Source organism: Squalius cephalus (genome assembly GCF_949319135.1).
Source record: "Squalius cephalus genome assembly, chromosome: 3".
Lineage (NCBI taxonomy): Eukaryota > Metazoa > Chordata > Actinopteri > Cypriniformes > Leuciscidae > Squalius > Squalius cephalus.
In genome coordinates, this window is record NC_137124.1 from 6,364,559 (window position 1) to 6,436,647 (window position 72,089).

Genomic DNA, 72,089 nt, shown 5'->3' on the forward strand with positions numbered 1-72,089 from the left:
CATTGATGCTCCTAAAACCATTGTTTCATGCAGGAAATTCAAAGCCATGGCCATTGAGGCAGAGGTTAGCAGTGCCTCTTTGGTCCATTGAACGTAGTTTACGTAGATTTGCGCATGCGCAGTCAGTTCTCATGCTGTCTTGAATGATCAACATTGAGGCAGAGACCGAGCTTGCTTCATGTCACGTGACCCACTCGCTCTCGGGCTTGGCAACCGATGTCACTGCGCAGTGCATTCTGGGACGTAAACAAGAGTGCGCCGCCATTTTGTGAGGCCACATCGGGCGAGATTTAAAACAATCACTTACTACACGAAACAATGTTGAAAAGTCGATTAAAAGAACGAAATATACTATACAGAGACAAACTTCTGCCTGACGCAAGAAAAACGGTACATGGAAAAGATGTCATTGATCGGAAATATGGATCCGTATGAGGTGCCTGCAAGAGAATATACTCGAGACCCCGACGATTTACCTCCTCTGACATTTCCAGATATTTTAGTTTATTTAGTCTGTGGTGTGAGTGCTTATTCCGAGGCTCAGTTTCGTAATTATAAATCTATGGAAGCCCACGTTCAGTTCACAAATGGCTGGGTTCATGACTTGGAAGCCTACAAACCGCCGAGTTGTGAAAACACTGTTGTTCGTACAAAGGTGCGTATCATCTTGCTTACCTAGCTGTGATTAGTAAAACCAGAGACAATTTATATGTAAAACTCCTGACTACCTACTATAGTGTTTTGTCCTCTGTAGAGGACATTATGTTTTAGCGATTTCTCTGAGACATTACATGTCCTGTACAGAGCACATTCAGGGCTTTTCAGAGATAAGTTACCAAATGATTGTATGTTTCACCATGACAACTGCGTGTCGGTGTGTGCGCGTAGCGCAGTTTGTAGGAGCGAATAAGCTGTTTTTGTACTTTAAAGCTGTACTGCTGACACAATGTTTTCTGACTGTAGCCTATTCAAATCCTGGTGCGCCGTCACCAGACCAATAGTGTGTGTGTGTGTGTGTGGCTGTCTGTGAGCGTTTGCGCATTTTGAAGGAGTGACTAGGCTGCTTATCGGTTCGCTGACACCACGCCGCCTCCCTCTCTTACTGTGTCCCGCACAAAATATTTGTTTGTTGTATAAGTCATAAGATAGATGTGTCCATTAATTTGATTATTAGATTTGATTGTGCATTAGCCTCACATATGACTGACTTTGCTATATGCAGGCAGCGATGTGATGATGCCTAATATGAACTTGGGTTGCTGAATGAATATATGAACATAGATGCCACATTGATAGGTCACAGCCTACCCATGACAAGATTTCACCGCACGTTACTGGTGCCCAGACACAGTGGAAGAGTGGCAGCAAGTTGCCATTGGATTCCAGGCTCAGGGAAACTTCCCAAACTGCCTGGGTGCTCTGGATGGGAAGCACATCAACATTCGTCTCCTACCAGGAACTGGATCGACATTTTACAACTGTAAGCGTACATTTTCATTACAGGATGATTTGGAGAAAAGAACATCGAACATACTTGTACCTGCACCACTTCCTGAATCTGACCAGCTGGCCCATTACTGCATTGTGGCAGATTAGGCATTTCCCTTGAAGGAGTACCTCACGAAGCCACATCCGAACCGCAGGCTATCTGTAGAGCAACGCATATTCAATTACAGGCTTTCGTGAGCTCGGAGGGTGGCTGAAAATGCATTTGGCATCCTGGCAGTACAGTACAACTGTGCCAGTACTTTCATTAAGACATTGGTGCAGTCCCCTTTCAATGGTGCAAAATATAAGCATGTGACAAACTTGTTTGTTTCCAGTCATTTCCACTTTCCACATCTCTCATTCGGTCCAAAGTTTCCATATTTGCAATGTAACATTTTGGTAACTATTAATGTAAAGAAGGCTTCAAACTTCAGTCAAGTCCTAATATAGACTATAGGCTGCACGAAGGCATCAGACATCAGGCAAATCAGCATCTTCAAGGGAAATGAGTTTGGAATAACAGCAAGTTATGACTGACCGGCACAGCCTTTATATTGTACAAAAGATTAATTAAATTAAGCAGAATAAATTTGTATATGTTTGTTGGACTGTTCCTGCGACGTCAACAGGCTGCGATGTCAAGTTAGCAATGCCAGAAGTGAACTGATACTACTACTACTACTAAAATCAACCTAGGGTCTTTTGCACCATGACCTCGAGCCAAACAGCCTGTACCTTATTGTTTCCCGAAACGTTCTTAGTTAAGTATACCTTCTGTAAGTCATATGTTCGGAAGGTTGGTCTGGACCACTCTTAGCTTTACCTTATTGTGGCGATCGGGCTCAGAAACAGGGACACCAAATGAATAAACCAACTACGCCACCCTGGGGGCTTATTACCAGGGAATCGCCCTAAACAAATTAGGAGCACACAAGGCTCACAGGCTCGTATTGGTTGGAGTCAGGCATGAGACATGGGTGAAGGATACAAACAATAAAAAAAAAGAAAAGAAAAAAAAGAAAGTCATCAGAAAAAGGATATTCAAAATTGGACACTCCTGGCGACGGAAATTGGAAGCGGCAGCCAAATTACTCCACCCAAGGGGCCTCCCTATTCTCCTAAAATAAAAGAAACAAAGAAAACCACAAACACACGTGCACTCACACTGCACTCAGTCAAACACCTCCGGGTGGCACAGCAATCACTCCAAAATACCACCACCAAGATGAGGAGGGCTGCCGCCCTAGTTTCCTTGCCGCCCAGGCCTACAATAAAGAACACACAGACTCATACACCACAAAATAAAGAAAACAAGAAATACACAAAAACTATTGTTTGACCCAAATGCACAATGTTCATCTCAAACCAGTATGATAACAAGCATTCTCATCACAGAAAGATACATTCCAGATGATCATCCCCTCACAACATTGTTGAATAGTACACATTCACCACTTAAATCCAAGGTATTCTTATGAGAACAGTTGGATAACCGGATATCCTAGACAGCATCAGGAAAATATGTAGCGCCTCCTTCAGGTCACCAGGACACCACGGCCTAATGGGCACCAAGGTAAGTCATACAAGAGGATACGTGGACCAGTACTCTAGATTCGTAGGGAGCAGCAGTGAGAGATTAAATGAACAGACAGACAACAAAGGTAAGTTAGAATAATGTTGCAAGATTTATATTAAAGGGAAAAAAATAATGAATGAAATTAATTAAATTGTCTCTCTTTCAGGAAAGACAGAAATGGCAGAAAAGAAAAATGGGCAGTTGACTAACAATGAAACCACGGATTATTAATAAATGCAAGAAAAATAAAACAATTAAATAAAATGGTTTCTGGGTTTTCTCTTTTTCCTTGTTAGAATTATTAGTTATTTATCCCTTTTTAATATCTTTCTTTTTCTTTTAGGCGTTAGCCTATTTATTTCCTTTTTAATCTCTTTTTGAAAGCTAATTTATTGCAAATTTCCTCGGACTCTTATTTCAATGTTTTCTTTTTACATATTTATCTTTTAGTTTTATAGTTCCTTATTTGAACTAATTTTAGGTTTTAAGTTTCTTAATCAAAATCCACAATGGATTCGTTTTTTTTTTTTCCCAGTTCAACTCAGAAATAAAAATAAAATAAAAATAACAATTATATCTCAATTATTTCACACAATAAACCCTTCTCTTTCAAATAAAAATAAAAACAGGCAATGAACAATGAACAAACGATCAAATATCTGTAGATTCAGTAGTGTTTTTTCCAAATACCAGTCTCTGAATTCAAAAGAGAAAAAATATCGTCCATACCCCAGTAAACGTTAGATGCAACAGTTCAGGCCTACCGTTGTGGTGAAAGGGGAAAATAGAATACTGTCGATTGAGAAGAGCAGAGAAAAGAGTTCGACGTCAGTTCACTCTGTCATCCTGGGCTGCGTTTCCCAAAAGAATCGTAAGCTTAAGTTGATCGTAAAAACGATCGTACGACTGATCTTAATATTACGGTCTGTTTCCCAAAAGCATCGTAGCTTAAGTAGCACTTGAAAATCTTCGTAGATCTACGAGTGCTCTGGAGTAATCGTACATCCCCAAGTGCATCGTAAGAAGACAGATTTATGAGGACACCTGCAGGACAACCGGCAGATTACACCTTTAGCTTTATTCAAATGTATGTGATTATAATATAAGGTTTTGATTGTACTTTATTGTAAACTTTATTACTCTTTTTTGTTGTTGGTTAAAGTAATGTATAAATTAAATAATTAAAAAGGTCAGAAAACAAAACAAAAAAAAATGAAATAATTTAATTTAATAATTTTAATCAAAATGAAATGAATGAACAAAAAATAAATAAAACAAATCCTTTAAATCTGTTAAAAATTACATTTTTTTTTTTACGTTTTTTTTTTTTTTTTTGCCATTTTGTCAGTGCCTCCACCTGTGGGTGCTTTATATAGACTTGTCTTGATTGCTAATCCATAACAGATGACAATTATTAGGTTAAACGTTCAGAATACGATTCCATATAAGGTTATGTAGAACTTCACGAATGGACAGCGACTCTTAAGTAGCACGTAGAGCGCGTTCTCGCGCGTTCATGTTAAGTTCATTTTTGGGAAACGCTCGTGGAATTGCTGCGAGCGTTCGTAATCTTGCACGTAGACAGCGCTCTTAAGAGCTAAGATACATCGTTATCGGGAAACCCGACCCTGCACAGTTCTTTTCCTCTGTCCGGGGAAAACTAAGCAGAGGGTCCGATGAAATCGTTCGATGGTTTCGTTTTAATCAGGATTCGCTGGGAGGCTCGCCATCTTGTTCCACACAGTGATGAGCTCAGTCCGTATCATCGCCGTGTCCACAATAAAAACACTCAAAACTAACTCAAAATCACTCATATAGTTCAATTCAAATAAAATAAATATACCTCTAGACGTTTTGTTTAGTTTTACATCAAAATCACTGTTAATTTCACCCAGAATTATCTCTGCCGATTTCTCCGTGCTTACATCTCCTCTCTCCGCGTGCTCTGACGTCATCCCCTCATTTGCGTTACTCTCTCCTGATAGGTCGTCAGTGAACTACACATCACATTCTCTTAAAGGCAACATAACATTCAAAATACAGCATACATTTTTCATATTCACAACATGAGAAAAATAATAACAAAAAGAAAACACTTTTGGATCATTAAAGGAAAAAGGTTTTAACTTTACAATTCTGAATTCAGTTATTAATTTACTTTTCTTTTAATTCAATTTACTTTTGGTTATATCTTTTAGTAACCACTCTGGCTTACTATTTATTTTTTTCCTTTCTTAATTTTTATTTGTAATCACTCTGGGTTACACCCTCCCCCGTTAACTCTATGCACGTCCCTGTGCATGCAACTAACAGGTTGTGTTAATACAGGTTTAGGTGAATCTGTAAAACTGCTTTCCGTGATAGAGTCAGTCACAGCTGTACTAAGACTCTGGAAAAGAGACTGTACTATGGAAATTAAAGGATTACCCAATTCAGGGTAAGTGAACATTTTTGGTTTCTGTCTAACTCTATTAGACTTTCTGATGAAACTTTCATCATTTTGCTCTTTTGTGGTTTCATGCTCACAGACTCTTTCTGTCTCCTCTACAGGTATGCTTTGATTAGTGAACGTGTCAGAAGCGACTGCAGGTACATTTTCATTAGCCTCAGGCTCCAAAATCTCTGGATCATCAACAGTTAAGTAATTCAAGGTAGGTATACTGTCAATTCTAGAATGCTCTGACTCAGGTAAGCATTCGGCAGCAGAGTCTGCCAAAACAGGCAAGTCATCAGTTGAAATGTTATCAACAGAGTCCTGAACAACAGGATTCGAGGGAACGTCATTCTGTAACCTTTTTTCAGTTTCATAGACCTCAATAAACCTGGTGTTCGTGCAGACTAGAGGATCTCGGTACGGCAGTTCTAAAGGAATATCGTCATCAGAGTCAGAATTTGTCTGCTCTTGTACCTCAGTACTAGGATTTCTACGAGTTGGCGGACGTTTTCGAGTCCTGGGCAATTCAACTACCTCCTCAGGTAACTGCAACAATTCACAAGGTAGTAAAAGGTCTCTGTGAAGCGTTCTCAACGGACTATCTTTACCTTCTGGCTTAACAGTATACACAGGAAGATCACCTGCCCTGCTTACAACAACATAAACAAGTGATTCCCACTTGTATGCTAGTTTATGTTTCCCTCTTAGGCGTACATTTCTGACTAGAACCTTATCTCCAATGTCCAGAGTGGATTCAAGAACATGTTTATCAAAACGAGCTTTGTTTCTCTCTCCAACTTTAGCAGAATTTCTCATTGCTAAGTCATATGTTCCCTGCAACCTAGACTTCAAATCACTGACATACTGTGAATGCGTCTTAAACTGCTCTCTGTTCTGAGGAACATCAAAAACCACATCGACAGGCAAACGCGGCTGCCTTCCAAACATTAATTCATATGGGGTAAACCCAGTAGAATCGTGTTTGGTACAGTTATATGCGTGTACGAGGGGTTTTACAAAACTACTCCAATGCACCTTTTCACACTCTTTCAGCGTACCAAGCATACTTAAGAGAGTACGGTTGAATCTTTCAACTGGATTTCCCCTGGGGTGGTAAGGGGTTGTCCTGATCTTTTGAATTCCCATCAGTTCACAAAGCTCTTTGATAGTCTTTGATTCAAAATCAGCTCCTTGGTCGCTATGCAACTTCTCGGGGATCCCATAATGGACTATGAAATTCTCCCAAAGAGCTTTAGCCACAGTACGCGACTTCTGGTTGGTAGTAGGAACAGCAAACGCATACTTGGTGAAAAAATCCGTGATAACCAGCACATCCTTGGTGTTTTTGGAATCTGGTTCAATAGACAAAAAGTCCATGCATACCAGCTCAAGAGGTCGAGTCACATGAATGTTAACTAAAGGAGCAGCTTTCTCAGGTAAGGACTTACGACACACACATCTAGGGCATGTTTTGATCCTTTTCTCCACATCTGCAAACATTCTAGGCCAATAGAACCTCGATCTTGCAAGATCCAGTGTGCGTTCTATGCCCAAATGTCCCATTTCATCATGTAGACATTGCAATCTAGGAGCAGTGATTCGCCAAACCTCCCTTATTGTAGTCGCACACATTTCTTCTGATTTTATTTTGCAGTAACGAGTAACGAAGATGCTTAGTGGAAATATAGCGGAGTAAAAGTATACATTTTATCTAGGAAATGTAGTGGAGTAAAAGTGAAAGTTGACATAAATTTAAATAACGAAGTAAAGTACAGATACGTGAAATTTCTACTTAAGTACAGTAACGAAGTATTTGTACTCCGTTACATTACAACACTGATTATCAGGATGAATTTCCTTATAAACATCAATCCAACATACATTGTTTACGTCTGAACAAAATGATTTTTGACAATCTTGGTGGCGCCCCTGGTGTTTGGTTTTTTTTATAAATGTAAAATAATTCTTCTAAGTCAGTTCAGTTGAGCTGGTGCTCCTTTGAATTAGTTTCAACATCAAATACAGTTCACAAGATATTTTATACTCAACTTCCACTTTTTCCTTTAAGAATAAACTATTTAATTTCATTGAGACAAACATCTCACAAGTATATTTACAACTACTTGCCAACATCTGGCCCTCGTGAACTGATGGCAAATATCGTAATGTGTTTGGAATGAGACTTCAGTGTGATTTCCTACTGATAAAATACGTGTCTGTTGTTGACGCCACAGGTTTCCCATTGAAAGCAATAGAGTTCCCAATTCGTCCATAGAGTGACGCCGGGGGCGCATGACCATGCTTCAGTGTTTGACACCTTGGGAGTGAGTGAGAATGGGTTGAAAACCATGATATTTATGGTTTTTTTTTTGTTTGTTTGTTTTTTTACCACCACGAGTGGAGCATCAACTTGGATGATGCGACGAAAGCCCCAGAAAAACGGCGCCAGTGTCTCACCACACACCAGTCTTTTTTTATTTTTCATTGTCATCATTGTTGAGGTTTGTACAATGAGTGTTGATGTCTAAGTGTGACTCAATTTTTATGCAAAAGATGTTGTAGAATTTTTTTGAAGATTTCACACAGATCTCTTTATGTTAATGCATTACAGTGATCTTTCGCACCAGCAGAAGTTTTTTTATAAAAAAAAATAATTAATATTCATTAATGCTTAATTTTCATAATTGTTATAATAATAATTTCATAATTGTCAGTCATGAAACTACAGAAAAAGCAGTTGTTTAAAACTTTGGTTTCATGTCTTGCTGTTAATATTTCCTTTTTACAAAATCTGCTGACTTTACTTCACGAGTTCACACTTACATACAATTAGAGGGAGTAAAGTTTAATGTGTATTTGGCGTGCTGTCCGGGGGGAGTTCGGCCCGAACCCAGAGTACTCTCCCCGTATGTAAATGGTTAGGACTAGAAGTGTGGAGAAGGGCTGGTGGAGGGATGCTGCTAATCTGTCAAGGAAGTGAGGTGAGACTGCTGAATATATATATATATATATACACCTCTTATTGATGACTGCTGAGTGCTCTCCACTCATGTTTATTATCTGAACGTGCTCCTCCTGAACTTTGTTAATAAAACATCATATGTTAGAGTAGATGTGGCATACCACAAATTCATGTTGTGATGTACTGTATATATGTATTTTATTAGTAAACATTTTGTGTGTGTGTGTTTAGGTTTTTTATAAATGTAAAATAATTCTTCTAAGTCAGTTCAGTTGAGCTGGTGCTCCTTTGAATTAGTTTCAACATCAAATACAGTTTCACAAGATATTTTATACTCAACTTCCACTTTTTCCTTTAAGAATAAACTATTTCATTGAGACAAACACAATGCTCACAATCACTTTTTAAACAAGTCATTTTTAATTGCATGACTAGTACAAAACACAGGACTGATTAGAAGAAAGTTGCCAAACCACCAAACCACCAAGATCCCATGAAATCAACTAATGTGACTTGAGCTTTACTTTTTTATTTTATTTTAAAGCGATCTTCTACTTTTTGACTGCAAGTACATTGGATTGAACAGACTGTGTCAAAAATATTGAGTTGTTTCTGGAAGTGACTACATTTTAGCCACATATTAAAATGTATTTTGATTTCATGGGGTCTTTAAAACATGTATATATACATATATATATATATATATGTATATATACTGTATATATACATATATATATATATATATATATATATATATATATATATATATATATATATATATATATGTATATATACTGTATATATATATATATATATATATATATATATATATATATATATATATATATATATATTGTTTTATGGTGTGTAATTTAACCCCTTGTTTGGGTCTTAAATATAGACACCTTCTACCTTATTTTGTTTATTCTCAGGTTAGGTAAAGTCAGTCGAATTTGTTCTAAACAATAAGTATATCAATTTCCATACTTACAATTCAGTCGAAAGACTGCTCCGTGGTTTAGTTCAGCTCAATCTTTTGTAAAACAGAAGTGTCACCGGCCCACCGGTGGGCCCAAAATCATTACGTATTTAAAACAGTAATATCCTATAATAAACATAAACTAATCTTGACAAACTATATATCATTTGAAAGCTTACAAACTCTAGTTTTCATATTTGGTGAATGATTTTCAAAATAAATTAGAGAGGAGCTGTAATTTATCAATTTGCAACAAGAATATTGTCATATTCCTAAGGCGTGTTCAGACCTTTATTTTGAAATAGCAATGAACATGAAAAATCATGAAAGAATGGTTGAAACCTCAGTTTGTTTTCATGCCAAGAGTTCAAAAGATATCATCCATTCAATTATTTTAGAAAAAAAGATATTAAAATGTTTTTAATAACACATATGGAAATTGAGGCGCCCTTATATGGGCAGTAATGGAGTCTGGTTGTCACCTAGTGAAAATGTTTGGTACTGCGCCCAAACAAAATCTCACTGAAAGCTCATTTTTTGAGATATCAACCTAACATTTGAAACACAACTTGTTCAGATTTTTGGCTTTGATTTTCTAGCAGTTTTAGAGTCGGCCAGGTTTTAAAAATATATATTTTATATAAACTATGAATAATTAAATTTTTTACATTGTACATTTTCATAAACTCAAACTTCTATAACTTTTTTTTTGTTTCACTTTCACTTGTTTCACTTCAACAAAAATCTGCCAAATGTCTTCTTTAAAACAAGACCAATTTTACGTCATTCTTTAATTACAACCATTTAAAGTCGAAATGTGCATTTTCATGTATATTAAAAAAAAAGGGGGGTGACACTTAAAGGGTTAAGGCAGGCGAGCTTCTTAATTTCAATTATATATATATTTTATTAAATACAGGTTAACTAGTTTACATATACTAATATATAAAATAAAAATAAAAGTAAATCAAAACCAAATAATTTGCAAGATTTCATCTAACACCGGAGAGGCCGTCCTTGGTGAAACAGCGTCTGACTTTGACATTCATGACAGTACTTTTTATAGTCCACACGCCCTCCGCACAGATTCAGTCCTTTACAGACAATCTGTCCAATCCGAAGTCTTGAACTGTCCTCCGTTCTGGAAACCCCCTTGTAACTCCATATATAAAGCTCTTTCCTTTGTTCTCCTTTGCTTGCTGCTCTGGACCCTCTGCCTCTCTCCTGCGTCTCATGCTCCTCATCAAAAGGGGTAATACTTGCCATTTCTACTTTGCTAAGATACATGTTTTCTACTACTTAGTGTGATTACTACCTACTGTAGTTTATTCTTTCATTTGATTAAATGCTTAAACATCGAATATAGTATAGTCATTTCTTTCATGCATTATCATAATAAAAAAACTTTTACAAAACAAGTTGCAGTGTTTTTCTTAATAAACCAGATTCATAATAAAAAACTTTTACAAATACAAGTTGTGTCTTTCTTAGTAAACCAGATTCATAAAAACTTTTACAAATACAAGTTGTGTCTTTCTTAATAAACCAGATTCATAATAAAAACTTTTATAACAGAAGTTGCAGTGTTTTTCTTATACAACACTCTCTCTTACAAAGTTACAATTGTGGTTATATCATATATAAGCCTATACATATGAGGCATTAGTTATCACCAAATAAATTGCATATATTCCACTTACAAGGTTACAATTGTGGTTTACTGACCCATTAAGTACTTCATGTACCAAAAGACATAATTAGAATAGAATAATTGCATATTACACAACAATATATATATATATATTGTTAAGTAAACATGCAATTTATTCTATTAGAACGCCTCATATATATGTGCTGATATGATATTAATCACCATTGTAGTTTTAGAAGTGAAATATATATATGCAATTTATTCTGTATTAATCGGTGACCTTCATATATAAAGTATGTATGTTATTAACCACATTTATAACCTAGTAAAATAGTGTGTTATATAAGAAAAGACACTGTAACTTGTTTTGTAAAAGTCTTTTATTTGTGAATCTGGATTATTAAGAAGAGACAATGCAACTTGTTTGGTAAAAGCCTTTATTGTGAAATTGTTTTATTAAGAAAGACAATGGAGATGGTTTTGTAAAGGTCTTTATTATTGAACTGTTGTGTTCAGAGAGACACTGCAACTTGTTTTTGTAATAAACTTTTTATTGTAATAATGCGTGCAAGAAACGACAATAATGTGCTCATGTTTAAGCATTTAATCAATAGATAGAAGTAACATTAAGTAGTGAAAAGCATGTAACTTAGCAAAGTAGAAATGGCAAGCATTACCCGTTTGATGAGGAGCATGAGACGCAGGAGAGAGGCAGAGGGTCCAGAGCAGCAAGCAAAAGAGAACAAAGGAAAGAGCTTTATATATGGAGTTTACAAGGGGGTTTCCAGAACGGAGGACAGTTCAACACTTCGGATTGGACAGATTGTCTGTAAAGGACTGAATCTGTGTGGAGGGCGTGTGGACTATAAAAAGTATTGTAAGGAATGTCAAAGTCAGACACTGTTTCACCAAGGACGGCCTCTCCGGTGTTAGATGCCTTGCCATTGCGCCTCATGAAGATGAAAGCTTGTAAATTATTTGGTTTTGATTTACTTTTATTTTTATTTTATATATTAGTACCTTTTATGTAAACTAGTTAACCTGTATTTAATAAAAATTACATTTAATTGAAATTAAGAAGCTTGCCTGCCTTAAGTCTCTGTTTTACCAAAGATTGAGCTGAACTAAACCACGGAGCAGTCTTTCGACTGAATTGTAAGTATGGAAATTTATATACTTATTGTTTAGAACGAATTCGACTGACTTTACCTAACCTGAGAATAAACAAAATAAGGTAGAAGGTGTCTATATTTAAGACCCAAACAAGGGGTTAAATTAAGCACCATAAAACAATATATATATATATATAGAGAGAGAGAGAGAGAGAGAGAGAGAGAGAGAGAGAGAGAGAGAGAGAGAAATATCGGTGCACAAAAGTATTTTAAAATCTGATATTAAAAAGACTCATACGATAATCTTCAGTAATAGAAATTATCATTGTAAATTGTAAATTGATATAAGCACTGATAAAAACAGTACAAGAAGTGTTTGCCAGTTATGAAAGAACACAAACATATCCTTCACTCCTCAGATCTGCTGCAGATGAAGTTGAGTTTGTGGTGTTCAGGACGGCTGATCCAGCGCTGATCTCCTCCAGACTGAACTGCTCCAGATCTCACTCCAGACTCACAGTCCTCGTCTCCTGTGCCGTTCCCTGGAGCCCAGTTCTGATAGCACACGGTCTCTCCGCTCACCCAGTACCAGATGCCCAATATACGGGAGTGACGTAAACCCAACCACACCGCCTCAGTAGACGCACGTTTAACCACATTCATCACACGACGCTGCATCTCCTCTGAATGAACCGAGACCAGATCCGTATAATTCTGTCTGCAGTATCTCAGAGCTTCAGGCCACGTCAGAGTCTCGTTGATCAGAATCAGTTTATCTGGACACAAAACAAACCACAAGCAAAAACTAGAGAGAGACTGATCAAAAACAACATGCAGAACAAAAACTGTGGAGGAATCTGTCATGTCAGACATGTAGCGTGAACTTTAAGATATCTGGAGGTGATGGATGGATTGTGTGTGTTTGTGAGGATCTGCTCACCTTCATGACACACAAAAGGAAGTGGGCCGTCGCAAGAGCCGTCATACCATTTACCCAGAGTGAACCGGTTATTCGGATTGAGCACTATACAGTTTTCATTTCCTCCAGCATTATTAGGTTCACCAGAAGCCCAGTCTCTGAATGAGGAGTTACTCTGATCTGACCACTGCCATGGGTCTCTGAACAGACCAATCCAGACATCATTAGATCTGTGACTATCATTGATGAACTTCTGAATCTGTTGATTCTCATTCTGGTTCCTCACACTGACCAGATCAATGTGATTCTGTCTGCAGTAACTCTGAGCATCTCTCCAGTTCTTCATCTGATTGACAAAGACGAGTCCTGGGTTCACTTTAAGAAAAACAAAAATTTGGAAAAAGATTCATAAATCAGTTTGTTCATTATTCTTACTTCGGTTTATAGTTTGCATGTGAATAAGCGCAGCGGTGGAAGCATCAGAAACACGTTCAAAGACTGTTTCTACAGCTTATGATATATTAAATATTCACAAAATATTTATAATGATTTTGCTGATTTAATATGAAGTAACATTTGTGAATTTTCCTGATAATTTTAATGCAACTATTTATTTCTCCATCATGTTTTTTGACACGGTTTTCTGGGATTCTGGATTCAGACACACAGAGCTGAATGAGAGAAACATCAAACAGATGAAGATGTTAAACTGCAGGTTAAAATGTTTGTTAACTAGTCCTTAGAAATAAGTCAGTAAATATTGAATCCAAAAATGTTATATTGTAAAGTACCAAAATATATAAATTAATATTGTTGCAATATAATTTTTAGTGTTTGTCTTGTAGTCTGTTTGGTTTTTCACGTTGTAATGGACAATGTGTCTATGTGAGTTCAGTTAAAGGGATACTTCAGGATTTAGCATTAAGCTTTGTATCAGTAGAAAACCTGTAGTATTTTCAAATTACCGTGCTTTTGTGCTGCAAAGTCACGAGGCTCCACCTGAGAGCGACATTTCATTCACTTCACCCACACCTCAAACTCGACGTCAATGCAGAAAGGGTCACAATAAGAAGCCTGTAACTAATAATGCTGCAGATGCGCTTTCTGGTTTACTAAAGCATATGACTGTCTAAAAATATTGTTTTGAATAAAGAGTTTTCTGTCCATTGCTGCTTCTCTCAAGTCACATGAGAGAGCAGTGACAAGGGTCTGTGTCCACACATACAAAGGAGCTATTGTATCTTCGGAGGGACAGCCACTGACTGGACAGTCAGGCGGGTACAGAAATAGACTACACTAGCTGGGATCAGCAGTTGTACATGTGATGTTGAAATCATGTGTGCCTTACAGTAAATATGATGAAGATACCTCAATTCGGACTATAAAAGAAGAGACCTGGACAGGACTCAGAGCTCTTCCTTGCAATCTCCAATCCGGAACGCCAGCAGTTTGCGGATGCAAGAAGCTTTAAGCCTAGCTAATATTTCTCTGTTAGTTTAGTACTCTATTATAATCTGTAATTATTATATTATTATTATTTATTATTATTATTATTTTAATAAATATTGTTAAACATTTTTTACAATCATCTGACTGGAACTTGGATTTTTGAGTACGCGTCACCTTCTTCCCCCTGGATCAGGAAGGTCCTAGCTGGAGGAAAACTACAAGAGGGTGAGCATTCTTTTCTGATAAGAAAATGTATGCACTGTAAGATTTGATTGTTTACAATGCCTAGCCAAAGAGGCAGCTTACGACAGGGTTATTGTTGTATAGCGAACACGGTTGAAGAGTACCTAAACAGGTAAACTTATACTACGAAGGGGACATTTATTATATTTATAATCCTTATTATCTTTATTAATAAAATACGAATTTGTAGAGACTGATCGCCTAACTCTTAAAAGCACGACTAAAAGATAGGCTCTTTAGTTACCGCGGGATTATTTATATGTCCTGTAAAGGATGTATGGTAATTTGGAATGGTATTAATCGTGATTAACTTTTACACTTTCCTCCCTCATGTCCCCCTGAGATGAGAGATTTATGTATTTTTTGTCTGGAAAAAATCCTCCAATGACGCAAAAATCGTCGTTTTGCGTCATCAGAGGATTTTTAGGCCAGAGGCTAAAGACTAGAGCCAGTAGTAGGGGCTGTCCCGCATGTTTTCAACCTGCCCATAGAGGGTGGGATCTCACTCACAGAATGTACACAGTGTCAGCCACATTTTTTTGGACGCTAAGCTATCAGGCTCTTGTTCTGTGGAGAAAGCTGAGTAGTAGGACAAAGCTGAGTAGTAGGGGTTACCATCCTCTTTTTCCCGGACATGTCCGGCCGTTGAGATCGTCCAAAAAGTCCGGGATTCAGCTTTTGCTTTCTGCAGACGCTATTCATTGTTTACATGCACACCTTTTGTTTCAATCTAACTGAATTCATTCCGATTGGTGAATCATCTGAGTGTTTACATGAACACTAAACAAGTGATCGGTTGATGACCACTGCTAAGAAAATTCCCACTCCTCCGTGAGAGATACGAGACCGGTGCGTCTCACAGGTGTCGCTCATCAGTAATCACGCCATCGGCCTCACGTCGTTCTCCCGCGGCCCTCAGCCTCGTCCTGCTCGCCACAGTAAACATGATGAATGGCGACTGTAGAACGCAAAAGCCGAATCCCGGACATTTTGGGCGATCTCGAAATCCCGGGTAGACTCGTCACGGAGACTCACTAGTAGCCTAGCCTTGTTGTTTTCAACTGCGCTCTCTTACCGGTAGGCGTGGCTTGGGAGTGGCCTCCTAGGGCAGCAAAGCAAGTGCATTCTGGGAGTTGTTGTATTTCATCCACATAAGCCAAAAATACATTTTTTGCCCAACTAGGCTCTTTCTTACAAGAAAATGACATCTATGAAAAGTTTCAGTCTGGATTCAGGCCGCACCATAGCACTGAAACTGCGCTCGTTAAAATCACAAATGATTTACTTTTAGCTTCTGACCAAGGCTGTATCTCAATACTAGTTTTACTTGATCTTAGTGCTGCGTTCGATACTATAGATCACACAATACTCTTAGATCGACTACAAAATTATACTGGTGTTCAAGGACAAGCATTAAGCTGGTTCAGATCATACTTATCTGACCGATACCATTTTGTCTATTTAAATGGAGAAAAATCGATCATAACTCCAGTAAACTATGGAGTGCCGCAGGGATCTGTGTTAGGCCCTCTATTATTCTCAATATATATGCTGCCACTTGGAAATATTATAAGGAAACATGGAATTAGTTTCCATTGTTATGCTGATGACACTCAAATATATATTTCATCACGGCCGGATGAAAACGCGAAATTATCCAAATTGACAGAGTGTGTTAAAGATATAAATGATTGGATGACGCGCAATTTTCTTTTATTAAATCCAGACAAGACAGAGGTAATACTTATCGGTTCAAAAAACCACCCACAAAACCTCTCACAATACAACTTTAACATAGTAGGATGTCCTGTTACTTTATCCTCTACAGTAAAAGACCTGGGTGTTATACTTGACTGCAACCTGTCTTTTGAAAATCATATTTCATATGTTACAAAAACAGCCTTTTTCCACCTTAGAAACATTGCTAAGCTACGTAACATGCTATCTGTTTCTGATGCAGAAAAGTTAGTTCATGCGTTCATGACCTCGAGACTAGATTACTGTAATGCTTTATTAGCTGGTTGTCCTGCATCCTCAATAAACAAGCTACAGTTAGTCCAAAATGCCGCCGCTAGAATTCTTACTAGATCAAGAAAATTTGACACCAATTTTATCATCACTACATTGGTTACCTATAAAGTTCCGTATTAATTATAAGGTATTGCTACTGACTTATAAAGCCCTAAACGGCTTAGCTCCAGTTTATTTAACGGATCTTCTATCGCCCTATAATCCATCGCGCTCTTTAAGATCACTAAATTCGAGGCTTTTGGTCATACCTAGGATATCCAGATCATCCAAAGGAGGGAGAGCATTTTCACATTTAGCTCCAAAACTCTGGAATAGCCTTCCTGATACTGTTCGTTGCTCAGACTCGCTCTCCCAGTTTAAAACTAGATTAAAGACGCATCTCTTCAGCCAGGAATTTATATAATATTTTTAATCTTACAGTTAAATCCGGTCTCTAGTTCATAAACGCCAGAGGAGAACTGGCCCCCGACTGAGCCTGGGTTCTCCCAAGGTTTTTTTTTCTCCATTAGGTCACCTGATGGAGTTTTTCGGTTCCTTGCCACTGTTGCCTTTGGCTTGCTCAGTTGGGGATACTTAATTTAATCAATCAATCAACAATACTATTGATCAGCATTACCAAACGTGGACGTTTTACACTAGAAACAAACACTGATGTACTATTTTATTTAATACTGTGAAGCTGCTTTGATACAATCTGCATTGTGAAAAGCGCTATATAAATAAAGTTGACTTGACTTGACTTGACATTTTCTGGCTTTTCTCAGTCTAGAAAGCTCAAAATTCAAAAATAATTTCACATTTCTTCTACATAAATGACCCATTTTAAATACACATTTATCTTTCCATAGGTGAAGTATCCCTTTAAAGTTCCTCTAAGAATGACGTTTCTACGGGTTTCTGTTGAGATCCTGAAAGCTGAACGAATCAAGCGATATCACGCAGATCAAGGCGCTAAGATGATTTATCAAAAATACTAAGGGTAAGTGTAACTATTAAGCCCACCAAAATTGTATTTTTTTTATAGATATTGGCATGGTTTATAATAAAAAAAAAACATTTGTTAAAATGCAAGATTTATCTCTCATTTGAAAATGTATTAATCAGTTGATGTACATTTTAGAATATAAAATTAAGATATTTTAGGAATAAAGTCAGAAGTCTGGCATGTTAATTGGTACTTTGGCACCATTTAAGCCCGCAAGTGTTCCAGATAACATCAATATATTTATCCAGTGACAGGGAAGGGTTAAAAAAATAATTTTGCTAATGTTTGACTAGAGCCCTGGGTGGGATGGAGTCAAGCTGGAAGTTTGACCGGTGTATCTCGGAGGCCAAGCCTCCTTGGGGCTCCATACTCTGGGCTTAGGGGGGACTCCTTGTGGGCCCCCACACCGGGAGTCTGTGTTATTGTTATTTCTAAGAGCTACGAACTGTGAGGGTGTGTCGAGCTAGAGAGCATGCTATCTTATGGCGGAAATTCTTTTTAGCGCCCTTGGAGCGGAATGAGGTATGAAGGAAAATGTGTGGAGTGTGTATTATTATCAGAAGAAATTTTGTTTAAGGAAAAGAGAATGTCATGACTTCATTTGTTAATGGATTAATTGCACATGTCATCAATATAAAACAATACAGTATATTCTTTCTGTGAACAATTATAATGTATTGTAGGTTATTTAATTTAAAGGAAGCATGTGATATTTTATTTGTCATAAAGGCTTAAAAAACATATTTCATATTGGTTATTAGTTAAAATGATTTGTATTGGGTGTAAACATGATTAATATGTGAACACGATTTATGTGCAAATTATTTGTGAAGCTACATAGAAGCATTTTGTATTTCTTTTGTAGTTTTCACAGTGTTCATGGTGCTCGTTGAGAGGAAGAAATAAATCGACACCCGTTTGAAACTCTCTGCGTCTTGATCAGTAAATCCAAGGGGCCGCTACACTCGGGAAGGAAGCCGAGTTGGGGCTCCAAACTCTGGGGTTAGGGGGGTCTCCTATAGTTGGCTCCCCATGCCTGGAGTATGTACACTGTTAAAAAAAAAACGTGAAATTTACGGTAAAAAACCGGCAGCTGTGGTTGCCAGTATTTTACCGTAAAAAATAAGGTAGCAACCTTTTATGTTTTACGTGATTTAAATTTACGGGCAAAAAAACACAATGTAATAAAAACCCTGTGAAATTTACGGTAAAAAACGTTAGCTTGGTTGCCAGTATTTTACCGTAAAAAATACAGTAGGAACCTTTTAGTTTTCACGGGACAACCGTTAGATTACATAAACCGATAAATGTTATCATTAAATTTCACTGAAGTATTAAAGTCTGCTTTATATCTTTGCAATATACTGAAAACCATCATAATAACACAAGTGGCAAACAAGAAAAAAAAAAAACCACGATGATTTAAGTATACCATTAGTTTTTCACAAACTGAGGTACATGGTAATATTGAGAAGGTGCACAGTGTCATACACACAAACACAAAACACCATCATGGTGACATACACACATGACTCCAAATAATGGCATAAACATTCATTAAACAATATATGATGTAATATAAACCAAAAACATATAATATAAACTGATAACAAAAACCAAGAAGAAACATAATTATTTAAATTAAATAGCATCAAATGTGAAGTGTCACACAGGGAATTCTGGGAATGTCCATTTAGAGAAACAACAGGAACAGAAAAAAGAGACGAGCAGAAACACAAGAACTACAACTGACTTCAGCCACAGCCTTAGATGAAATCAACTGAAGATAAAAGAAGACATTAAATCTGTGAAGATCTCAGCAGAGGAGGATTAAACAACTCCACAAACAGCATTACCAGCTTCACTTATTACTAACCAGACTGACTTTATTTCTGTCAGACGTCTACAGTTCTGTTTGAGAATTAACAGAGGTTTAGATGTTGATGATTTATTGTTTCATTTGAAGTCACCATGATGGAGATCAGTGACTGCTTTAGTTGGGCTCTTGACTTTCTAACATTAGTTTTTCTCTGACTGCTGTAACTCTGTGTTTATAAGACATGTTGATTATGGCTAGGAAATCAGAGAGAAAATGAATCGTGTGATGGCAGTTGTGAATCAATGATGGCACACACAGATGTCACTGAACTCATTAAAATTCTTCTTTCTGACTTCGGTTTATGTTGTTGGTTAGTGAATCTGCATAAATGCCCAGACTTTTTGATATAATATAAAGGATTTTTTAAAAGTTGTTTTAAAAAAAAAATCATTCCTAACATTCCTTTTTCAGATCACAGCATGATTATGTCAAAACATAACCAACACTAGAAGATAACATTTTACTTTGTTCATTTAACTGTTATAATTTAATAACAGCAGACAAACAACAGTAAATATTAAAGTAAACATATAATGGTCTAGAGCCCAACTAAAGCAAACACCCATCACCTTAATGGTAACTTACAATTTGTGATTTTCTTCTTCAGTGATTCTGCTTGTTAACATCAGGTGTCTTCAATAATGCTCAATCATCACTAAATTAATCACTTAATTATCTCCTCAGCCCTAAATGCTGCTTCATCTGAAAGCAGGTGATGGTGATTTACTACTAATCAAGGAACCGGCTTTACTGACGAGATGCGCATAACCATATCGCGATTTAAATCGCCCAGCCCTAATTGAGCCTCCAATCAAAACTCATCAGTATCTCCCAGCATGCATTGCAGCAGGAATACATTATGCTGAATTGCCTTAGTATTTTCTTTTATTATTATATCTGCTTTTATTTTTGATGTTGTTTTTGTTGCAGCTTTTTAGTAGCTTGTTTTGTGATGTTCAGAGTTTTATCTGATTATTGTGTTGATTGTCACCGTTGTTGAGATTCATACGCTGAATCTTGATGTCTGTGTTGGTCTAAATCAAGCAGTAGTTTTAATCCTTTTTTCTACACCATGTATTTTTAAAGTTCTTCAGATTATCTGTTGCTCATTTACAGAAATATTATACTCAATAATATGAAAGATTTATTTGTAATATTATAATCAATATTATCACTTCGCTCAAAGTGAGAGATAAGACTCTTTATGAGGTCAGTGAATCAGTGAATATGACGATTTTCTCATCATTAACCTGCCATAACCTGGTCACATTTTTTCTCTGATTTTCATGCCATAACATTTGTGTTATATAACCACACAGTTAAGGCAGTCAGAGTAAATCTAAAGTTAAAAAGTCAGAGAGCCCAACTAAAGCAAACACTCATCTCCATAATGGTAACTTCAAACTTTATCATTTTCAATAAAACATCAACGTCTAAACCTCTGGTAATTCTAAATAATTAGATTACAGGAAACCACAGCTGGCAGGTTTTTATTTTTTATTTTTTATATAAAAGTTCAGTTCAATGTTCAATGCCATAAAACCTAAAATATTACTACCGTATTTTACCGTATAAACTTTAGTTCAGTGCCGTAAAAGCAAAAACAATTCTACCGTATTTTTTACGGTAAAGTACTGGCAACCACAGCTGCCAGTTTTTTTCCGTAATATTTAGATCACTGCCGTAAAACCTAAAATATTACTACCGTATTTTTTACGGTAAATCGCTTTCAACCAGCTGCCAGTTTTTTACCGTAAACTTTAGTTCAATGCCGTAAAACATAAATATTTATACCGTTTTTTTTACGGTAAAGTACTGGCAACCAGCTGGCAGTTTTTCACCGTAATTTTTAGTTCGATGATGTAAAACTTTGTAAAATTAGTAAACATTTGCTACCGTATTTTTTACGGTAAGGTACGGTAAATGCAACGGTAATTTTTTTTTTTACAGTGTACTTCCAAAATCCGTACATTTAACAGTATATTAATGTACAATTACATGAAATGTCCCGTGAGAGCTATTACAGTTTTTCACTGTATATAGTAAGGGTGCATACCGTTAAGGAATTAACATTTTTTTTCCGTTGCTTTTTTACAGTTTTTTACTGTTAAAATTACGAACATTTTTAACAGTGTAGCCTTAAGTCGGCTTGGTTCCAGAGTTATGCCCGATCAAATTTCCACAGGAAGTGACCATATCTCGGGAAGAAAGCCCACTGGGTGACCCCTCCATGGCCGGAGTCCGGAGCCCCAAATCAGCTTGGGTCCCGAGTTTTGCCCGGTCAAAGCTGGACAGGAAGTGGCGGTATCTCGGAGCCGGACGGTCCCAGGGGCTCAGGACTGTGGGGAATGTACCTCTCCATGCCCAGAATCTCAAGCATTAACTCGGCTTGGCTCCCGAATTATGCCCGGTTATACATAAGGGGCTTTAGGACAAAATGGGGTCTATCTCATTTGAATGAATGTGTTTAATTTGTAGGCTTATCTAAATATTTTGTAAATTAAGGTAGTAAGTAAGGTAAGGTTAAAAGGTTAGTAAAGTAAAAGCACACAAAGACATGTTATCATTAAACATTTTCAGAAAATTTATCAAAGTTTGCAATTAGAGGGATTCCTCATTGAAACACATAAGGTGGGCTATAATGGTTCCACAGTGAGTAATGGTGAAAAAAAGATGTTTTCCTTTAAAAATGTAAGATATGTTTACAAATACATGCATGGAGCTTTAATATACTGTGGACTAGTATCATAGTAAGTTTCATTGTGCCCACATTGAGAAATGTTAAGTTTTTTTCATTCAAGGTTAGCTTGTGTTGGCTGTACTTTGCATGTGTTTTGTGGCACTGTACCATTTAAGCCCATCTTTTAAAAAAGTGAATTTATGAATATAATATTCTCTACAAAACAATTTATCATGTATTTATTTGTAAATTAATGTTAAATGAATCACAAAACATTTATTGTTTGCCGTTCACATGCTTAATTCTTTGGCAGTCTATCTTTCTGTAAGGCTAATGGTTTGACATAGAGATTAGCTTTGAACGTAAGCTAATAAAACTCATCTTTCAATTTAAAGGAAAATGATATAAAATGATAAAGTACTATTTGTTCATACACAAAAAACAATAAATGTATCTCTTATTTGACATAATAACAATGTAGTTACCAAAGAAATAGCTGAAAATTGCATGTACCCTGGGCTTACAGTTTTTCTTAAAAATGTCCTAAAATTTTAAAAACCATAATGCCATTTATCAAAAAGCACACACCCATTTCCCTAAACTTTTAACACTATTCCCCTGTTTTGACACATGAGTAAGATTTGTTGAACTGTCACTGCTAAACTCTACACACAAATCCCTTCGTTTCTCATTGCCTACACCATGTTGCCATTTATAAAGCACTAGCATTCAATATTGTTCACTCAAGTCAGCACAGCTTCAGCTCCGTTAGCACACAATTACTCAAGTGGAAACACTAAGAGTCAGAATTGATCACCAGTGGCGTTTTCTTGCGGAGGCCAAGGGAAGCCAGGCTTCCTCACTTTTTCAGAATATAATCGTCATTTAATAAACACTTTTGTTTTCATAGTTTACTACTCTTCTGTCATCTCCTCATCGTCTCTCATTCATTACTGAGCGTTTTATGATGTGTAAAACAGCGCCCCTATAAAAGTGACATGGTGAATGAGCGTTGAAAACATGGTACTGCACCCTGTGTCTGTGAGGAGGCCAGGCTGAGTTGGCATCCCTTGATAGAAAAAAAAAAAAGAATGATTAACCAATCAGGTGACGCTATGTCACGACACTGCTCCCCTGTGATTGGTCAGGACAGTGTCAAGGGAAGCCATGAACTTGTTGGCATCAGGCCAATCACATCACGTTATCATCGTCAATGAATGAATGAATGAAATAGCGGAAGATTTGTGGATTTGTGTTGACATCTTGTTTAGCTAGTTAGCTAAAATTATTAATTGTAATTATGGAGGGTGGAGATTTGGAGTATTTGATAAAAAAATCTTTTACTAAACTGCCTCTACAGCAGCAAGTCAGAATTAAATCCGATGGCAGGCCAACACCAAAACTAATGCTCCGCACTGAGTGGAAGAAAGGGTTTCGGACTTTCAATGAGGAGAATTACGTCCGTACTGAGTGGCTAGCTGGTAGCGCCAATCTGCAGCGGCTATTTTGCTGGCCCTGTCTTCTATTTGACAAAGATTTTTTTTACGTGATTAGTTCTTACTGTGTCTTGCGTGCTTTGATTAAGCAGCATGAGTGCACTTTGTTGTTTATTGTTGTGAATAACCGCTATTAATCCTCGCATGAGCGTCACACCGATTTAAGGGTGTAAAATAAATGAAAAAGGTTATCTTCTTGTTGCTTACCGTCCGTTTCCTATCTATCTGCGAATGTTTTAATGAAAAGACCATAAGATGTTTAAGAGGACTGACTGTGTGTGTGTGTGTGTGAGAGAGAGCGAGAGAGAGAGAGCACGTCTGGTCTGAACTGCCCATTTAGCGATGTGTTCTTTTTTTAATGTGATTATAGTTCTTCTTACTGTTTCTTGCGTGCTTTGATTAGGCAGCATGTGAGTGCACTTTGTTGTTTATTGTTGTGATTGTTTGTGAATAACCGCTATTGTATATCCTTACATGAGCGTCACACCGATTTAAGGGTGTATTAAATGAAAAAGGTTATCTTCTTGTTGCTTACCGTTGGCGTTTCCTATCTGCGAATTTTTTAATAAAAAACACCATGAAAGATGTTTAAGAGGACTGACTGTGTGTGTGTGTGTGTGTGTGTGTGTGTGTGTGTGTGTGTGTGTGAGAGAGAGAGAGAGAGAGAGAGAGAGAGAGAGAGAGAGAGAGAGAGAGAGAGAGAGAGAGAGAGAGAGAGAGAGAGAGAGAGAGAGAGAGAGAGAGAGAGAGAGAGAGAGAGAGAGAGAGAGAGAGAGAGGGAGAGAGAGAGAGAGAGAGAGAGAGAGAGAGAGAGAGAGAGAGAGAGAGAGAGAGAGAGAGAGAGAGAGAGCGCGTCCGTGCTCAAAGTGTTGGATGTAACAAGCGTAAGTCCCGGTAAGATGATGCTGGGCGCTCTAATAGTTCATCCAAATAGCAACATATAAATGGTAACATATGATTTTCTGCCCCCCACCCCTTAAAACACACAGCTTACACAGCAAAAACTCCAGTGTTAAATTAACACTCCTGGGAGTGTATATGAGTCCACACTCAAAAAGTGTAAAGTGTTAAAATATGAGTGTTAAATTAACACTCAAGAGTGTTAAAGTTAATGAGATAATTAAGTGATTAGTTTAGTGATGATTGATCATTATTGAAGACACCTGATGATAACAAGCAGAATCACTGAAGGAGAAAATCACAAATTGTAAGTTACCATTAATGTGATGGGTGTTTGCTTTAGTTGGGCTCTTGGCACTTTAAATTTTGCTTGTCTGCTGTTATTGATTTATAACAGTCAGATGAACAAAGAGATAATGTGATCTGATGGTGTTGGTTATGTTTTGACATAATCATGTTGTTATCAGTAAAACAAAACTTATTGAGATGGCTTAACTTGTTAATTACAGCAGCTCTGTGAATCTACAGCATATGATTTTCAGTATTTTTCATATAATCCAAAAATATTTCATAACCATTGCTCTGATCAAAAGACTTTCAAATGAATTCATTTAGAAACACAGACATCAATAATCAGCCTGTGAATCTCAACAATGGTGACAATAATAAAGCATGTTGCAGTGGCTGCCACCAATCACAACTCATTAATGGCTCCCATCATGCATTGCGGTATGAATAAATTATGATCTGAATTGCCTATGTAATTTACTTTTCTAATTGAATATTCTGCTCGTCACCATTGTTGAGATGCATAGACTGAATCTTGACATCTGTGTGTGCCTAAAAGAATGATTTTTTTTTTTTTCAAAACAACTTTTAAGAAATCCTTTGTATTATATCTAAAATTCACAGTTATGCTGTAATCAACAACATAAATCTAAGTCAGAAATAAGGATCTTAATGAGTTCAGTGATCAATTTCAAATGATGATTGTCGTAATATAACCAACACCATCAGATCACTTTTTCTCTTTGTTCATCTGGCAGTTATAAGATACAACAGCCAAACAAAATCTAAAGTTAATAATATAAGGGTCTAGAGCCCAACTAAAGCAAACACCCATCACCATAACGGTGGCTTACAATTTGTGATTTTCTCCTTCAGTGATTCGGCTTGTTAACATCAGGTGTCTTCAATAATGCTCAATCATCACTAAATTAATCACTTAATTAGCTCATTAACTTCAACACTCTTGAGAGTTAATTTAACACTCATATTTTAACACTTTACACTCTTGAGTGTGGACTCATATACACTCCCAGGAGTGTTAATTTAACACTGGAGTTTTTGCTGTGTAGAGGTTGTGTCTTAATTGGCTTCCTCAGAAATTTTCCCCACGCCACGCCACTGTTGATCACACAACAATCAGATCCTTCAATAGAAAGATAAAAGGACCAGAGTCAGTTCATTCAGTTTTGGAACAATGGATCCAGAAAGACATGAAGGAAGAGGTTGAGGACACTGGAGTGGAGGAGGAGAAGGAGGAGGAAGAAGAGGATGTGGAGGAGGAGAAAGAGGAGGAAGAGGAGGAGGTGGAGGTGGAGGAGGAGGAAGAGGAGGAGGTGGAGGAGGAGAAAGAGGTGGAGGAGGAGGAAGAGGATGAGGTGGAGGAGGAAGAGGAGGAGGTGGAGGAGGAGGAAGAGGAGGAAGAGGAAGAGGAGGAGGAGGAGGAAGAGGAGGAGGAGGAGGAGGAAGAGGAGGAGGAAGAGGAGGAGGAGGAGGAGGAAGAGGAGGAGGAGGAGGAGGAAGAGGAGGAGGAGGAGGAGGAAGAGGAGGAGGAGGAAGAGGAGGAGGAGGAGGAGGAAGAGGAGGAAGAGGAAGAGGAGGAGGAAGAGGAGGAGGAGGAGGAGGAGGAGGAGGAGGAGACAAGTATCGGATGAAATTCATGCCACTCTAATTGTCTTTGCCTCCTTATGTCTTTGTCCACTATGAAGGAGGCCAAACTTGAGGTGCATCACATACAGATAGAGATTTCTAAATGCTTCCATTTTGTAAAAAGGATGTGTTACAGTTACAGTAATCAGTACTTCTATTTTTCTAGGACACAGAGACGATGAAATGGAAGAAGCCTGCCAAATATTTCAGTTGAAAATATGGGGCGAATCATTTTGGTTCTGTGTGTGTGTGTTGTGCTGTGTAGTACATGAATGAATAAAAATGTGCCAATGTATCCATTGATCCATTGAGTCTTTTGTGTTCATTATGTGAAATGTTTGTGAGTGGGAGAACCACAAGCAACATAACTTGCCAGTTTTGGAAATGTTGTAATTTGGGATGACAATCTCCAAATCAAAATAACTATAATTTTTTTGTAACACTTGTAACAATTGAAGAAAATAAAATCACACTGAAAAGACTATGGAAGTAAAATAATGTCAAATGTTTTTGAAACAAAAAGCCTGTTGAATTGCACTTCTTGAAAAAAAATAGGCATTGCATTAACCATGCTTGCATTTTAATGCATTGTATTTTTAGGGCTTGCATTTTTATGGGCTGAAATTCAACATGGTTGAATATTTAAGCTGTGAATATTTCAATTAAAAACATTTCAAACACATTTTCATTATTAAAAATGCAATAATCCATATTCACCTTTCATATTTCACTTCCAAAATACTCAAACTGTTTAAAAATACAACCTATAATATTCAACAGGCAATTTTCGGTCCATTTTATTTCGCTTTGAAAATTCGCTTCCACAAATTCGGTGGTTCAAATTCGACAGAAAATATTACGTTGACATCCATGAACTGCAGGAAGAGCAGTAGATTACCGAGCGTACTCTCCATCTGCTGTTAGTCGGCTTCACCAGCAGGTGGTGCAAAAGCTCGTGTTGTTGACGAACACAGAGCAACAGTTAGAGCAAGCCATTCATTCATAAAACTCATCAATGCAAGTGTATTTGTGATTATTATGACGGCGGTTTTATGTTAAATTCAGTGTCTTCACAGTTACTTTCCCTGTGTAGCCTACAAGCATCTTTCTCTACCGTTAACAAGATTATAATGTTATTCCCCGATGCGGATATACAGATCCAATATTACATTTTTGAGGTTGACATATATTTCTCTTGGTTGTTTAGTTGCCTTAACTTTATATTGTGGCGATGTGCTGCATGCAAGCTATTAGGGTTTCCCTCAATACTTAAGGATTCACCAGCTGGACATATAAAACGCTTAACGTATAGCTTAATGGACTAATTACAGTGATATAAAAGACCAAACTCGTTTAATGCTGAGCGTTTCCCAGTGATAGACTGGCATAAAGTTGGCTTGACGTTGGACATTCGCACATTTAGGGACCGTCTCTAAAGTGTAGGCTATACGACTTTGGTATACACGTTTCTAACTTCAATAGCATTTGAATAGAACAACTTACAGTCATAAAACCAACTATAAAGTGTTCATGTAGTGTCAGGCATAATGCGCACCCTTTGGATTTTTTTATATTTATTCAATTAAAGTTTGCTATTGAAGTTAGAAACGTGTATGCTACCCACCCAGCACCAGACGTCATTAAGACGTTGTTTTTTGGGCTAAATCAAGTCGGCCCGTTATAGTCTTCATTTAGCCCAAAAATAGACGTTGAAAATTGGGCTTTGTTTGGTCCGTCTGATTTGGTCCAAATTTAGCCCAAACATAGACGTTGAAAATTGGGCTTTGTTTGGTCCGTCTGATTTGGTCCAAATTTAGCCCAAACATAGACGTTGAAAATTGGGCTTTGTTTGGTCCGTCTGATTTGGTCCAATTTTAGCCCAAAAAAAGACTTGAAAATTTGGCTTTGTTTATTTAACCCAAGACGCTCGTCTGTTTTGGACCACATATAGCCCTAATGTAGCATAAATACAATGAAAGTCTATTGTAGCAAGTGAAGAAATAGATTGTAGAAATAGTTTCAAAGTTACGTGTCACTGCACATGCCAGAAATACATTATTTGTAAGCACAAAACTACACGTTCGCAAACCATATTAATACCTACATGATTTGGCATAAATCCTGGCCAGTCAGATCCCAAACAAGCAAAAATCGTTTCCGCTGATCAAGAATGTGGAGACCACGGTGGACACAGCAGTAGCCTAGTATTGACATAATATCTCGTTATTTCGACAAAATAGGGGACATTCTAATCTGCATTAAGCCACATTAAGCGTTCTTATAATGGTTTTCTATGGGAGGAAAATGCTTAATGTGTAATTGTGTTCATATTCTGGGCTCATCTGATTTTTTTGTACATAGCATTATGATTTTAGTATCATAATAATGATTAATAAATGCACGCACAATTATCCGTGAACTTGATTTGAACAAATGCCTTTCAACTTGTGTGTGCAAAATTCAGAAAAATGAATGTGCAATTTGTACAAAGAGAGAGTATGTAGGCCTACTATACTGTTGTAGCCATTAAAAAAAGTGCATTTAGTTTCATATTTGTTAAAATATTATAGTTTTAGTTTTATTTTTATTTTCCATTTATGTTGATTATGAAAAGTGAACAGCACGAATGAGTAAGATAGGATGCGCAATATGAGACATGCGGGTCAGACATGATTTTGACCACTTCATCAAGTTTTGTTTTGTAGAAAACCTTTCTTTAAAGTGAATTTCGTTTTGTATAAATTGTATCTTAATTTTAATCAATTTTTCATCAACCATGCCTGGATTTAATTAATAAGAAGCAAATATAACAGACAATCACGGAGGCGCCCGCGCGGTCACTCATTGCACGTTAAGCGCATCTCAATCTAACTTAACGAAACTCAGTGTATGCCTCACACAGACATGAAAAATACATCAAATACACAAAGCTTGAAATGTCTTTAAACGAAATAAATCAAAACGAAAAAAGAAAAAGGCTACTCTATGATTATGTAATCCATTAGGCCTATGTGCATTTCTCTCTAGGCGCGTTCACACGGAGATGGCGATCGTCAACTTCATCTTTGCAGCCGAGTCGACACTATCAGAGAAAACACTTGTTTATTAATAAAAATCAATACACGCGTCACCGGATTTACAAATGCACATCTTGCTTGTTGCACGCACACATATTATGTCGAAATAATGAGATATTGTGTTGAAATAACATTATTGTTAATAATAGCCTATCTTATAGAATATTTGATTGAATGCTGAATGTTGCGCTTGTTCAATTTAATGAAATTAAAACTTTAATTGTGATCAATAACATAACTGAATATTAAATATTTAGTGGCCAAGTTTTGCGCAGCTCCCCCCGTCAATGATCTAGCACCCCCTCAGCACATGTTAAAAAATTCTCTGGTGCCATAAAGCTACGTAGGCAGTGTAAGGGGAGGATCCTCCCTTTTACAAATTAAGCACTGCGTAGACCCCGATAAACAACAGCACTAATATATTCACATATATGTGAATATTAATATATTCATATATATATGTGAAGCACTGTTAAATATATTGAAATACATTTTGTATATTTGAAATAGGCTACATTTAAAAAATACTTAAGCTTTGTTCCTCGTGTTACATCTGTAAATTTGTGTAGCCTATGAGAAAAATATGTTCATAATTATATCATGTAGTTTTTGCTATTTTATTTCTACACCACGTTTACCATTTCTAAAGGTAGACATATTATATTATAATGTAGCCTATTATATATATAAATGACTTCAAACATGTTTTACATTTTCAATGCTTTCATATTTTCATTCCATTTACAGTTTGCGATGGCCACAGGCCTACTATCCACTTAATAATACATCAGGTTTCAGGATATTTTAGCTGATTATCAAATAATTCACTCCATCAATCTAAATGTATGTAAATGCTGCGTGACTTCTACGTGTTTTAATGGGCGCGCGCGCTGAACATTCAAGCCGCATTTGAACTGGAGCGGAGGGCGTAACCATGGAAGCGAGACGGCAGCTCAACTGACAATCAGCGAAATGTACGTCTCTCACTGTTGTTTTAACTACTTTAAGGTAAGTTCAGTCCATAAAATTACACAAATAGTACATACAAATGTTTCTGAGACTTTCTTTCATGTAAATCACTCGCTTCCGTTGAATATTTACTTTATAGAAATGGTTTAGTGTCTTCGAAAAAGTCCGTTAGCATCTAGCTAACTAACTTAGAGGTAACGTTAGGTTAACTATAGACTTGAGCTGTAAGTGTGGGCTTGTAATCACATCTTATGTGTAGATGAGATATTTTGATAGTTTTGTAAAGGTTTTGCTGACAATTGGTCAATGGATGAATGGAAATAAGCTAATTTATTTAACCTAAAAGTACGCACTGTATGGTTAATTCATAGTTATCACGTGACGTCACACCATTACGCCCACCTGGAGGCTTTCCATTGCCCACCAGCCATTTTTATCAGGTTTGTAGTTAGTATTAATGTAGTAAAACAGTGTAATTAAAAGATCAAATTCAATATATACCGCTTATTCATGATGCATACTTTGTACAGGTAAGCAGATGAACACAGAACAAATTATAACATAATAATATTGTTTGTCTTCTCCCCTTTACAGTTTGTTTAGCTTCACAGAGTTTAGCTCCAAACCCAATTAAGCAGACCTGAGCAGCTGATCCAGGACCACCAGAAGCTCTGCAGGACTTTGGTCTGGACACCAGTGTTGTAAGTTCAGAACATATTGCAGGAGATCTCAACATTGTTCTCAAGGTCCACTTACATGCAGAGGTTTACTCCAACCTAGACCAGCACACCTGAACAAGCTAATCAAGGTGCATAACTCTGGGTGCATATCACTCAGGTCTCTAGCTCAGTAGTCAGTGGTTAAAGGCCGTCTTAATCATAAAATTCTTACAGTGCACTGAAACATTCGCTCCCTAAAAACTCACTATGTTATCGGAAGTTCTGAAGCTCAAAACTTTAATCACACAAGACAGTTCGCTACAAAATGACATGTGATAGGGGATTTTAACAAACCAAACCAATTCACAAACCAATATTATATTTCAGCATAAACATACGTCGCTAGACAGGTAATGTCTAATCAAGCAAACATTTACAATTTATCTATGACTGAAATCTTGCACAAATATAGAGGGAAAACTCAAGTGTATACTTCACATTTTGGTCAACCATTGTTTTTTTACATTTACATTTTGGTTATTGTTTTCTTTCTCACTTTAGATGCTGGAGAAAAAACAGCCAGGCTAAAGCATTCAAAGTGGAAACTTCTGTCGTGGCTCAATAATCCACACAGCAAAAACTCCAGTGTTAAATTAACACTCCTGGGAGTGTATATGAGTCCACACTCAAGAGTGTAAAGTGTTAAAATATGAGTGTTAAATTAACTCTCAAGAGTGTTGAAGTTAATGAGCTAATTAAGTGATTAATTTAGTGATGATTGAGCATTATTGAAGACACCTGATGTTAACAAGCCGAATCACTGAAGGAGAAAATCACAAATTGTAAGCCACCGTTATGGTGATGGGTGTTTGCTTTAGTTGGGCTCTAGACCCTTATATTATTAACTTTAGATTTTGTTTGGCTGTTGTATCTTATAACTGCCAGATGAACAAAGAGAAAAAGTGATCTGATGGTGTTGGTTATATTACGACAATCATCATTTGAAATTGATCACTGAACTCATTAAGATCCTTATTTCTGACTTAGATTTATGTTGTTGATTACAGCATAACTGTGAATTTTAGATATAATACAAAGGATTTCTTAAAAGTTGTTTTGAAAAAAAAAAAATCATTCTTTTAGGCACACACAGATGTCAAGATTCAGTCTATGCATCTCAACAATGGTGACGAGCAGAATATTCAATTAGAAAAGTAAATTACATAGGCAATTCAGATCATAATTTATTCATACCGCAATGCATGATGGGAGCCATTAATGAGTTGTGATTGGTGGCAGCCACTGCAACATGCTTTATTATTGTCACCATTGTTGAGATTCACAGGCTGATTATTGATGTCTGTGTTTCTAAATGAATTCATTTGAAAGTCTTTTGATCAGAGCAATGGTTATGAAATATTTTTGGATTATATGAAAAATACTGAAAATCATATGCTGTAGATTCACAGAGCTGCTGTAATTAACAAGTTAAGCCATCTCAATAAGTTTTGTTTTACTGATAACAACATGATTATGTCAAAACATAACCAACACCATCAGATCACATTGTCTCTTTGTTCATCTGACTGTTATAAATCAATAACAGCAGACAAGCAAAATTTAAAGTGCCAAGAGCCCAACTAAAGCAAACACCCATCACATTAATGGTAACTTACAATTTGTGATTTTCTCCTTCAGTGATTCTGCTTGTTATCATCAGGTGTCTTCAATAATGATCAATCATCACTAAACTAATCACTTAATTATCTCATTAACTTTAACACTCTTGAGTGTTAATTTAACACTCATATTTTAACACTTTACACTTTTGAGTGTGGACTCATATACACTCCCAGGAGTGTTAATTTAACACTGGAGTTTTTGCTGTGTAGAGAGAAGAGAAGAGAAGAGAAGAGAAGAGAAGAGAAGAGAAGAGAAGAGAAGAGAAGAGAAGAGAAGAGAAGAGAAGAGAGAAAGTGTTAGTATTGATCAAGTGTTGATTTTATGCCAGTATATCACGAAACGCTCTGCATGAAACTTTGCGCGTTACGTTCATATTCTTAGTCCATCGAGCCTATATAGTAGCCTACAGCCTACATCCCCAATAAGATGCTTGTAGGCTACACAGGGAAAGTAACTGTGAAGACACTGAATTTGACATAAAACCGCCGTCATAATAATCACAAATACACTTGCATTGCTGTTAAATGAGTTTTATGAATGAATGGCTTGCTCTAACTGTTGCTCTGTCTTCGTCAACAACACGAGCTTTTGCACCACCTGCTGGTGAAGCCGACTAACAGCAGATGGAGAGTACGCTCGGTAATCTACTGCTCTTCCTGCAGTTCATGGATGTCAACGTAATATTTTCTGTCGAATTTGAACCACCGAATTTGTGGAAGCGAATTTTCAAAGCGAAATAAAATGGACCGAAAATTGCCTGTTGAATATTATAGGTTGTATTTTTAAACAGTTTGAGTATTTTGGAAGTGAAATATGAAAGGTGAATATGGATTATTGCATTTTTAATAATGAAAATGTGTTTGAAATGTTTTTAATTGAAATATTCACAGCTTAAATATTCAACCATGTTGAATTTCAGCCCATAAAAATGCAAGCCCTAAAAATACAATGCATTAAAATGCAAGCATGGTTAATGCAATGCCTATTTTTTTTCAAGAAGTGCAATTCAACAGGCTTTTTGTTTCAAAAACATTTGACATTATTTTACTTCCATAAAAGACAAGCACTGAACTTTGTTCTCAGGACACAAGTTTTGTTCATAAATATCAAGATGGGGCAAGATGTCATGTCTATTATATGTTGAGATTTTATGGATTCATTAATTCATTACAGTTTATGTTGGTCAAAACAATGGTCTGATATTTTGAATGTATCACTAACAGTATAAATTTTGAGAAAAAATAAATAAAAAATTCTCTGGGCTTTCTAATGGCAGATTCCCACAGTTATCAACAACAAAACATCAGTGTTCAATATCGGTTTATTTTCTGTACAAAAGTTGGACAAATATCCATAATCTCACCTATATTTTTTACATTAAAAAGTAGAAGCATTTATTGCATTAACATTTTGTACAGTGTATGGTGTATATTTTTATGAACTATTGTTTATTGTGATTGTATGGAGCTGCACTTACTGTTAGATGAACTGCAGATGAAAGTCAGGCTGTTAATACATGGCCAATCATGCCATTCTCCATTTCTCATCATAGCACACTCATCTCTGCCAGGTGGTCCAGGTCTCCAGTTCAGATAGAGCGCAGGTTCACCTGAAGACCACTGCCATTCATCAACACTCGTCCTCGTCAGCCCAATCCGGATATCCCCAACACCTCCAACATTCACACTCTTCTTCAGCTCGTTCATGTCGTTCATGTTGTCAACGGTGGCCAGATCTGTGTAATTCTCTCTGCAGAATCTCTGAGCTTCAGTCCAGTTCTTCCTCTCGTTTATAAAGTGATACTGACGCTGAACACATTCAGATACGGAGCAGAGAGCTGTGAAAGAGAGCGTTTGATTTAATGCTTTTCATAACAGGGTCAAACCTGATAAAACTATAAACCATAAATAATACAACAAACACACTCACCAATGAGAAGAAGAATCAAATATAGAGTTTGGTCCATTTCTGAGGAAGAAACACATTGAAAAACTCAGAACATTCACAAATTCATTTTGGAGTAAAATCTGGCAATTTCAGAAACATGAATGAAACACATAATCGTTGAGACAATATTAACATCTGAAAGTGTAATTGTGTTTGAAGAATGAACATGTTCTTACTTTAGAGGTCGTGTGTTTCTGTCCTGAGTCTGATGTTTCTGTCTGCAGATTTAAACTACGTGATTATTATATCTGCTCTCATCCCTCATTCAGCTCATCACATCATTTGTGTATTTCTCTAAAACTTATTTTCATATTTGACTTCCTCCTTATTTGTGCATTGTCCACCTCTCTTTTTCTTTATTTGCATATTGACGTCAGTATCAGTAAATCTACAAGTTCTGTAGAATAAAGTCTTGGCAACAACATGGACTAATCAACAAACTATATACATGTAAACATTCATAATTTATATTTGAACATTCACAACTAAACAGCTGCTTTAATGCTATTGCTGGACTGTATAACTTGTGTATCATCCCTGTTCAATTTGATGTGTGTTTTTATTTCAGTCTGGACCACTTTTGTCAAATGTGACCCTGGACCACAAAACCAGTCACATGGGTCATTTTTTTTAAATTGAGATTTATACAGAATCTGAAAGCTGAATAAATAAGCTTTCCATTGATGTATGGTTTGTTAGGATAGGACAATATTTGGTCGAGATACGACTATTTTGAAATCTGGAATCTGAGGGTGCAAAAAAAAAATCGAAACATTGAGAAAATCGCCTTTAAAGTTCTCCATTTCCGTTCGCGATTGTGCTGCATTCACTCACAAAAATAAATATTTTATATATATGGAAGGAAATTTACAAAATATCCTCATGGAACATGATCTTTACTTAATATCCTAATGATTTTTGGCATAAAAGAAAAATCAATAATTTTGGCCATACAATGTATTGTTGGATATTGCCACAAATATACCCGTGCGACTTGTGACTGGTTTTGTGATCCAGGGTCACAAATGTATATTTATTATAATGATAATGCAGTTAGTGTTGGCAATATGGCTCTGTTCTGGGCAAATGCAGCCATTCCTACGAGCAGCAAGTCAAGTCCCCTTTACTGTAACAGAACAGATCCAGTAATCATGCATAAAAAACATAGGCCTAGTTAAAATTCACAAAATTGAACGAGTTGTTATAAATAAGCCGAAATACATGAGAAAGGACGATGTACATGTAACTTAGTGGTATCAATGAAGATGAGCACAAGACAGATCTCAGATTAGATCACAGATCTCCAGGCTAAAGGTGGAGCTGGGGATGGAGGAGGGAAGTTAAATCCAGTGTGAAGACATGCAACAGAAGAGTGGGGATTTAAAAGAGCCTGTGATGTGTGTGTCAAAACTCATCAGAAACAGTTGATTATCAGCTGATACAAGCTTTACTGACGTCGCCTGAACTGATGCAATGCTGGATTTCTATGATCATATTTAAAGGGATAGTTCCCCCAAAAGTGAAAATTACCCCATGATTTACTCACCATCAAGTCATCCTAGGTGTATATGACTTTCTTCTTTCAGATGAATACATTTGGAGTTATATTAAAAAAAAATTCCTGTCTTTTCCAAGCTTTATAATGGCAGTGAATGGAAAAAAGTGGGTTAATAAAGGCCTTCTGAAGTGAAGCGATACGTTTGTGTAAGAAAAATATCTCTGGCGGTTCAAACAAACAGGGCTGGGCAACAAACTCAAGCTCTCAGACATTTCTCTTTAAAAATTCTGGTTTTAAACTTCTAATTCGTGACCGGTGTTTTGTTTTGCTCTATCCGCTGTGCTGACGCGTGCGTCATTACGTTGTGTGTCAGGTCAAGTGTCACTCTTTCATAAATCGATGCATACGGCCGTCTGTCCGAAGCTAGTTATTTTAGCTGACAATGTTTTAAATATGGATATTTTTCTTGCACAAATGCATTGCTTCGCTACATAAGGCTTTATTTAAACCCCCAGAGACATATATGGATTACTTTATGATGGATGGATGCACTTTTTTGGGCTTCAAATTGTGGGCTTCCATTCACTGTCATTATAAAGCTGGGAAGAGCCAGGACATTTTTAATATAAATAATATATCTGAAAGAGGAAAGTCGTATACACCTAGCATGGCTAGAGGGGGAGTAAATCATGGGGTAAATTTCATTTTTGAGTGAACTATCCCTTTAACAAGTGTGAACAGCAACAACAACAAAAAAAAGATTTTTACAAAGCCGTTTTGAGCTTCATTTAAAACCCTGTTCAAATCACATTTCTGGAAATCTGTTTCAGTCTGACTGCTCTGATTGGATTTAACGTGGTTTGTCACTTTCTCACGTAAACATGTCAGACGCTGTTATAGGAAACATTCTGAAAGTCGCTACAGAAACAAGGTTGTGTTGTTGCAAAGTGACAGTCGAGCAGAAAATGACAATATAATGAAGACGTGATGAATTATGAGTCTGGCGGAGATGAACACACAGAATAAAGCCACACACACGTCCTACGTTTCTGTCGCTGCCTAAAGGTTGTTGGACTCTCATTATCTCACTGAAATAATATCATCATCTTCTGCTGCTGCTGTTTCAGAATAAACATGTCTTTATTTCCTCCGTCTAAATACTTGATTGTGATTGGCTGGAATGCGGACATTAAAACCTTGTTAGACTTTTTTAGAATTCATGTCTTTGTGAAAATTATTATTTTGTTTCATTTCATACCCCTGCTGTTTACTGTTTCTTTATTTGTTTATAAAACATGAACACATCTGCATGTAAACACATCCTCATCATTCATTTGTTTATGTCCACATTTAGATGTTCAGGCTGGACAATATTTCCATCTCTGACGTGAAACAGGAGAAACAGAGTGTTATTGTTCTAGTCATATTTCATTAAATTTCCTTCAGTCTTATTCATCTGTTAGTTTCACTGAAGCAACAGGAAAGTTACACTAACTGTGTCCCAATTCAGAGCTAATTCCTTCGAAGTTCATGAAGGTCAAAGGCCCTGTCCCAAATGGCACACTCCGGACTTGTGGACTTCCTCAGAGTCCACACTTTGGTGACGTAATGTAGTGCAGACCTATAGGGCCCTTGGCGCGAGTCCACGAGGGCGCATTGAGAGGTATTTTTGGGACAGACTCGATCGTCACGCCGGAAATAACAGTCTGGTTGTTGTTGGACAGGAGAAATCACATTTTTGCGCTCCGACGTCTTATCTCCATGTCCACTACACAGCCTAATTTTACAGTTCTATATTTTTATATTGTGCATGCCACCTGGGCATTAGACAATAGATACATCATGCTTATTTAAAAGATGTATACAGTTGTAGCTAGCTACATAATAATACATAATGTTCCATTTGAACTAAGATTACAATTTTAACACATAATGAAAATGTGCATGAGTTTCAGATGAATTTACAGGTTTCAATATTCATAATATGTTTACATATGACTCAGTAAAGCCCCGACATTCGGTTCTATTTATTTAATGAATTATAATATGATCGTATTATTCAACACACTATTATTATGTTTGAGACATCAACCACTGCTCGATGACCATAATGTTTGTATAAACTGCAGGTAACAACTAGTAAAATATACATCTAGGTAATAAAAACCGTAATATTTTCTTCTCAAATGTCAACAATTATCCGTGAGCGAAATCTCCTCCCATCCGTTGTCTGATTGGCCTTTCGCAAGGATTCCTGGGTAGTTAAAGTGCGTGGAGCCTGCTTCTATGCGGGCTTCGCGGAAGACCGCTTCAAGGGTACAAAGGGGGCGCTGCTGAGCACACTTCAGAGCGTTAAAATGCTGAATGGGACGGTCTACGGACTCGTAGACTCGGCGAGCACGCGCAATTCAAGTCCACGAGACCGAAAGTCCACATGAAGTGCGCGATTTGGGACAGGGCCAAAGTGAATGTTGTAAAAGGAGACGCTCTATCATACGGAGGATTTCCTGTTTACATCACCGGCTGTTCCCGCCCACCGCTCCTGTCGCCTAGCAACTGTGACAGATGCCATCAGGACACAGCAGAGACATTGGGCAATAAAATTAACAATAAAAACTAGTTAAAATGATTATATGGTCAAGACTATTGAATGTCTGTAGCTTATAGGCAGTATTTCTGCTCTTTGAAAGTAAAACACATAGCCGCACAAGCACAGAATTCAGGAAAGTTGTTTTTGGGGTACAATATTTATATGTATTGCCTATCATGTCCATTTATAGCCTTTACACATCAGCTTGTATACTTGTATGGTTAAAAAGCTGCAAATTCGAAGACGCTGACGTCACGTCAGGTCGTCACGTGGGTCACCCGTTTGAAAGTTCAAGACGTTCGGATAGACGTTCGGATAGACGTTCGATCGGTCGGTCGGTCGTTCGGATGTTTGATTTTGGCACGGAGTACCCGCCATAATCCCGAAGCGCAGATGTGTCGAAACACTGATCCGAAGCGTGATTCGAAACACCCATGTCACGTGACTATGACCAAACGAAAGCCTCGAAGTGTTTAAGTGTTTCATCAGGTGTGGTCCGCCGAATCAGTGTTTGATTGGAACGGTCGGGAACAGACCACACAATCGCACATCTGTATAAAAGTGAAATAAACGCATTTTGACCTCGTGGGTTTTTGTGAGAGGAGTTTGATTTTGAGATAGCGGATTTTTGGTGATATAGTGACAGTGCGATTTAATTACCCAGCAAGCAATAGCCGTCTTTTCAACGTCTGGGTTAAATATAGACCCGATATAGTCCGGCTATGTGTAACCCACTTTTAGCCCAAATAACATTTAATCTGGATAAATGTATTTTTTTCCAAAATAACTTGTGAGATGTATGATATTCCATCATGTAAGCAAAGTCTACCGTGATTACAAGTTGTTTGGCTTACTTTATTTTAGGCTACATGTTATAGGCTGTGCGTAGCCACGATTTAGCTCGTATTCAGACCCGGCTATGCGTAACCCACTTTTAGCCCAAATAACATTTAATCTGGATAAATGTATTTTTTTCCAAAATAACTTGTGAGATGTATGATATTCCATCATGTAAGCAAAGTCTACCGTGATTACAAGTTGTTTGGCTTACTTTATTTTAGGCTACATGTTATAGGCTGTGCGTATAGCCACGATTTAGCTCGTATTCAGACAGGCTATTGTAGCCCACTTTTAGTCAAAACTGATTGTAGTTTTTTGCCAGGCAGTGCATGAAATGGTTGATATTCCATCATGTTCGCATTGGTATGATATCTACAAGGTTCAATATGTCATTTCACGACATGGTCGATCTGTAGTCACGATTTAGCTCCGAATTGGACGGCTATATGCGGTCTGCTTTAGCCCACCTGGCGAAATCAAAGCAATCTGGTCTACGTACGGCTTGGCTATAGCCCAGATTCAGACCAGCGATCTAGTATAAGAATATTAGTCTTTTAAATGTTTTCGCTCACACAGCTTAATATGTTTTATGTCAAACATTCATACACAATCTACGATAAAAAAATCAAATCAAATGCAATTGCATTTCCCAACCGCTAGATGGCACAATCGAAACACTACTGAGACATGTCTACTGGGACTACTGGCATTGCGCGACTAGATCACTTTAGCCAAATTTCGCGAAAACATTTCCGCCATTTTATTTTACACGAGGCAGCTGTCGGAGAGCAACGGTCTGAGTGAAAATCTGAACATTTATACTTCGATCTTGTAAGTATGCGTGTTATTTTTGATATGTTCATTGTTTAAATTAGTTAGTTGTTATAATGTGTAGGAACCGTGACATTTTAACATTAACATTGCAGAGTACTATTTTTCTCCAAAAAGTTAACGTTACCACATGTGTTATTGCAAATGTATCTAAATTCAATGAATGTGGTAAGCATGAAACTATGAAACTTATCATTACTATTTTTTTATTATTAATAAGATACCAGTATATTTTGGTTTTTAAATTACAGTTGATTTAAAGCAAATTTTGTAAGTACTTTATATAAAATTTAACAGCAGCATAGTGCAACACGAAAAGAAAAAAAACATAAAGTCTTGTTTGTAAATAATTAAAATATGCAGCATACATTCAGTTTTCAGTGAATTTGTTTCAGATATAAATCTGAATGCTGCTTCTCCATGTTTTGTTTTGACTTTGGAGATATAAAAGTAGCTGGCTACTGTCCCAGATGTCCTGAGAGGTCTGCTCTGGATGGTTCAGTGCATCAGAAGATTAGAAATTTACTTTGGTCTTAAAATGTTACTTTAATAACCAACTGTAGTTTTTTTTATATATTAATTTTTTTGACAGACAGATAGCCAGTGTAAAAACCTCAGAACTGGAGTGATGTAATCCACTTTATTTGATTTAGACACTGTTTATTGCAAATTATCCTGCAATCAGTCAACAAAGTACTTGTCAATGACTACCATTAAATGTCTTGTTACCAACATTCATCAAAATATATTTTTTTGTGTGTGTTCAACAGAAGAAAGACATATACAGGTTTGGAACCAAGTGAAAGTGAGTAAATGATTACATTTTTTTTTTTTTTTTTTAAATGAACTACGCCTATAAGTATCTTTTTATGTTTATTAGAGTTATATGAGTAAGTGATAAAGAATGATTTATAGTGATAGTTCACTTTGAAATTAAATTTTGATATGTTTTAGCTCACCTTATGGGCATCCAAGATGTAGGTGTCTTTGTTTCAGTAGTTTCAATTTTTATATTTTTAGGTCAAACTGTTCTTGTCTGTCAGTCATATAATGCAGGTCTATATGGTCACCACCTGAAAGAGCATGCACAGAGAAGTCCAAATTAAACAATTCCCCACCATAAGTACACACTGATGGCCTAAGACACGAAACGAGCGGTTTGTGTCAGAAAACGAACAGTATTTGTATTGTTTTTACCTCTTATACACAGCCACGTCTAAGTGATCTGAGGGCGCGCGTGCTTCGGTGTGTGCGCGTTCTGGCTTAGTCTAAGTGCGGCGCTTGCGCGAATTAAGCCAGAACGCGGACGCATCACACACCTGGAAGCACGCGAGCCCTCATATCACTTGGACGTGGCTGTGTACAAGAGGTAAAAACGATATAAATACTGTTCATTTTCTCACACAGACTGCTCTGAAAAACGCTTCAGTGAGCTCAATTATAGTAACGCCACATTTTTAATGACAGTAACGGGAACGCCGTTTTTAATGGAGGAAGCAATAATTAGTTTGATTACTCATTATTGAAAAAAATAACGCCGTTTATTTATAACGCCGTTATTCCCATCACTGTATATGTATATGAAGAGTTCAGATGCAAAAGCCTCTAAGTGCCATCTGAAATTTTCTTCTCGAATGTTCATTTTTATCAAGCTCATATATGTAAGTTCAGTAATTTCACTTAGACTAAATGACAATTAATAGGTAATTTTCATTGCCATTTAAGTGAAATTACTGAACTTGCATATATGAGCTTGATAAAAATGAACATTCGAGAAGAAAATTTCAGATATATATGTATATGTATGTGTGTGTGTATATAGCCTATATATGTATATATATATATATATATATATATATATATATATATATATATATATATATATATATGCCTTGTACAGAATTGTTCAATACGCGTATCGTTACACCCCGTATTGCATCACCATTACGCGAGCAAAAATGTTCAATTATTGATATTAATTAATTTATAATATTGATATAAATTATTGTCTATATTGATATAAATTATATAGTCTCAATCTATATTCTGTTAACTCTATATTGGCCAGCTCTAGTGTGCATCCTAGCAAAAGTGATTGACTGTAATTAGTTAAATGACTGTCAACAATGCTTTTCTTGAGCAATAATTCTTTCCTTTTTCTTATTTGGCAGACGCAGTGATGACCAGCTGTCCATCAGCTACGGAATGTGAAATAAAAAACGTTATTTCAAATCATTTCAAACAAGCTCCAGGGAGGGCACGGGGTGGGGGTTATGGATCTAAATAAACAGTTGTTAATTAAAAATTTTAATATCTTAATTTGTTTTACATATTTTTCAAATGTTTTATTTGTTCATTTTTATGTTTGAATGTTGTCTATATAATTGTTCAAAATAAATCCCTTTATATTCAATTAGTTTGGATGGATTTTCATTTATGAGAACCTGTCATATTTGAGTGAAAAGAATCCTTATGCCTCATTTTGTTGTCTATTACATGTATATGTAGTGTAATTGATGACTAGTCTATTCTTGGGCTATGGTTAGACGTCTATTAGATTTTCACTGACAGCCCAAAATAAGCCTTGTTTTAGCCTAGACCCATATTGCCTGTCTATTAGACGTATATATGTAGTCGTTTAATAGTGGTCTAATTGATGACTAGTCTATTCTTGGGCTATGGTTAGACGTCTATTGGACGTATAAATATAGTCGTTCAATAGCTGTCTATTCTTGGGCTATGGTTAGACGTCTATTGGACGTATAAATATAGTCGTTCAATAGCTGTCTATTCTTGGGCTATGGTTAGACGTCTATTGGACGTATAAATATAGTCGTTCAATAGCTGTCTGATTGTCTATTCTTGGGCTATGGTTAGACGTCTATTAGACGTATATATGTAGTCATTCAATAGCTGTCTATTCTTGGGCTATGTTTAGACGTCTATTAGATTTTCACTGACAGCCCAAAATTAGCCTCGATTTAGCCTAGACGTCTGGGCTGTGTTTAGACGGCTATTAGACGTCTATTAGACGCAAAATTGCTTGCTGGGTAGTTATAGGCAATTTAGGCTTACATTTAAATTTACACAACACATTGACTGATAGGCTAGAGACAGACAGAGTATACATATAGTGACACATTAATAGATACATAGATATAAATATATATAGACAGCTAGATTAATAGATAGATACATATATAGATAGATTACAGATACATATAGATAGATACATATATAGATAGATTATAGATACATATATAAATACATATGTTTTAGATAGATACATATATAGATACATAGATTATAGATACATATCTAGATATAGATAGATTCATATAGATAGATAGATAGATTTGGATAGATAGATAAAATGGAGGCTCCCCAGAAGAGATGCCGTACATCTGTGGTGTGGGAGCATTTCCATTTAGAAACCCCAAATAAAGTGAGATGTGTGTATAGTGATCGGCAGCTAGCCTACTGCAACAATACATCATCCATGATGCACCATTTGAGGAGCACTCATCCTGCCATTTTGCAGGTGCAGAGGATGGCATTCCCCCTGTACCTAGGCCTGCTACTGACACTGCTGGGCCATCTAAGCAAGGTATGCATTGTTTGAAATATAATTATAATTGAAATATAATTACAACCTTTTGGGACACTGTTTATAAAGTCCATAGCCCAATGCCCTACAACCTAATGTCCCAATCACAACTGCCAATCATGTTAAAAATAGCTTCAATGTGAATATAATATAATATAATATAATATAATATTGTGTGAATATACATTTTATAGGTCTACATATGAGTACCCAATATACTGCAGCTGATGCCACAGTGGAAGTGAAAAAATACATCAACGATGCGTATTTGCCCAGAACTCATGATCCACTAACTTACTGGAAAGAGAGAGCAGTAATCTTTCCTCATTTGTATGTCCTTGCTAAAAAATATCTTTGTATGCCAGCAACAAGTGTCCCTTGTGAGAGGATTTTTTCAAAGGCTGGAGAAATTATCTGTAAAAAAAGAAGTAGGCTAAGTCCTTCCACAGCAGAGAAATTAATATTTTTGAATAAAAATCTCTAAAAAAGTGAGACATTGTGGCTTGATTTATTTTATTAATATTCATTTTTCATGACCAAAATAACATTATGCACAGTGAGGAGCCTATAGGTTACAAGCTTCACATATTAGAAAAATACAATAATAAAAAATAACACATTTTTTTAATGGCTCGTCAAGGTTGTTTCAGATCAACACCTGCAAGTGACCACTAGGTGTCACCGTTGAGACGGGTGTCAGATTGATTCGAAGCCTCGAAACAATATGGCACATTTGGTTCAACTGTTTCATTGCTTCACGAGGCCTCGATCTGGCCATCACTAGTAAAAGCCAGCAGCCCCTCACGGACGACTGCTGGCAACACAAAACAGAAACAACACATCAAATAAAATTCAGGCCTGTCCTCTCTCGCTCTTCACTGTCGTCGCTCCTCCTTTATGCTTCCGCTCCTCCGTGAGAGATTCGAGACCGGTGCGTCTCGCAGGTGTCGCTCATCAGAGTAATCACGCCACCGGCCTCATGCCGCTCTCTCACGGCCCTCAGCCTCGTCCTGCTCGCCACAGAAAGGTTTTTTAAAAAGTCAGTTTTGAGAGAAATCTAACATTGCGTGGTTGCACCATGCCTGAAACTTAGTCATCAACATCTAAACTAAACATTATCATGGTTTAGTTGTATTTTAAAACACTGTTTTTTCTTTTTTTCTTAAAAATGATCTTGTTTATTATTGTGTATTAAGTCCATATTTATCAGGCTGATATTTGTAGAAATAAGCAAAAAGAACAAGTTTATGGCCTTGTGTCAGAACACAACAGGTCTTTTATTCTAACTTTAAAAACTGTAATACACATGTAGTGTTTTCGCCTACTGACCTACCCCTGAAGTTATGACTTCTGAAGGCCTCTCATGCAGATTCACTCGTTTGAAAAATGGTATGTTAAACATCTGAAAAAATAGACTGTGCTTAATATCTGCTAACTCTTCATTGCGATGCTCCCCAACAGATATTCTACCGACTATAAGTAACTCAACTATATCTCAACTTATTCTAACCCTACCAGTCCACTAATACTCTACTAACACTAATGAGAGTTTACTTTACACACTCTGACTCTCACAAGCGAGTTAGTGGACATGCAGGTGCAACACTACTATAGTCAACAACCAAATTATGACTTAAAACCGTTTTAAGTATTACATTAAAAAGGCGTAATTGACAAAAATTGTAATTCTGAATTAAGTAATAATTATGACAAAAAGTCGAAATTATGACTTAAAAAGCTATGCGTCATAATTATGACATGAAACATTTAAATGATGACATACTAAATTGAAATTATGATAGATAAAGTAAATATTCCATAGTGAAATTTTCTGAATTCAATATAATTGTATTTGTGAAAATGATTCAGTACTGAAATAGCATTTATGAGTTTTTACATATCTTCTGCTTGTTTCTGCAGTTCGTGTAGGCCTCTAAGACTATGAATAACTAAAAATGATTATTGATGAACTTGAATAACTTGAATTTTGTTGGCAATGTAAAAAAATTGTCTTCCCATACCGGGAGCCTGGATGAAAACCAGGAATCCTAACCGCTAGACCATATGGGAGGCGTTGATACTGCCCCCGGTACATTTGAAAGGCTGCACTGCGCAGGACAATATAATGCAGGATCATAGTTATGCCGAGCCACAGGAGAAGGAATCCTCGTCGCCAAAAAGCTAAAATTTAATTTATCGGGATGTAAATAAATATCGGGATAGCTTCTCCCAGATGGAAAGAGCTAATGAAGGAGAAAGACTTTGAAAGGGAAGTTGCCTGCTTTCTTCTCGACAGGCAAGTCAAAATTACAGTTTACAAGCTTTTTACAAGCTTTTTTTTTTATTAATTTTTTTATTGCTTGGTTGTGTAAAATATTTTTTAGGCCGCATAACGGTAGAACATGTACAATTAAACTCGATGATGTGCTATCGGAAGACATGTTGTCATGTCAGATTCTTGACGCATAACGGCTACCGCAGTTGCAACACGCATTTGACAAAGCGAGGCGCTAGAGAGCACTATTCGTTTAAATGCAAAATAGAATTTCACCGCTAGATGGGAGAAATTCTTTTGGGAGGACTAACTTGTAGGGTCTTTAACAAAAAACAAACAAAATCGAGGAGGTCAAAGGGCATGCTTCCTGCTATAGCTCTCCCCAAAGTCTATTCATGCGGCCACCAGACAGATTTTAAACACCGGATTTACACTTCTACATATATTTTGAGTAGATAACCGATAGTATTCTCAGAAAAGGGTTTCACCCTGTGTGTCTCCACACTGATTAAGGCTAGTTCGGGAGATACAAGTAAAAATGATCGTATACGATCTTATAGGCTACTTATACTTTGAATTAAGACGCGTAAAATTAAATATTCGCTCAAGACAAACTTTACTTATGCCTCATCATGGACCACAGAGGCACATTGCGTCTCTGAAATCGTGTGGTGATTTTCCACATGATACAACTTAGTCTAAATAAGAGCAATGTGGAGTCCTCTGATTTCTTAAAAACAACACAACAACAAAACTCTGACAACATGTTGTATGGACAAAAGATCTAAGATGCCCAAGCATACTTTTTGCTTTATTTTTATTTATTTATTTTTTAAATCAAACGTTTTTGACCAAACGCTGTTTAGTAAAAATAATACATAAGTCTTCTTAGAAGATAAATAGAAGATATGATTTTAATAAAACTTTAAAGATTTGATTTAAACTTTTAAGGTTATGCTTTTAAATGAATTTAGTATAAACTCTGGATGTACTCTGGAAAGGTGTTAGCAGACTAGATTTACTGTGACATTGTCCCCGAGACTCATCTGGTCTGATACCCTGTTTCCTGAAGCTTCAGATCACACTGTGGTTTATCTCTGAAGGATCTGGGGCTGTAAGGTGTTTTTGTTTATATATTTATTTAGCTAAAACTTTGTTTACATTTTTAAATACATTTTAGTAACATATGTTATTATTCATTGGTTATATATTTTATTAATAATAATTTAATTTAAAATAGATATTAGTTCATTTTTTAGAATCGTGTGTGTGCGCAAAATGATATTAAATGATTTATTTATTTCATTTTGAAAATGTAGTTTTCTGTGATGGTCGTTTTTAGGTGTACGGTACAAAAATCATTATAGCTATGGAAAGCCCCCACCATAAAAATTGAAACCCCGCATGGACAAAAAATGCTGATTGAATCTTTTCATATAAATGAGATTTAAGATGACTAAAAAGTACAGTTTTTCTACAATCTAAAGTTTTTGAACAGACATTGTTTAATAACAATTACACTTTAGGTCACCGTTAAACAAAATCATTACAGTAGTCTTCTAAAAGATAAATAGAAGATATGAATGTATTGAAACTTTAAAGATTTCATTTAATCAATCTTTTAAAATATCTAATGTAAACTTAAGGTAAACTTAAAGGGGTGGTTCGGGATTTTTGACATCGGACCTCATTTTTAAGTCAGCCTGGTTGTTATTCATCAGTGGAGACATTTTTTTTTTTTAAATTATCCAGTCCTTATATTTGGATAGTTAGCCGATGCTAGGCTAGCGCGAGTCAATGGTAGATGTTAGCCAGCCATTAAAAACCGATTTACCCACTCCACAGTGCACCAAACGCAAATCAATTATAACACTAGACTATCGATGCAAATGTCCGTTGAGAGAATAATGTTAGAAATCAAACTTACCTTTCATCTCAATGATCCCAAAGGAACTAGTTTCTCAGCAGCTGCGGAATTTTACTTTGCTCCGGTTAGTAATGCGGCTAAAAGTAAACACAGAACAGAAGCGCAGGTAAATACACTTGCGTCATGTGTGTACCGGCTCACTCGGTTGCCTAGGTAATCAATATCACTCCGCTGCTGCTGTAGACAAGGCTTATTACAGGGAACAAATTATAACTAATGCAATGTGATGAAAGGTAAGTTTGATTTCTAACATTATTCTCTCAACGGACATATACATCGATAGTCTAGTGTTATAATTGATTTGCGTTTGGTGCACTGTGGAGTGGGTAAAACGGTTTTTAATGGCTGGCTAACATATATACCATTGACTCGCGCTAGCCTAGCATCGACTAACTATCCAAATATAAGGACTGGATCATTTAAAAAAAAAAAAAATTCTCCACTGGTGAATAACAACCAGGCTGACTTAAAAATGAGGTCCGATGTCAAAAATCCCGAACCACCCCTTTAAGGTTATGCTTTGAAATGAATTTAGTATGAACAAAACTTTGGCTCTGGAAAGGTGTTAGCAGACTAACATGACATACGCTGTGATGAGGCTCCTCTGGCCTGTCACCCGATATCCTGAAGCAATCATTATTGTCAAGTAACTTCTTTCTCAGCGCTGATCGGAAGGACTTTATAAGCATCCTATCAGTGGGACAGTCTCTAAATGTTCTCATGGTTGCTCTCTCTGAGTCCTATGTAGTCATTTTCTCACAGATACAACTTAAGGAATTATTGAACATTTCACAGGCGTGAGATGACTTGTGACGCTTCATATTTCGAATTATTTTACATACAGTGCCCTCCACAATTATTGAACCCCCTGGTAAATATGATCAAAATTGGCTGTAAAAAATAAATCTGCATCGATTATCCTTGTGATCTTTCATTCAAAAAATGTGCAAAATTCTAACCTTTCATTGAAGTAAAAGAATTGAAAGTGGGGGGAAATCACATTATGAAATAAATGTTTTTCTCCAAAACATGTTGGCCACAATTATTGAAACCCCTAGAATTTTTTACGAGTAAAATATCTCTGAAGTATATTCCCATTAATATTTACCTTTTTAAGCACACCAGGGTGACTAGGAACATGAAACTGTCCAGCTATGACTTCGTGTTTCACAGGAGTTTAAATATGAGGAAACACAAAGGCCAAATCCCCTTAATCATCCATCACAATAAATAAAACCCAAGAATATAGTTCTGATGTGCAGCAAAAGATTGTTGAGCATCACAAACTAGAAAGTGGCTGTAAGACAATAGCTAAAGAATTGAAAATCCCCATTTTGACCATCAGGGCAATAATTAAGAAGTTATAACCAACTAAAGATGTTATGAATCTGCCAGGAAAAGGACGTGTGTCTATACTGTCTTAATGCACGGCGAGTATGAAAGTTTGAGTGGCCAAAGACTCTCCAAGGATCACAGATGGAGAATTGCAGAGATTAGTTGAGTCTTAGGGTCAGAAAGCCTAAAAAAAAAAATATCAAACAACCCCTACATCCCCACATGTTGTTTGGGAGGGTTTAAAAAAAAAACTCCTCGCTCCTCCAAAAACAAACTCCAGCATATTCAGTTGTCAGACATGACTGGAACTTCAACCGGCACAGGGTTCTGTGGTCAGATGAGACTAAAACAGAGCTTTTTGGCAGCAAACACACTAGATGGGTTTGGTGAACACAAGGATAAAAAGTACCCCATGTGTACAATTTAATATACCATTGGATCTTTAATGTTGTGGGCATATTTTTCTGCTGGAGGTCCTGGACTTCTTGTTCAGATACATGGCATTGTGGATTCTATCAAATATCAACAGATAAAAAATCAAAACCTGACGCCTTCTGCTAGAAATCTTATAATGGGCCGTGGTTGGATCTTCCATCAGGACAACGATCCAAAACAAACATCAAAATCAACACAAAAATGGGTAACTGAGCACAAAATGAAGCTTCTGCCATGACCGTCCCAGTCCCCTGACCTGATGAGTGGAGTGAACTGAAGAGGAGAAGCACCAACATGAACTTGTGAATCTGAAGGATCTGGAGAGATCCTGTATGGAGGAATGGTCTCTGATCTCTTGTCAGTTATTCTCCAAACTCATCAGGCATTATAGGAGAAGACTCAGAGCTGTTATCTTGGCAAAAGGAGATTGCAAAAAGTATTTAATAAAAGGGTTTCAATAATTGTGGCCAACGTGTTTTGGAGAAAAACATTTATTTCATAATGTGATTTTCCCCCCACTTTCAATTCTTTTACTTCAATGAAAGGTTAGAATTTTGCACATTTTTTGAATGAAAGATCACAAGGATAATCGATGCAGATTTATTTTTTACAGCCAATTTTGATCATATTTACCAGGGGGTTCAATAATTGTGGAGGGCACTGTAAATAAAAAATATATATTAAGTTTTTCCATAGACCATCGTTGTAGAATATTTGTTTTTATTAAGACGTTTAATAATTTATTGCATTTAATTTAAAACATCTTTTATTTTTAAAAGATATTTTTTTAAACTTTTAAGATTATAATTTTGAAATAAATTCAACACATCATTCACAATGTCTCATTCTGATCACCGAATACACCCCTCTGAGTCAGAGACTATCAAACGCTGGTGTGAGAGAGAACCACTGTGATTTATAGCTCTCAACAGCTTCTTGAACATGTAAGTTCAAGAGTTGTAACTCTCTAAACATGTAAGACGGATATTATTGTTTTTGTTTATCTAAAACAATTGGTTTCAGTAGATATTTTTTATAACCATTTAATTTATATATTTTTATAAATTCACTGTTACCTATGGAATGCGGAGGAGCAGGAGGGGGGTGTCAGAATGTAGAGGACGCTCGCGGGCGGCTCCTTTACTGGTGAGATAGATAGACGCGCGCCCCCGTCGGCCTGCTGACAGACACGAGCTGTTTGAGAGACTTTTTTATTAAGACTTTTAATAATGTATTGAATTTAAAAACATTATCACTTTTAATAATGTATTAAATTTAATTAAAAAAAAAAAACATTTTATAAAGATATCATTTCAACTTTGAAATAATTTTAGCCCTAACAAAACATTCACAATGTCTCATCGTGATCACTGAATGCATTGCAACCCTCTGAGTGAGACACCGACAGATGGAGCTGCGAGAGAGAACGACTCTGAAATTTATGTTTAACTCTCTTAAGAGCTTCTTGAACATGAAAGTTCAAGAGTTTTAACTCTGTAAACATGTAAGATGATTTTATTTTTATCTAAACATTGCAAATTTTGTGAACCCGTTTCATACATTGCATTTTTGTGGACATCAATGGTATGGACGTTGATGTGTTAAGAGCTTATTCAACTCTCTAAAATAATGTAAGATGATTTTTTATTCTTTTGTTTATCTAAAACTGAAAAAATGGTTTCAGTATATTTTAGTAAGATATTATATATTGTGTGATGTATTATTTTATCCTTATTCATTTATTATTTTGTGTGATTAGACACCACACTGATTTTCATAACCTGTATGTTGTTTTTTTTCTTCAGCGCTCTATAAACATTTAGCTGCTTGAATAATTGTTTTTCAATGGTTGTGTGACACACCGACCCCATTTATATACAATGCTCTGGAATGCGGAGGAGATGCTGACACATATCCTATATATAACAGCGCCTTCATACCAACTTCAAAAGGCAAAAGCTTCTGTCAAATCCATAAATTATTATAACATCCTCTTCAAAACACATGATCAAAGCAAGGTCAATAGGGCAAACCATAACAACATATGCCGGAAAGACACCGGAAGGTCGACCTGTCAAAACACATGATTGAAGGGATAGGTAGGGTCAATATGTCAATCCATAACAATACAGGCCGGAAGGACAACCGGAGGGTCAAGGTCAACCGGAAGCCATCAATCAAATTTTGACACATGGTATAGGATATTTACTACTCATGTGGCATACCACAAATTCATGTTGTGATGTACTGTATATGTCTTTTATTAGTAAACATTTTGTGTGTGTGTTTGGTTTTTTTATAAATGTAAAATAATTCTGCTTCTAAGTCAGTTCAGTTGAGCTGGTGCTCCTTTGAATTAGTTTCAACATCAAATACAGTTCACAAGATATTTTATACTCAACTTCCACTTTTTCCTTTAAGAATAAACTATATTTCATTTCATTGAGACAAACATCGATGCTCATAGTCACTTCTTAAACAAGTCATTTTTAATTGTATGACTAGTACAAAACACCGGAGTAATTAGAAGAAAGTTGCCAAACCACCAAAACACCAAGATCCCATGAAATCAACTGATGTGAGCTTTGCTTTGTTTTTTTGTTTTTTTTGTTTTAAAGCCATCTTCTACTTTCTAGTTGACTGCAAGTACATTGGATTGAACAGACTGTGTCAATAATATTGAGTTGTGTTTCTGGAAGTGACTAAATTTAAAATGTAAATAAAGCCACATATTAAAATTTATTTTGATTTCATGGGATCTTTAAACACACACACACACACACACACACACACATATATATATATATATATATATATATATATATATATATATTGCACAAAAGTTTTTTTTAAATCTGATATTACAAAGACTCATACGATAATCTTCAGTAACAGTAATTATCATTGTAAATTGATATAAGCACTGATGAAAACAGTACAAGAAGTGTTTGCCAGTTTTTTTAAAAAAGAGCCAGTTATGAAAGAACACAAACATATCCTTCACTCCTAAGATCTGCTGCAGATGAAGTTGAGTTTGTGAGTCTCAGGAAGGCTGATCCAGCGCTGATCTCCTCCAGACTGAACTGCTCCTTTTCTCTTCGTAAGGCTGCAGTTTTCCGGTGTCGCTCCGTTCCCTGGAGCCCAGTTCTGATAGCACACGATCTCTCCGCTCAACCAGAGCCACATGTTCATTTGGCAGTAGTTGTGTAAACCCAACCACACCGCATCAGTAGACGCACGTTTAACCACATTCATCACACGACGCTGCATCTTGTCTGAATGAACCGAGACCAGATCCGTATAATTCTGTCTGCAGTATCTCAGAGCTTCAGGCCACGTCAGAGTCTCGTTGATCAGAATCAGTTTATCTGGACACAAAACAAACCACAAGCAAAAACTAGAGAGAGACTGATCAAAAACAACATGCAGAACAAACACTGTGGAGGAATCTGTCATGTCAGACATGTAGCGTGAACTTTAAGATATCTGGAGGTGATGGATGGATTGTGTGTGTTTGTGAGGATCTGCTCACCTTCATGACACACAAAAGGAAATTGGTTGTTGCAAGAGACGTCATACCATTTACCCTGAGTGAACCGGTTCTTTGGATCGAGCACTGTACAGTTTTCAACACCTCCATTATTATTAGGTTCACCAGGAGCCCAGTCTCTGAATGAGGAGTTACTCTGATCTGACCACTGCCATTTATTAACACTCGTCCTCTTCAGCCCAATCCAGATATCCCCAACACCATCATTCACACTCTTCTTCAGCTCGTTCATGTCGTTCATGTTGTCAACGGTGGCCAGATCTGTGTATTTCTCTCTGCAGAATATCTGAGCTTCAGTCCAGGTCTTCAACACGTTTATAAAGTGATACTGACGCTGAACACATTCAGATACGGAGCATAGAGCTGTGAAAGAGAGCGTTTAATGCTTTTCATAACAGGGTCAAACCTGATGAAACTATAAACCATAAATAATACAACAAACACACTCACCAATGAGAAGAAGAATCAAATATAGAGTTTGGTCCATTTCTGAGGAAGAAACACAGTGAAAAACTAAAATAATCTCATATTCATCTTATATTAAAACATAATCATGTTAGCATAGCTTGATTCACAATCATTAAGACAATATTAACATCTGAAAGTGTAATTGTGTTTGAAGAATGAACATGTTCTTACTTTAGAGGTCGTGTGTTTCTGTCCTGAGTCTGATGTTTCTGTCTGCAGATTTAAACTACGTGATTATTATATCTGCTCTCATCCCTCATTCAGCTCATCACATCATTTGTTTATTTCTTCAAAACCCCTATTTCATATTTTGCTTCCTCTATATTTGTGTATTTGTCCAACTCTTTCCCCTTATTTGCATCTTGGCGTCTGTGTCATGTATCAGTTTATGTTAATATGGACCTTAATCAGAAAATTATATACATATTAACATTCATAATTTATATTTTATCTTTAATAATTAAACAATTCTCTAATGTAATTGCTGGACTGTATAACTCGTGTTACATCCCTGTTCAGTTTGACAATTTGTTTGTGTTTCTCTGTTTTTGGTCACTTTTTATCTGTTTGTGTGTGAACTGAACAACTCACTAATGACCTGATTGATGAGGGTTGAGTTTGTAACCCAGTGGCAATACAGTGTTAAAATTACTTTAAAATTGTATTAAAATAGTGTAATATCTCTTTAGGAAAAAATCTGCCAAAATAGCTTAATATCCCTTTAAGAAAAAAAACAGCCAAAATAGTGTAATATCCCTTAGGAAGAAATCAGCCAATCAGGAGTGATAGTTCCTCCCCTAGCTGAACATGATTGACAGGTCACGAGGCAAATTGCATGATTCGACCATGCGCGCGAGTATGTGAGAGAAAGAGAGAAGACGAACACGATTGATGGCGACGGGAAACGAGAGGAAATTACAGATTTGAAGTTAACAGAGTGATAAAAGTGAGTGTATTAGCAAGCTAAAGAACCAACACAGAAGACAGAATAAGGAGGAGCAGCCGAGAGTTTGGAAAACCCCGTTTTCCACCTGTATTTGTCTCGGTAAGCTAGTGAACTGCATGATGTTGATATTGCTTGCTAACTGTGATACAAAGTTTACAAAGAGTACAGAAATAGTAAGCTGATATTTAAGTTAACTGAACACAGCTGTTTTTATGTTCATTTGTTTTGTTTTAAGGAATAGATGAGTGAATTACACAGCATTTCTATTGAAGGGAATGTTATAAAAAATACTATATGGTTTCTATGATGATTTTATTTTAATGTTGTGAGTGGAAATGTTAAACTTTAATGTTTAAATTCTGCTGTGAGTAGATAAAACATTTTGTTCTAAAAAGGGTACTCTTATTAGAGTATTAATATTGCAACTACAGCTATGTGTTGCAACTTAACTTATGTAGAGCCTGTAGTTTTTCTCTAATCCAGGGATGTAAGAGTATGCCATTTTTGTTGATTTATTATCAACTGTTATTAATTAAGTATAAGGTTGTGCATGTTATATTCTAGATATTGAGTTGAGATTTGAAGTTGAACTAAAGTGTGATAAATAGGCCTGAACATGTGATCATTTAGTATTATGCAGCATGTGATGCTTAATGTTACATGGTTGTTATGCTTTAGTATGACTGTTGTACAACATATAGATATATAGAACATAATTTTAAAGTTCCTGTTTGTAAAAAATCAAACAGGTCAGGTAGGGATGCACCGATCCACATTTTTTCACTTCCGATCCGATCCCGATACCTGAATTTGGATATCGGCCGATACCGATACTATTCCGATACCAGAGCTGTGTTTGCTTTAATATTATTATTATCATTATTGTTTATTTTATATGATGCTGAAATAAACTTCTCTCAACAGGCAAGTAATGATATGTTATGTACGTATGTATGCATGCATGTAGCCTATGTCCCAAAAGGCAACTTGAGGTAAGTATTGGTCAGAAACGGAAGTCAGAAAAACAGGAAATCCTGTTAACAGGAAAAATCCCATTCTGAAAACAAATATGCAACTGGGGTTTCAAATTGATTGTCATGTCAATATTTATTACATTCCCAAAAAGTCAAATACTTGCGTCTTGAAATATAAGAAAAGTGCAAGTGTAAACATCTTACACACACACTATCTGAAGGGTGATCCTCGCTCCGATGCATTAAATGTTCAATCAACATCAGCATCGTGCAAACAAACAAGCGGATTTTGCCTCAGACGCACGTCAATTTCGCTTCAAACTTTAGCTTTTTACGCACGTCAATTTTTCTCTGGACGCGCGAATGGATTCAAAACATTCAAGCGTCCTACTAGACGCGGTAGACGCGAATTTGACGCGCTATTCGCGTTTGGTGTGAACTCACAGTAACGTGGTGCTTTTTAAATTTTTGATTGCGTTCGTTGTGTTGAACGAGCTTCAAAGGACTCTGAATTACAGCTTTGCAAACATTGCATTTAGCTGTCTTGCTCTGCGGTGTTTCCAGTGTGAAGTATATCCACACAGCGGACGTTGTTGGCTAGCCGCAAACTGCGGAATGGATTTCCTGAGCGGGGGCATGTCTCATAACTCTGTGTCTCATTGAGCCACGCCTCTGTTCAGGAAATCCATTCCACAGTTTGCAGCCAGCTAGCAGACTAGCTGGTGGGAATCACTTTTGGAGTCATTTCAGCAGAAGTTAAAGCGAGCGCAGACATGACTCATGGATATCGGACATCTCCGCAGGTTGGATCGGGAAAATCCGATACGTGAATTACGCTGGTATCGGGTCCCGATACCGATACTGGATCGGATCGGCCCCATCCCTAAGGTCAGGCCTTATGGACAGAGTGAAACTACTTGGAAGATCCTTTTCTATCGATGGCGATCCTCCCAGTGTGATCGTGAAGAGACGCAGAGTCGCAGACCAACTCATCGAACGTTTCCCCTGGTGGTAGGAAAGTATCAGTCGCCTGAGCTGGTACCCACTCTTTCATCCAAGTGCAAACTTCCTTTTAAAAGGAGAAACTGTCACAGAACTTGTGACACACACTTTTGACACCGAACTATTGACAGGACTGACTAATACAGAAAGTGATCACAAAACGTACTCGGTTACTAACGTAACCTCGGTTCTCTCTAGAAGAGGGAACGAGTACTGCGTTTTTATCAAAACGCTACGGGAAAAGTCTCTTTTCACGAAATACTGAAGCAAAAAATTATCCTTAATTTTCATACATGTAAAGCGCGTTGCAGCAGTAGTCAGCTATGGCGAGACGGCTTGCTCGCTCATTGGCTGCTCTGCGGCAACTGCATAAGCCTATCGAGCGAGGCCTGAGGTGACGTCAGGCCAATGAGGGCGCTTTGCGCCCTCCTTGCCATTTCCCGCCGAGACGGGTGTGGCTAACCTCTATAAAAGGAGCTCGAAAAGGCTGATTCACTTGATTTTCATCGCCGAAGCGAACCAGAGTGAACCGTACGCACGGCAGAGAACGCAGTACTCGTTCCCTCTTCTAGAGAGAACCGAGGTTACGTTAGTAACCGAGTACGTTCTCTTACGAGAGTCCTCTCGTACTGCGTTTTTATCAAAACGCTACGGGAACCCCTTGTAAAACGCCGTGCGTGCTGGGATAAAAACACCGATCACTGGAAGCTAAGCCAGATGTACAGTGCATAATCACCAGATAGACTCACAAAGAATCCGGGAATAAGGGATGGGGGACCTTAATTCCCTAAACTGTAACGTCCGCAGACGTAAACATGACCTCACAGAGAGAGTCCAGAGACAAGAGGGGATTCCCTCCGTCCTTATATGGTCGCGCCAGCAGACGCGAATATGACATCACATAGACAGGGTGGGGAACCTGAACTGAATGTGGGAAATGTGGGTCTTACACAATTCTGCCCATAAGACAGTCGGTAGCGCGTTGCGCATGCGATTTCAGTGTTCTAGTTAGACAGCTGAATCGACTACACCGATAGTAGCTTAGCCTGCAAGGCGGGAACTTCTAGGTTGTAAAACCTGATAAATGTAGACGGCGAGGCCCAGCCTGCCGCCGTACATATATCCTGTAAGGAAATCCCACTGGACCAAGCCCACGAGGAGGCAACGCCCCTCGTGGAGTGCGCTCTGACTCTCAACGGGCACTGAATGCCCTTGACAGTATAAGCCAGTGCTATGGCGTCAACTATCCATCTGGATAAGCTCTGTTTCGAAACAGCCATTCCCTTGGAACGTCCACTGAACGAGACAAAGAGCTGCTCAGTCTGTCTGAAGACAGCGGAGCGGGACACGTAAGCTCTTAAAGCCCTAACAGGGCAAAGAAAACTTGAGTCCCCTTCCTCACGTCCACCTCCGCTCTGCCGAATCTCTCCCACAACAGCCGGACTGTTTGTGGGTGTAGAGACCATTCGCCCAGGGGAATGTTGTTCCTGGACAGTCTGTCTGGGCCCACATTCTGGAGCCCAGGCACATGCACTGCCCTCAGCGAGCGCAAATTGTGCTGAGCCCATATTAGGAGGCGTTTCGCCAGCCTGTACAGGGATGTGGATTTCAGACCGCCCTGGCGATTTATATAGGACACCACGGCCGTGTTGTCCGAATGGACTACGACGTGTTGGTCCTTGATATGGGGACAAAAACGCGTCAGCGCGTTGTGCACTGCCAGCATTTCCAGGCAGTTGATATGTTGGAGCTTTTCTCGTTCCGACCACAGGCCGAAGAACGGTCTGCCCTCGAGCAGCGCTCCCCATCCCGAGGTGGATGCGTCTGTCGACACCATCCTCACTCTCGAGGAAGTCCCCAGGCTTACACCTGATTGGTACCAGCCGTCCGCCAACCAAGGTATCAGGGCTGTCACACAGCTTTGATTGACCTTGAGGCGTAGCCGGCCGGACACCCACGCTCCGCGCGGTACTCGCGCTTTCAACCAGAACTGCAGCGGGCGCATGCGGAGCAAGCCCAGCTGGAGAACTGATGATGCTGAGGCCATGAGACCCAGCATCCTTTGAAACTTCCTGTGCGGGGTGAAAGCGACGCGGCGGAAAGACTTCGCCGCGCGCTGAATGTGCAGCACGCGCTGTGGCGACAGCCGCGCCGTCATAGACTGCGAGTCCAGAACAATACCCAGAAACGAAATCGTTTGACTGGGGTTCAGTGAACTCTTCGCCCAATTGACCGTGATACCAAGATTCTCGAGGTGATTGAGTAAAATGGTTCTGTGCTCCACGAGCTGAGATCGTGATTGTGCTAGGATCAACCAGTCGTCCAAATAGTTCAGCACTCGCATGCCTCTGAGTCTGAGAGGAGCGAGCGCTGCATCCATGCATTTCGTAAATGTACGAGGTGCCAGGGACAAGCCGAAGGGCAGGACTGTATACTGGTATGTCTGACCCTCGAAGGCGAATCTCAAGTATCGCCTGTGATGTGACGCTATCTGTATTTGAAAATACGCGTCCTTTAGATCTATCGACATGAACCAGTCTTTTCGGCGAACATGCGCGAGAATTTTGCTGGTCGTGAGCATTTTGAAACTGCGTTTCACTAATACTCTGTTTAGCCGTCTTAGATCCAGAATGGGTCTGATACCGCCGTCCTTTTTGGGGACTAGAAAGTATCTGCTGTATAGCCCCCCTTCGCTTAGAGCTCGGGGAACACGCTCTATCGCCCCTTTGCTTATCAGTTTTGATATTTCGGCGCGAAGTAGGTGTGCTACTTCTGAAACCACCGTAGTTTGGACGCGCGCTGTGAAGCGGGGAGGGCGTCGACAAAACTGTAGCGAGAAGCCTCTCTTTATAATGCCTAGCACCCAGTCCGAAACCCCTGGAAGCGCTGCCCATGCCTCTGCATGGCTGGCTAAGGACTGGATGCGAAGCGCGCTCTGTTCGCCGTGCGACAGAGGCGCTTCGGGGCGCAATAACGTAGGCATTATGCCTGTGGCATTCGAGGCGGGGGGCGCGCTTATTACAGCGGGCAGAGCGCTCGTCCTCGACCTTACTACAGCGCTTGACTGAGTGAGGGAGGGCTGAGCGGGTCCCGTGGGACTCATGTCTGTGAGTAAATGTGGGCGGGAAGCGGGCACATTCACTGCTTTGGGCGCGCTGTCTGACTGAGCAGAGCGAGCACTATGTTGTGTGCGTGATCGACCCGAGTCGAATATATGAGCGCGGGCCCTGTGTGAAGGGCTGTGCTAGTGTGTAGGGATGGGCACAAGCAGTGGGCATCTTCTCTACACATATAGCATCATCGGCCGTGGCCGGGACTTCGGTAGAAGTCCGGCCATGTACCACGTGCTCGTGGGCTGCAAAAAACACGTCTGCAGTTGCCTCTCGGGGAACAAACAGAGTGATTTGCATTCGGCGGCATAAATATTTTCTGCCGGCAGACCTGGGATTCGAACTCGGATCCCCCGTGCGAAAGCCTAAGAATCTACCACTGGACCACAGTGAAGATACATAGACAAAGTCAGCGCGAGTATTATCCACACTGGTGTTTGTTTGCAGGCATGAACCACATGCTCGTGGGCAGCAAAAAACACGTCTGCAGTTGCCTCTCGGGGAACAAACAGAGTGATTTGCATTTTCAGACGCCTGCAAAATGCCAGAATGTGAGAAGAGTGGATATCGCCCAGTTTCAGCGGGGCTTAAAACACTCCATTCTCCTTTCGCCAGTGACGCACGGGAACCGTAGAAACGGTGTTCGGTTGCAGGCAAGCGGGTACTACGCGCTCGCTGGCTGCAAAATGCATCTCTGCAGTCGCCTTCAGGGGACTGACAGAGCAAAGCATTGGCGGCATAAATATGCCGCTAGACCGGGATTCGAACTCCGGTCTCCCATGTGGAAAACCTATAACTCCGCCACTGAGCCACAGGGGGATACAGGCTTTTGATAGCGACGTCAACATGTATTCTTCGGCGTTTGCTGGCAGGCAAGCGTGTTATAACAGACTCACTTGCTGCAATAATATTTCCAGTCGCCGAACAGGGAACTGAGAAATGTGAGAGAAAAGAGGTCAGACCGACCGACGGCGGGACTAAGAACACTCTTTTCTCCTTCGCCGGTGAATGACGCGTGCAGAGGCAGGGTAGCTTTTCTTGTAACGTAAAGAAAAACTAATCCCGCCATCCGCTTCCAGGAAGGGCAGCCTCGGAAAGGATGCCCGGCGAGTCCTCAGAGTCACCGTAGGCAATTGGCTCGGAGTGAAGGCGTTTCGCCGTCAGCGAGCGCGAGCGCTGCATAAGAAGGCATCTTGAAAAAGACGCAGCTCTTTTAGGGGTGAGTGTTGCAAAGCGAACACACACACACACACATACACAAGAACAAAGAATGTAAAGGATATGGCGTCGGAAAGCGCAGCAGTTAAGGCGGTAGAAGGCGGCGTTGGCCAGTGGCTTCGAGGGCTCGTCCCGCTGAAGTGCTTGCATCAGACGACGCGTGCTTCCTCGTGATCCAGCGATGCGTGAGCTTCGCTGAAGAGATGAAAAATCAAGTGAATCAGCCTTTTCGAGCTCCTTTTATAGAGGTTAGCCACACCCGTCTCGGCGGGAAATGGCAAGGAGGGCGCGAAGCGCCCTCATTGGCCTGACGTCACCTCAGGCCTCGCTCGATAGGCTTATGCAGTTGCCGCAGAGCAGCCAATGAGCGAGCAAGCCGTCTCGCCATAGCTGTGTACTGCTGCAACGCGCTTTACATGTATGAAAATTAAGGAAAATTTTTTGCTTCAGTATTTCGTGAAAAGAGACTTTTCCCGTAGCGTTTTGATAAAAACGCAGTACGAGAGGACTCTCGTAAGAGAACAGACTTTAACGACTACAAAAGGACAAAACCAGAAACTCATTTGTTTTAAAGGGCCCATTTTTTATTTTTCATATACATGTTATGCAATTGTGTTTCAACTGTTATTTGCAACTTAATGTGAGTAAAAGTTACTGGTTACTACTTACCTGGTCTGATACTTCCTTTTATGGGTACAGTTTATATCACTTGGCTCCTTTCGAACCTAGCACAGTGTTAGTTCACGTTTAGAGTGTAGCACGGTTACAAGTTCATTAGTGAAGACTGGTGATACTGGTTACTGAGAGCCTTTAAAAACCCCTGTTTGAGACTCCAGTCAAAGAGAAAGAAACATGTGTGAGATGGAGTGAGTTTGAGAGAGTTTGGCTGTGTCTGAAATCACAATCTCTCTTAAAGTCGGTACTTATTTTGGATAAGAAATTACTTCATGACCAGTAAAAAAATAATGTTCTATATAGTATATGTGTGTGTGTGTGTGTGTGTGTGTAGTATGAATGTAATGCAGACGTACTACATTCGCCATGTTGTCATTATCATGTGACCTACCAGCATCAGTTGCGTCGCTTCACTACCATTCATCAATCCTCTCCTGTGGCCTCATGGGATAGTAAAGTGTCCATCATATACACACTTCACAATCTCACAGGAAGAAGCAGGTCATCCGGGTACTTTTTAACAACTCTTTTATGAGTACTGTGAATTCAGACATACTTCTACTGTCACATACTGTCTTCACCTACTATATAGAGATGAATGGGATTTCAGATGTAGCCTTTGTGTTGAGAAGAGGGTTTGAGGGATTAAAAAAGACAAGATGAAGAGAAAGGAAAGATGTTTCCTTGTCACCACCCCTGGTGTTGAGGAGGAGACACGACAGACATTCACAACAGAGAAGAGATAAAGACATTAAAGTGCTCATATCATGCTTTCATTCCCCTGAAGTCCATTTCTAATGTTAGTAAAGGTTGTTGGACTCTCATTATCTCACTGAAATAATATCATCATCTTCTGCTGCTGCTGTTTCAGAATAAACGTGTCTTTATTTCCTCCGTCTAAATACTTGATTGTGATTGGCTAGAATGCGGACATTAAAACATTGTTATGCATTTTTAGAATTCATGTCTTTGTGAACATTTTTGTTTTGTTTCATACTCCTGCTGTTTACTGTCTGTTTTTTATTTTATTTTATTTTTATAACTCATGAACACATCTGCATGTAAACACATCCTCATCACTCATTTGCTTATGTACAGTCCACATTTAGACATTCAGGATGGATGATATTTACATCTCTGACGTGGAAAAGGATAAACACCATTGACCTTTAAAGAGATGCAATCAAATAATTTTTGAGTGGTTCAAAACTTGGTCTTTTTAAGATATGACATCTAAAAAAAAAAACTGACTTCATTCAATCTGGTGGGCATCATTGAAGTGGTTGAGTGGATGAGTCAAAATCTTAGGAGGAATAAAAATAAAAAGCAGGGTTTAAAAACATATATTTTCTAAACTTGTTTAATTTATGGTGTGAATCTGGGTTCTGAGCACGGTGACTCGAGGTTACTCGCTCCAGTTCGCTCGCAGGCCTCCCCGATACGCAGGCATAGTCGATACGTCGGTGAAGAGCAACGTGGTTCACGTCCTCCGCGCCAAACTAATGAGCTTACTTTCACTTAAGAGCATCGGTCAAGCGAGTGGGAGACCTGCAAGCTCTCTGTCAGCGCTTCCAGCCTCGAGTTTGGGCCTAACGACTCCAAGGTTGTCCTCAAGCCAAGGCATGGCTACGTGCCCAAAGTGCTCTCTACTCCGTTCAGAGCACAAGTGATTACGCTGTCCGTTCTTCCCGATTCAGAAGACGAGCGTCAACCTCACTTACTCTGCCCTGTTCAGGCCTTAAGAGTATACATTCAGCGCTCTGCCGAAGCAGAGACTATCCCGTTGGGTAGTGGATGCTATCGCGTTGGCTTACGCTTCGGAGGGCCTTCAATGCCCCCCTGGAGTCAGAGCTCAGTATACCAGAGGCGTGTCTATTGGTGACATCTGTGCGGCGGCCGGCTGGTCCTCGCCGTCCACCTTCGACAGATTTTACAATCTGGAGGTCCCTGCGCTGCAGGCACAAATCCTCTCTGTCTAGCTGGAGTTGACCTCGAGGCGAGCTCAACCCGCTATTACCCTTCCAGAGGCTCCGATCTCAGTCCGAGCCCTTCACTGTAGGCATATCTCGCCCTAGGGCCACAGAACATGTCGTTCTGCTCATAAGCACGGCGTGATTGGATTGGTTCCCCATAGCGTCAAGCGACACAATACGAGTAAACATTTCGAAAGGGAACGTCTCGGTTACTTACGTAACCTTGGTTCCCTGAGATAACGGGAATGAGTATTGCGTGGACGGCTGTGCTATATCGCTTCACGACTGGCGTTCATTGCTTCATTCAAATTAAACTTGATTCCTATGGCGAAATGAGCTGCTTTTATAGGCAGACGCCCAGACGCGATTGGCTCGCTGTCAGGGTTCTGTCATCTTTGATGTTTGGTTTGTATCTGGTTTGGTGACAGAGCTCTGACATTCCCGGTTTGTCATGTGTCTTTGTCTTGTCTGGTTTGTTGTGAGCACATGGCTTGTCTTGTATTCCTTGTGCCATGTGCTCTCCTGTCAATTGTCTGGCCCCTCCCATCTTGTTACCTGATAATTGATTAATTTGCCCCACCTGCCTTGTTCGTTACCCTCTTTTGTTTGCTCCCTATTTAGTCTCCCTGTGTTTGCATTCCTGTACTGGTTTGTTGTCCATGTTCCCTTGTGTTCCTGTTCCCACCTGAGACCTGTCTCATTTTCCCCCATGGGGAGTTTTGTTTGTAGTTTTTGTTTTTGTTTTTGTTTTATTTACTTAATAAACATCTTTTTCTGCACTTGAGTCCTCGCTCCAATTATCCATTCTGTGACACTCGCTCAGACACGCTGTTTCGCCATGGGTTCGTGCAGTTCCTCCTGAGCAGCCGATGAGCGCTCAGATCACCGCTCTGTTCTGGCTGTGCAGTGGCACTGCGCTTTTGAATTATAGGCTTAAAAATTCGTAGAAAAGGAGATTTCCCCATAGCGTCTAGCGATGCCATACAAGTTCCCGTTATCTAAGGGAACCGAGGTTATGTAAATAACCAAGACGTTATCTCCTTATATTGAACATATAACATCATATCATCTAAATAATTAATTAAACCCATAACTGATATTTAATTCTGGAAGCTTGTAGACAGTGAAGTCATATTAATGTATTTCTTTTGAAGATCACATAAGCTGCAAGACAGCATGAACATATGAAAATAAGTTTTTTTTTGTCTGATAAATATCTGATGCCTTAACATCTTTAAACAAACTTTCACAAATATGTCAACTCAAAAGCCCTGAAGAGTTACAATCTCATTTACATATGACAATGAAACTTTGTTTGAATATTATAGAAATTAAATTAAAACATTACTTTTTGTGAAAATTCTTATTTTGTTGTTTCATACTCCTGCTCTTTACTGTTTTTTTTTTTTTTTTTTTTTTTGTCTATAACACATGAACACATTTGCATGTAAACATCCTCATCACTCATTTGTTTATGTCCCCGTTTAGACGTTCAGGCTGGACAATATTTACATTTCTGACGTGAAACAGGAGAAACAGTGTGTGTTATTGTTCTAGTCATATTTCATTCAATTTAATTCAGTCTTATTCATTTGCAGAGATGGGTATAAATATATTGTTACGTCCCAGGTCTAGGGTCCAGGAGTATAACATAAATAAAGTCTTTACACCCGACTGCTAATTTTATTTATTAAAAAGTTGTTAAAATGGTCACTGTCAGCACATGACATCAAAAAGGAAGTATATTGACTTCAGGGTTGGGTCAAGGCCAAAATAACAAACACAAACTGAATCTACCCTTTTCCCCAAAGAAAACATATTACCCTCTCAAAGAAAAAGTCTAAACACAGGTACTGAACTGACTCCCATACTAACCACAAAAACAAACATAAAAAAACAAGAGAAAATGAATGTTCACAACAAAGAAAATGGCACCCAACTCCTACAGCTTCTGTGCTTAAGTGATATTTACAGTATTTATAGTAACAAAACTACTATTTTCACATCAACTAGTTTAACATCAAAACTTTCTTCACATCCTAAAAGAGCATCAGTGATAAGATTTTCTGCACCCTTCTTGTGGCGTATGTCAATGTTAAAACCCTGGACCAGGGCTGGACTGGGACAAAAAATCGGCCCGGGCATTTTGGCCCAGACCGGCCCACTATATGATCATAAACACCACCCATCTTTGCACGCCCTTAATTATCTTCATACCAACTCCTATTAATTAAAACCACTAATGCCATGTAATGAGTGAGTATAGGAACGAGTGAGAGTTTACAGATGAAATAAGTACAAATTTGACATTTATTAATACAGTCGAACTATACTCCACAGTGATGAATCCTAAAACAAGCTATAAGCGGCTCTGGCATAGCAATACAAGTGTTTCTTACAGGATTTTTTGTTAAAACTGTGGTGGGTGGACCTTGGTTCTTCTAGGGGGGTTCGGGGGCATGCCCCCCCGTGAGAAAATTTTGTGCATTTTAATGTTAAATTCATCAATCTGGTGCACTTTGAGAGTTCAAAATTAAAAGCTCCAACCCATATTCAGTGTGCAAATTAAACAAAGAAAAATTCAAACCTCTTTAAGTTACAGTGTCTATTTACATTACACCTACTATATAATAGTTATAATATTAATCCAATGACAGTAATAGCCATATTTTGTAAAACAAATGCACTAAAAAATAAAGGACACTTTCATAATTAGTTTTGTAACAATTTCTATACTTGAAAGAGATAAGCACATGATCTTTTATTTTGATGGAAACTGCATCAAGCTTTTATTTTGGCGGAAAACATGGTTTACAAACGCCTGTCATTAAATTTCTAGTGAATTGCGGTAATCGTCAACTATGCAGATGTGGAAATAATCTGTAACTGGGTTATGGGTTCCTACACTCCATCATGACATGGCCTAAGTGTTTTGAAAGTAGTTCTGCTTACCGCAGGCTCTACACTCTCTCATCTCTCTCCTGATCCTCCGTCCTCACTATCATCATCTGCCGCTGGAGCTGATGAAGGTCAGAAAACATATATTTTGACACATAAAGCGTCTGCTTTAAGGGCCTGGTTCTATTTTTTCACGCTATTTATCTGCACATTCCTTGCATTTCATCTCCATCTCGCAGACTATTCTGGCAGATATTACACACTGACACTGCTGCACGCTCGCTCACTCACTCGTTTAAAGTTGTGATTGGGCCAGCCCAGTGTCAATCAAGGAAAGAACCAATGGGCCGCTGATCTACGTGTTTCATGGGCTGGTCTGTCAGAAAAAAAACTAACACTGACTTTTTTTGACCAATGCATTACACCGGCACAAACCCAAAATGCAAGCAAAACAAAACAAAACGAATGGCCCGCCGATGTACACATTTTATGGGCCGTAAAAAAAAAAAAGTATTTATGAGATGTATCGGCCCAAAAAGCACGTCGGCCCACCGGGCATTTGCCCGGTATGCCCAATGGCCAGTCCAGCCGTGCCCTGGACCACCAAACACCTAGCCTGACAAGCCAGACACACATCGAGATGTTGGGTCTGGGAACTCACCATTGGCAGGACTCAATCCGAGGGGCGGGATAAACTAAAAAACTATAAAAGGTAAGGCAACTATAAAAAAAACTATATAAACTATAAAAAAATGCCTTTCAAATTCCCTCTGCACACAATAGGATAGCGCTACAACCAACCAGAGCGTTTTCCCACCAGGAGCTAGTTGATAGATTAAACGTTTGCCGTATCCGGTTGGCAAAACTCCGAACAAGAATGACTTCAGTGCCGTTCTTTGTTCTTTCCTCAAAGAAAAGCTTAACTCCAAGTCTTCCAGAGTCGCGGCCAAAGCCGATTCGAAAGACCCATCTTCTTTGTTTTCAAGTAACAGGGAATTCACGTGGAACCGACACAATTCTGCCGTCATTATGTTAAGCCCGCCCACCGACTCTATACACGATGTGATTGGCCTGACTAGAGTTTGGTTTATCCAGCTTGCAAGCAGAGATGGGCATAAATACACGGAAATGTATTTAAAATACAAATACAAAATACTGTGTGAAAAAATGTATTTAAATACAAATACAGTATTTTGTATTCTGAAAATACACAAAATACATGTGAAATTGGCCATCTAGTGCAGCTATAGGTCACAATGAATGAAGACACTATATAGGCCTACAGACTTTACATTCCTAACCTCATCTCTGCCCTCTCTTTCTTTCTTTCTTTCTTTCTTTCTTTCTTGCAATTACAAATAAACTTATGCAAAATAGTAGCCATTTATATACTTTTTTCTGGTTACAATGTAGTCTATTACTTGTGGTGAACACTATTAAAAAATCCATACATGTAAAACTGTGGGAACCTTTTCTGAGCAATATGACCAAAATCTCAATTTTACTTCACAGTAACAATATCATGGTTTCACAATTCTCAATATCAGTTTTAATTCCACAGCATAAACTGAATTTATAACTCTTTTGAGGTTGTTGTTTTTTTTGCAGGTACCCCACTGCTTTTTAAGTAATTTTATGTTTATTTTATGTAAAGTTTATTTGTTTCTATAAGTTTATTAAAATTAGAAAGTGTATCTAAAATTTAAAATTAGAATTAATTTAGATTCATTTGACACTATTTACCCCTTTTTGATTATTATTTTTTATGTACAATAAAACTAAAAGCTGAAGATTTTTGTGGAGTATCATTCATCAGTGCTTCTTTTTCCACTCCAACGTTCCAATAACTCCTGCCCACTAAAAGCTGCACGGATATATTTGTTTACCCCACAAATAGGCCTATCTATGTAAATGATTTAGAAAAAGTTCCATCAGTTCAAACTTTATATCATCGCTATGATATCACCCAGCCCTAACATGCAGTAATGATTTAAACACATTTGACAAGCTAGTTGATAAAAATCAACTATTCTTTCTTTTATTCTTTCATGTTAACTGAAGTGAATAATGAACTATTTTAACTTTAATCAACAAGTAGAATTGATCATGACATTCTCACCCTATAAAAAAAAAAAAAAAAAATAGAAAAGAAAAATATCACTGATCCAATGCTGAGCTAGTGAATGTCTGAACTAGTTGATGCACAAAATCAGTACACTGATAAAGAGGATGACTGGCAAAAAGTATTTTATGTATTTTGAAAATACATACAATACTCATCTTAAATGTATTTAAATACAAATTACATTTGATTTTTTCCAAAGGCTTTAAAATACAAAATAGTATTTTGTATTTCAAATACGTATTTTAAATACATGTATCTGAAATACTGCCCATCCCAGCTCGCAAGCCAATGGAGAGTTGCTAGACGACACTGGCTGCAAATTACATTTGCTGCCGATAGGGTGCGTCTAGATTTCTAGGCTTTTAATGTTGTTGATATGTCTATGTGGTGTTTTTAATGCGCTTTAAGACAAACCATGTGTAAATTCATAAGTCGACACCGTTGCTGAGTATTTTCTTCTTAAAACTGCAGTGAACCAAAGACAGTCTTAAAAACACGCTTTGAAATCGCTGGTGTTTCTGACGTCACAAACTCCCTTGTAACCAATCAGATCAACGTGTGATCGTCAACGAGTGGATATCTGAGCTGAGTGGGTGAGTGGAGGCAGGGCTCATTTGCATATTCATAGAACCGTGTGTACTAAATGAGGCAAGGGTGTCGAGTTACATTCAAGCTATTTTGCATTAAGATTTTTTTTTCACAGGAAAAAACAAAAACATTTAAATATGTAATTTTGGTGATCAAAGATGAGTTTAAAATTATTATTATTATTATTATTATTATTATTATTATTGCTTTTATTATTATTAAAGGTATAAAATTATTGACTACAGGGGGACTTTAATCAACAAGTAGAATCGACCATGACATCCTCACCTTAATAATTTGTCACCCAAAGCTAGATGGAGTATGGTTGGGGGTCCTGAACTGGCTGATACAGGAAATCAGCAGCCTAATAAATAGGTTGACTGACACCAAGTATTTTGAAAATACAAAAATAATAAACTTAAATTTAAATTCAAATTACATTTAGATTTTTTTTCAAAGGCTTTAAAATACAAAATAGTATTTTGTTTTTCCAAATACATATTTGACGCTCTAAAATATGGTGGATTTCCTGTTCCCGCCCACCGCTCCTGTCGCCTAGCAACTGTGACAGATGCCATCAGGACACAGACAGCAGAGACGTCTCTGACAGACTTTTAAATACAAAGATGGAGACAGAAATGTTTCTATTTTTTTAAAAGGCAGCGCTGAGACAAGACCATAGACGGTTAAAAGAAGTCTGGTTAAACAGTGTAATGCAACAATTAGTTAACTTAGATTATTTTATGTTATTTAACTGTGAACATTTAGTTTCATATTTGAAAGCAGTGGTTGAATGCCTCTCTAACAACACCTCATCCATCAGGACGAACCACAGTCCAGTTGCAGCATTTTCCCATTCAATTTTAAATTGTCCCTTTATTTTGGCTGAAAATGACTTTTGGCTTAACTTAGGTTGAAAATGAAAATCGGGATAACGTCTAAGCCCAACATTTGTTTGATGTCAAGCAAATATATATATATATATATATATATATATATATATATATATATATATATAGTGCTATGCATAAGTTTAGACACCCATGCTAAAGTTGACTAAAAAGAGGAATAAAAAATCATCTTTTGGAAATTGAACTTAATGCCTTAATTAAAAAAATTAGGAAAAATCCAACCTTTAAGGACACCAATTTTCTTTGTGAATGAATAATGTATCGTAAATAAATAAATGTTCTTCCTTAAAATACAGGGTGCATAAGTCTGGACACCCCTATGTTAAATTCCCATAGAGGCAGGCAGATTTTTATTTTTAAAGGCCAGTTACTTCATGGATCCAGGATACTATGCATCCTGATAAAGTTCCCTTGGCCTTTGGAATTAAAATAGCCCCACATCATCACATAGCCTTCACCATACCTAGAGATTGGCATGGTTTTATTTCAGTTAGCCTAATAGCTAGTTTGATTTGCATTGAGAGATGATCTTATGGAAAGTACTCCATGCCAATCTCTAGGTATGGTGAAGGCTATGTGATGATGTGGGGCTATTTTAATTGTTTAATTTAATTAATTTAATGTATATATGTGTATATATATATATATATATATATATATATATATATATGACAACACTTTATCTATACAGAGGTAAAGGGAAGGGGGCCTTCACAGGGAGAGCCAGTTGACACTTCAGGACTGCGCTGTCGTCGTTTCCAGGCGCAGGTCCTTCATCAGATCTGGATATGGCCTGGATCCGGCGGACTGCGGTAAACCTCAGGTAAACAGAGAGACTAATATTAGCGTATATGACATTCTTCTTATGATGTAACAAGTACATCAGGATTTATGGTTATTTTTGGTCCTAAATAGGAAAAGGATCTACCGCCAGCGGTCGATTTTGATATTCTCAACTGTCTGGAATTTTGAGATCGCAATAGACGTGAAGGACTATAATGTGTTAAGAGCTCGCTCAAGTACTGTGGAGCTAAACCATTTAGTGCTTTGTAAGTGATCAGCAATATTTAAAAATGTATATGATGTTTAATAGGGAGCCAATGCAGTGTTGACAGAACTGGGCTAATATAGTCATAATTCCTGGTTCTGGTAAGAACTCGAGCTGCTGCGTTTTGGACCAGCTGTAGTTTGTTTATTAAAGGGGAACTCCGGTCAATTTTAACACTGAGCTCATTTTTATGTAAATTTGGAGTGCTGTC

The 72,089-nt window shown here is 37.9% G+C and overlaps 2 protein-coding genes and 1 long non-coding RNA gene across 3 annotated transcripts; 1 reads left to right on the plus strand and 2 right to left on the minus strand.

Moving 5' to 3' along the window:
- Positions 1-11,572: 11,572 nt before the first annotated feature.
- LOC307155393 (C-type mannose receptor 2-like) lies at positions 11,573-35,289 on the minus strand. The gene is made up of 5 exons (XM_079865993.1): positions 35,231-35,289; positions 35,037-35,075; positions 34,585-34,944; positions 13,143-13,496; positions 11,573-12,978 (listed from the first exon to the last, which is right to left on the minus strand). The coding sequence occupies exons 2-5, from the start codon at positions 35,071-35,073 to the stop codon at positions 12,611-12,613; spliced, it is 1,119 nt and encodes a 372-aa protein (XP_079722119.1). The 5' UTR covers positions 35,074-35,075; positions 35,231-35,289; the 3' UTR covers positions 11,573-12,610.
- Positions 35,290-40,758: 5,469 nt separating this feature from the next.
- LOC307155433 lies at positions 40,759-43,056 on the plus strand. The gene is made up of 3 exons (XR_013820511.1): positions 40,759-40,813; positions 41,584-41,618; positions 42,985-43,056. It is a non-coding gene; the product is annotated as an uncharacterized lncRNA (long non-coding RNA).
- Positions 43,057-53,398: 10,342 nt separating this feature from the next.
- LOC307156319 (macrophage mannose receptor 1-like) lies at positions 53,399-54,429 on the minus strand (the record flags this gene model as incomplete). The annotated part of the gene is made up of 3 exons (XM_079867610.1): positions 53,399-53,760; positions 53,925-54,305; positions 54,393-54,429. 3 exons carry the CDS (start codon positions 54,427-54,429, stop codon positions 53,399-53,401), a joined length of 780 nt encoding a protein of 259 aa, XP_079723736.1.
- Between the last annotated feature and the right edge of the window lie 17,660 nt (positions 54,430-72,089).

Excerpts from the sequence above, each read along its gene's own strand:
- LOC307155393 (XM_079865993.1), bottom strand. The coding sequence starts at position 35,073 with ATGGACCAAACTCTATATTTGATTCTTCTTCTCATTG. Across the intron at positions 13,497-34,584 it reads CATCTGCAGTTCATCTAACA|TGAACCCAGGACTCGTCTTT; the intron begins GTAAGTGCAGCT and ends TTTTTCTTAAAG. Across the intron at positions 12,979-13,142 it reads TCCTTTTGTGTGTCATGAAG|ATAAACTGATTCTGATCAAC; the intron begins GTGAGCAGATCC and ends TTTTGTGTCCAG.